Here is a 72,089-nt window from a genome sequence, read left to right on the forward strand (position 1 = left end):
GAGTTTTTACCTAATTCCCTCAAATTAGTCCTTGATTCACTTCCAGTATCTACAGTTGAATTTGAGGACATCCTTCAGAGAAACATTGACTGGAAACTTCTCCAGGGATAGCACATGTACGACAAACATCAGCTTCATTGGTGAAAATATTATTTCTTTCTTAAACCTATCTATCAACATTAAATGCAGAAAGTTGTTGTATCTTTACCTGTAATATCAAAACCTTATAGAGGGTCTTGTAGACCATTTAGAGAAGAAGACAGGTAGACTTTGGATCTCCTGTAAGAGGTTCTTCAGGCCTTCAGACAGTATTGGTCTATGCAGAAATTTCTCAGATTTTTTTTTTTTTGTATCTCTCTTGGAATGTGAAGTCCAGGACTGGACAGCAAATTCCAGTTGCACCCATGCCAAATGCAGAGGCAGCAAACCTTACAGAGGTCCTGCTCAGTGACAAGCAGGGGACTGCATTCAAGAGCATCACTGACCTTCACATCATATTACAATTTTATTACAACTGGTTATCTAGCAGTAAGTCCTAATCTCTTCCAGAATTACTGCTCTGCCAGGCAGAGCACCTTATTAGGCAAACATGACTTGTGGTTTTTCATCCCTAGATATGTTGTATTGTATTTTACCAAACTGGAATACCTATTATTTGCTTGTGCCAGTATTTTTAACCAATTCCCCCAACATTGTCGAGAACAATTGTTTTCTTCTGGATCTCTCCTGAAAAGACAAAGATCAAGCATCAATTTTGTCTTATCTTTTTTCTCAGTTTGAATACAAGCTAAAATTAAGCAAGCTTCCTTGCACAAATCTAAGTGCGTTTCTCTAACATCATGTTTATCAACAAAACTTCTCAAACTAATCTAAAATTACTTGTAAAATTAAAATGTAATATATTTAATAAACCTAAGTTGCACAACACAAATTCTACTACCTTTTTGTAATTATTTATTAGTGGATCACTCCCTCAGTTCTTCCAATATTGTTGGGGACTGGCTGGTTGGTAATTAGGGGACCTGTTGCACCAAGCATCCTGTGAACTGAGCTCTCACCCAAAGCTCAGACAAGGCACTGCTGAGTTTTGAGAAGTGGCACAACTCACATCACGTGTGTCAATATTCCGACCAAGAAAAAAAGTGTGAACTTTTTAAGGTCTGGCAGAGCTTGTCTGATGCAGCAGGGCAGAACCACAAACTCCCTCTGCAGTGGACAGCAGGAAGGCACCATGGGCTCATTCTTGCCAACCCACACTGCCCACAACCCAGAATTCTATTCCAGCCCTCATCACCAAGAAATGCAGCTTTATCCTCCCTGCCTTGCAGACCCCCAAACCAAGGATCCCATGGCCTGAGGTTTCCAAAACCACTAGTTACATCCAGTGACCCTAGGGTTTTTTCACTGGCAGTCATTCTGGCTAGACTACTGGTCAGCCTGGTGGTGTGGCCAGCCACAACCACCACAGCCATTCCTTGTTTTCTCTTACATGCCATAGCACAGCAGCCTCCACTAAAGCTGTAGGCAGAAAACAGGCTCCTGGCCTTCCACATGGCCCAGCAAAGAGGCCCCATGTTCCAGCCACATCCTGGAGGCCTCCCCAGCTTGTGAGACCAGACCCCATGGCATTGGTCTTGCATGTTCAAAGCTCCTACTGACCAGACTGGGCTGCAGGGGGAGGTCATGGTGATGTCCTCACTGTGGGCACACTGCTTTGCACATGTCAATGACTGCAGGCAATGTTCTGCAGTACCCCAGAACAACTGAGAATCTAATTTTGTCTGGCATTGCTTGTTCATACCCAGAATGGGTGTGGAAATAGAGTAGCAACGGTGGGATGATGTTGATCTCTCCATTTTGTGTGAGAGGTGATGAGAGGCACAGGCTGTGAGCTAATGCTCCTGCCTGCTCCCAGGGCAGACAGAGCAGGGCTGAGCAAGGCCCCTTGTCTACCCCATGTCTGCCCACTCAGGGTTTTCCTGGCAATGAGATCCATGGGCAGGCTCCATCTGCCACCCAGGCTGCACTGGGCAGCCCAACACATCCAAGGGTGCATGGAGGAGTGGTGCCATGAGCTGAGGCTGCTCCCACATCTGCACCCATGAGCCAGCAGGAGCAGCCTGTGGTGGCACTGCACATGGGTATAGAGACAGCGAGAGGGGGACAAGGACGTGGCTCACTGTGGGACCATTCTGACTGAAGCCCTCTGGTCTTAGCCCGGGTGGTTGGCCAGTGGCTTCCGCGAGAACCAGCCCTGGCAACTTTGATGAGAGAGACTGCTTGATCCAGTTGTTCAGAAAAGCAACTTTAATGTAACAGCAAAACAACAAACTAAACAGCGCACACAGTACAAGGAATGAACTAGATAAAGCCAGGGTCCAGCGTTTGCAGGGATACTTGAACATTTCTGAAAGGGGAGGGGGTTAAGGTGGGGTCTGAGCAAAGGATCCAAGAGGAAAGAGTGATTTGGAATATTACAATCAATGCAGCAAAAACTACCCAGTGACAACACAGAGAACTTAGAACTTTCTAGCAGTAATTTGAATAGCTGAACTGGAGGATCATGGGAGGGAACTCCTGCTCACCCTAACTTCAAGAGGGTTTTCCCACGGCCTCAAATTAGTTTCTTTCATTATTTAAACTGACCCCAACAGCTGATGAAACGCAATCCCCACCCATTTTGCTTTTTTTCTCTCTCTGTATAGGCATACATACCCCAAAGACAATAAGCAAAACATATATATATATTTATACATATGGAAAAACCACCATATTCATACATAAAACCAAGCACACCCACATACTTCAGAAACATACACTCACATCCTTTCCCAAAATATAATGGAAATTCTGTTTGCAGTTTTCTGGAGCCCCCACAATTAAATCATGAGGAAAGGGGATAACACAAAGCCATAGTCTGAAAGCAATTTACCTTTCAGCTATTCTTTGGTAAATTGAGTGGTGTTTGCTTAAAGGTAATTGTCATTGTTTAACCCCAACTGACAACTGATCCCACACAGCCAGTCACTCACTCCCTCAGGTGGGATGGGGGAGAGAACTGGAAGAGTCAAACTAAAGAAACTCACGGGTTGAGATACAGACAGTTAATAGATAAAGCAAAGGTCCTGTGCACTCAAACAAAACAAAGCAAGGAATTAATTCCTATGGCCAGGCAAGTGTTCATCCATCCCCATCATGCATTATAGTAACTGGGGAAGGCAAGCAGCATCAGTCTTAACATGCCCCTTTCCTGCTTCTTGCCCCAGCTCTATGTGCTGAGCATGATGCCATGTAGTCTGGAATATCCCTTGGATCTGTTGGGGTCAGCTGTCCTGGCTACATCCCATCACAACCTCTTGTGCATCACAGCCTCCTCCTTGCTGGAGTGGGGGGCAGAACAGGCCTTGACTCTGTAAGAACTGCTCAGCAATAATAAAAACATCCTCAAATTAAAAACACTGCTTTCAGGACAAATCCAAAATATAATCTCATACCAGCTACTCTGAAGAAAATTAACTCTACCCCAGCCAAAACCAGCACAGTAAGGCTGCACTTATTTGCCAAAGAACTAGCTGAAGAAGTGTTGTGAGAAGGTGGAGTCAGAAAGGAGAGTAATAGAAAACTCCCCTCTTCATATTGCTATGAATGAGAATGAAACATTCTCCTTGCCAAGGAGAATGAATTCTACCCCACTGCCTTTATTCTGCTTTTAAGAAATTCTTGGTAATCAAATAATACTTCTGTGATCTAGTGTGTGAAGGCACCTTGAAGTTCTCTTCTTTGGAGGCTTCATGCATTTAACTGGAGGGGTGTCCAGGGCAGCTTCCAGGTACAGGGGGTGGGTGCTCTTTGAAGACATTCCTTAGGACTGGGTGTCCTTGGGTCTGCTCTGACTCTGCAATTCCTCCAGGCCTGAAATAGAAATACAGTCACAGTCCAGAGCAAAAGCAGTCAAATTCTGTATAAGCTGCCAAAAAAATCATCAGCTTGGGTTGTTCCAATGAGCAGGCTGGTGTGGGAGCCCAAGCAGGCAGTAGTGCTGCAAAAGTCTCAGGAAAAATAACTCACTTGTGATTTTTCTGGTGGGTAATGTCTCTTTGAAATAGAGCTCATTTCCTGAAGAAACTGCCTTCCCTGGGGCCTGGCAAGGAAGATGAGGTGGCCAGCTAAACCCTTCGTCTGCACAGCACAGCACAGCACAGCACAGATGAGGATGGAAATGCTGGGACAGGGTGCCATGGTCCTTGCCTGAAAGGTCTAATGAGGCCAGTGGTGATGACAGACCAGAGCCTCAGCAGGCTCATGCCAGAAATCAAGCTAAGGAATGTCATGTAGAGTCTGTCCATAGTCTTGGCAGGGGAATCTCTGGAGCAGGGAAGCTCTTGTGAAAGGTTTGTGATGTTGGAGCTGAACTACAGGGTCATTACTAATGAAGGGCACTCCTTGGCCTATGGTGAGAACAGTGAAGGTTGCATTTGCATCCAAACTGGGCTTTATGTTCACTTTACATAATTAAATGTTGTGATCTTTTTGGTTTCCAGTTTCTAGATACTTGCCTTGTCCGTGCCTTTCTCTAATATTGTAGGCATCTTTCTCAGATAAGCTCTGATGTTGCCTGGGCATTTGATGGGGCTGTGTAGCCCCAGGAAAGCCCCTTCTGGCCAATTTTTCCAACAGGTTGCAGTGGATGAGACAAGGCTGCCAGCCCACCAGGGACCCTTCCACCACCGCCACACAGATCAACCCAAGCTCCCACACATTGCAGCCAGGCTGGGAAAGCTTGTCCTTTACTCTGCTGCCCTCAGAAAAATGTGATAGAAGGCATTTGGCCAAGACCAGTAACCCTTCTGCTGTTTTGTCTGTACTAACAGGTGGCTTTGCTGGATCTAATGCTCAGGGTAAAACACAATTCCACCAACCCTGCCATGCGTGGGAGTGACCTGGGCCACAAGCAGAAGCAGCCCCTTGTGCTCTCCCCTCTTCCCATGGGGAGCTCAGCTGCCTCCCTCCTGTGCTGCCTCCCCTGCCATAACCCAGCCCAATTCCCGCATCCAGCATTTTGTGGAAGAGACTGTCTCCTTTGATCTGCTGATCTTTGATCATCTAATATAACTAAAGACCCTGAATTAATGCTGCTGTCGACCCACAGAGAGCCCAAGTTCCAGATATTCTGTTTGGTGTGCTGCTGAGATCTCTGATAGCAGCATTTTTGTGACTGGTTAAATAGCAACTGTATGTGGAGAGCAGGGTTGATGGGAAGGTGACTGTAGTCCCTGTTGCAAGGATTTGGCTAATTATAGAGGAGCAGCTCTTCTGCTGATGTGAATTGTCACAGCCCTGCTCGAAAGCACAAGCCATGAAAATTCACATCAGCTGAAGACACTTCCCATCAGCCAAGAATTCACTGCAGCTTTGTCTCTCTAATATAAATATTTATGTGGACAGATCTTGCTCCATCTTGCAATTTGACAGTCTATGAAATACCTACAGCTTCAGGCCCCCTCCTCACCCCTCTGCTTCATTAGAGCTCTTATAGATAGTATTATAAACAGAGCTATTGCCTGGCACTAGGATTTTTATTTGAATCTTGATTCCACAACAGGCAGATCATATTACTATTGGTGACAGTTAACATGCTTCTGAATTGCCTTTGTTATCCTTGTGGATATAAGAAGCACAGATTCATTCTGAAGCATTAAGAGATCCACAAAAGTATGTACATTGCCAGTTGAAATCTTCCCTATGTCTTGCTTATTGTCTTTAACAGAGCACACAAATCAACTTGTTACATTTTTAGGGAACTGGCTGCTTAAAGCCTAGAGATCATGGTGGATATTTAGAGAAAGGACAGAAAGAAATGGATCACTATTTTTCCAGACATTTTCTGAGGAAATGCTTGTGAGTATGGATGGGAGAGTAGAGACAGGGCATCACAGACCACATCAGCTGGAGGAGTACCTCTGCTCAATACCAGGCTGAGGCCCACAAATATTGGACTTTAAATTTCTGGGGCCTCCAACTGCACCCCCAGGCAAGGCTGGGGCTGGCCCAGGCTGTCAGAAGGAGCTTCTTCACATGGAGTGTCCATGTCACAGAAAAGATGCAGACATGGCTCCAGCCCGGGCTGGCTCTATCCAGTATTCACACAATACCTCTAGCATTACCAAAGGCATCATGTCCCTTTAAATGCAGAAATGCTGAACACCAACCTCTTTTACCTAAGGCAAACATGGTAAATTGAATTCCCTCAAGTCCCAAAAGAGGATTTGAAGGCATATCTTCCAGGAGCCATGTTCTGGCAGCTTGTGGATGTACCCTTGCGCTGAAGCTGTCTGATAGCAGAAAAATGGGTATCAGACATTCCAGGGATGTCAGAGAAACAAGGACACAAGTATCTGGCATTGGTCTGGTGGTCATTGTACTTCCCCAGGCAGAAGATTCCCAATTTCTTTTCTGTATCGCCCAGGGTGTCCCTCCATGGTAACCTACCAAGTCTTGGGATAAAAGAGTAAGAATGGGGGGAAAGTCTCAACCGCCTTCTCCCTCCTGGGCAGGCATTTGGACTGGGTCTGGCCAGGATTGAGCCAGCTTTCCCCAGAGCAGCCTGTACAGTGCTGTGTTTTGATCTGCAGCTAAGCCAGTGTTGACAGCACACCAGGGTTTCAGCTATTGCTGAAAATGCTTACACAGCATCAAGGGTTTCTCATTCCTGCACTCTGCTTTCCCCCAGTGAGTAGGCTGGCAGTGGGCAACGAGCTGGGAGGGAACACTGCTGGGACAGCTGGTCTGAACTGGTCAAAGGGATATTCCATGCTGTATAGCATCATGCCAACAACAAAACTGGGGGAGGAAGAAGGGGATATTTTGGATTTCTAAAGGTGCTGTTGGTCAGTGAGTGGCTTGACATTGGCCTATTTGTGGGAGATGGTGAGTGATTTGCTTTGCATTACCTGTGGGTTTTTTATCTTGTTCCTCCACTTATTAATTGCCTTGATTTAAATCCACAAGTTTTCTTGCTTTTGTTTTCCATATTGGAAAGGAACGCATTTTTATGCTGGGATCCGTGGAGTAATGAGAAATATTTTCAAGCATGGGAAAGGACACTTCCAAAGAACAGAAGAACTAAGGGAAAGCAAACCAAGCTCTATGGAAATATGATGTGTTACATTCAAAGGACTATCTAAATTTCCTGCAAAAAGAAATGACAATGGCATGCATTAAATATAAGTCAGAGCAAAGTAGGCGAGAAAAACAGTGTACAATGGTTCAATTTACTGAAAAAAAAGCATGAAGGCTCAATTTTTATTCTCTGTTTCAATGTAATTGTAGAAAGAGAACATTTATTTTCCTGTGAGAAAAAAACCCCAAACACATTAATGATTCCTTCTTTTCAAAAGGAAGCAGGAGAATGCAATGTGACAGGCTTAAATATGTGTAATGTCTAAGAATTCTAACTTGAAAGATTTCAAAGCAGTGACAACTGAAAACTCACAGTAGTAGTAAAATCACATTCCTAAGATGCTGAGAATAATTGGATTCATATTTAGATTTCAATTAAATTATGACACCAGAGAAAGCACTCAGTCAAGAATATCAGTACTTGCCAAGGACAACAACTTGTTTGTCTCATGTGAACATTATCATTCTTCCTTCATGGGTGCAGGGAGGAAGGGAGTGGTCTGGTGCTAGCACAAAATCTAGGTTCAATTATTCATAGCTGTCCTCTGTGCAGAGTCCTCCTTTGTCCAGACAAGCACCTAAGCTGCAGAATCCAGAAAGTGTTTCCTTGCCTAACTCCCACCAGAATTGCAGTGAGGCACAGGCAGGAGTCAGGTGCTCCTCACCTGGGCACTGAGCAGCTGCCTCTCCTCACTCCTTGGTGTTTCCACCTTGGCTAAGCTGCTGGGAAGGCCAGTGCCATGAAAACCAAGTGTACTCTGGACATTTGTGAGTTAATCTGAGAGGCTCCTGCTGCTGGCAGATGCGCAGCAGCTACAAGAGCCAAACTCTCAGTCCTTGGTTAGACAGCACACTTGTCTTGGTATCCCAAGGCACTGGTTGCCTCCAGGGGATTCCAGCAGTGATGGCTCCAGAGCCACCACAGTTTGTGAGATAACAGGTGACAAACAGCTGAGGCTCCTCAGCACAATCACAGAAAATAGGATGTCGGAATTTTTTTATTCATTCAGATAAAATCAGGTAGGACTGGAGCAGATGCCAGAAAATCAGCTGATCCAACCTCCTGCCCAGTTGCCCTTATAGCACTTCTGAAGAAAAGCAACAGAACATTTTCTTAAATAACTTCCAGGGATGAAGGTGCTTTTGTAGAAAGCTCAGTGTGGGTAAGGTGTTTAAAGTGTTGCAGAGAGCAAGGGATCAGGAGTGTGGCTAACTCATGCCCAAGGTGAAGGGGAGATCAACCATTTCAGCCCCCAGGGATGTCCCAGTCGCTGACCCACAGCGACACGTGACACGTCAGAAGTTCAGCAGTGCAGAGGCAAGCTATGGAGGCATAATACAAAGTCAGGGAACATGTCACACAAGGGCATTCTACAAAAAGAAAATAAAAGCAGAACTGGGTCCTAGTTGCAATCCTGCCTGTTATTTCCTGTAATCTTGAGCAGCTCACCCGTGTGCTTCAGTTTCTACATCTGCAAACCAAGGCAAATAGCATCTCCCTACTTCAACATGGACATTGCCATCATCACTGCAGAGAGCTAAGAGTAATTTTGTGTCATTAATATTGTCTGATTCTGTGTTATCCTCAGTATCTATGGATGTGGCAAGATAAGATCACAGCCAAAATACTTTTTTTATATATGCTGAATGGCCCTATGTAATGGGACCAGGTGAAACAATAGCATCTACTTAACTCACCCTCAACCTTCAGAGAGTGCAAGCTGAGCTTTCCTTGTGCAGCATGAAATTTGTGGTGCAGTATTGACCACAATCCCACAGGGAGCAAATACAATCCCTGCCTCATCTTAATGAAAGTTGAAACATAGAGAAGCTTCACATGGCTTCACCTTCTCCTCTTCCTCAGTCACCAATAAAAATACCTGCCTGAATTTACTGGTAAAACATTTTCTACCACTGCTGACAGCCACAAAAGGCTTTTCTCCTTGAATTATAATTGTAATGTATTATTCAAGCAGTTAAGCAATGGAGAAAGAGCTAGAAACCTACAAGAAACCAAACAGAGCACCACACACAATCCACATGACTTTGCATTTTTTAATTCAAAATTACAAAAGAAGTGGCCTAGCCAGTTGGGTTGGCCAAATTTTAAATCCCTGATATTAAATGACACAGCCATGACACAACTGGATTTGCATAATGGCTTTTTACAAATGTGCAAAACATAGATGATTTTTCCAAATGTTAGCCATGGCTATTTTTATCTCATGGCTAAACTCTAACTCCATAGGAAGGCTGTTCCACAAATATTGGATGTTTCACAGGCAAACACACATCTGGGAGGCTGTGGACTATTTTATATTTATGAGCCTAGATATTTTCCCCAACAGATGTGGGATCCCCGTGTGACAAATTTAAGCCTTCTGATAATAGGCTTCAGATTTTTTGGCTACTTACCTTGTACCAGTGGGATTTAATGGGCTGCAGGTTGAAAGCTGCTGATTTAAATATCAATCAAATTAATTCTGCAGAAGGATTTGTCATATTGTGAGAGAAAGAGCTCAGCCCCTGCAGATGCAGGGAGGAGGGGAGTGGAGGACTAACTTGCGTAGTTATGGCATGGTTATGGGAGGCTTGTTAGCAGGATTTCTTGTTTCACAGATCTTCTGGGATGCAAGGCTGAGGGATCACAAGACCCCAAGAGTATCAAGTGAGGACTGCACCAGGCAGCCCCAGCCCCACAACAACCACCCTGATCTAAGCCTTTCTCTGTCCAGGGATTACACCTGAGCTCTGTGGATACAGGTAGAATTCCCACATTCCCTATAGACCAGCATCATTCTGGCCATGACTGGACACCTCTGCACCTCTCTTGTGGTGTGTCCTCTTCTGTTGCCCTCTCCCGCCTCTTATCCTGGGCACTTTTTCCATGTCAGAATGTGAGGAGACTCAGCCCCAATCTGCATCCAGTCCAGCTTAACTCTGGCTCCACAAACAAGCCTGCGGTTAGAACATCATCTGGGATGACAAATGTGATGCATTGAACACCACTTCCCCATAGCACCCCCCTGATTTTGTAGACTCTTGGTCTGGGCTGTAACTCTGGGGCAAGTACCAGGTTAGACGCCTGGCCAGGGGCATGCCCTATATGTGAGGATGGTTTCCAGAAATGAGCCAAATCAAATTGCATCCTTGTCCCAAAAAGTGGGACCACTGTCCCACTCTCTAGCTGGATTTATACTAAGACTGCCAAGTAGGAGGTGTAACATGAATGTCCAGTGATAGCTCGTGGGCTTTGACACCAGGGTGCAGCATGGGAGCAACTTTAGGAGAGACCTTCCCTGGGCTGCAAGTCAAAACCACATAATACAGGCTAACAGCTTGAGGGGAACCCATAGGATTTGTCTGTTCTTCTCTCTGCATCCCTGTTTCTGTAACTTTTTCTTACATGGTATAGTTCTCAAAGTCCTACATTGCACGCTACAAAAATTTGGGAGTGCACTAAGTTATCAGTCCGCAAATGGGAATTGTATCTAAAAAAAAATTACCCATGGACCCACATCCTACAGACCATAAGGCAGCTTAGGAAGCACCAGGCTGCAATATTTGGTTGTTGCACAAATTCCAGAAAAGCGTTCCATGAACTAGATACCTTTGGGATTAGCCTATTACAAGTCCTTTCATTGAGGCATGTGATATAAAGCCTGATTTTAGGGTCAGAAGCTTTCAGTCTAAGCTGTACATGCAGCATTGTGCAAGAGGAAGTACAAGGGAAAGAAGCAAACTTCATTGTCAGACACTGACAAGTCTTTTACTGTCCCTTTAAGTTGGAAGGTTTTACTTCTGGCTTTGAATTGTTGCTCAGATCATCTCACAGACTTTAGTAATTTTCTGTGAGCTTTGGTCCTGTAAATATCAACTGCTGTCAATTTGTATGATGTGCCTGTTGCTGCTTAAAGGTCTGAGTACTTTGAATCTTTACCTAAATAATGCAGTGTGACTTTTGTTTGGGAGGAGCCACTGAGAACCCTTCAGCTCCTGCATGATATAAATCACAAGTGAAACCAGAAAATGTGTGGCTGGAGTTAGTTGTATAACAGCAGAAGTGCATTACACAAGTGCCCAATCCTCTGCTGAAGTCAAGCTGGGGACTTGTAAATCAGGAGACACCACTAGCAATGATGGGATGGTCAACGGGTTGTTGTCAGACCTTGCTTGCTCATTGACTAAAAAGAGTTGCCAAACTGGTACTTTGCTCTTCCCCTCATCTCAGACCCTGATTCAGTTGTGGTACAAAGACAAGGACAGGGTTCCAGGTTATTTTGTTCCACTATTTGCTGAGGGCAGTGGCTGGCTGTGGGACAGGGCAGCACTCAAGCCATGGCTCCTCAGGGGAGTGCCACTGAATCACATCCAACATAATCCATCACTGCTGCCAAGCTCTTCCTGGAGGCACTGTCAGGTCAGGTTTGTCTAACCCCAGGAGAGGTTGCTCCTCCTCAGGCACCCCAAGGCAGTGCTCCCTGCTGTTGGCTGTGTCAGGCTCTGGGATCCCATGTGGGGGACAGCCTGCACACCAGTGCACTCTCATCACATCACTGCACACCAGGGCCAGGCTGTGGCACTGAGCCCTGCTGCAGGGCACAGGGACAGGTCAGCCATGCCAGACGTGCTCTGGGCAAATGTCAGGGCTGGAGGCAGAAGCTCTGGGCACAGTAGTGGGAGCACTTGAGAAGCTCTCTGCTCCCACACCAGAGCCCCACTCAGGCTGCAAGCATCACAGCCAAAGGTTTCAACTGGCAGCTATGAGGGACAGTTCAAAACAGTATTTTCTTTTAGGTCATGTCAGTACAGGTTTCTGTGACTCCTGAGGCACTGTATGCTGTGCCGCGTGCCTAGGGCAGGAGCCCACCCAGCTGCACCTGCAAGATACATGGATACAGCTCCTTACTGCTGGGGCTGGGCACATCCTCTGCTGTGTTTCCCTTGGGATGAAGTGCTTGGAGGCTTTCATTTGTCCCTTGTCACCTCCCGCTGCTGTATGATGCTCAGAGTTTCTATTTTAAGCAAAAGCAGTCCAAACGAATATGTCACAGTTAAGGTGACTCACGCCTCAAGAACACATTCCTCCAGATTTATAATCTGATTTTTGAAGCCTGAGCAGCCCCACTGCACACTCCAGGCATGCCTGAGTAACTTGTAATAATCCTCTGTATAGGTTAAGGCAACTTTCTTCAAAGGTATTTCTTTCAGAGCAAGAAAACTAAAATTGCCCTGGCCAAAGAGACATGAGAGCACTGATCAAGGAGGGACAATGCTGCTTTCTGCAAGTAAAGACATTGTGGAGCACTGAGCTGAGGCATCTGTGTTTTGCAAGTGCCAGCCCATCAAACACAGTGCCCAAGGGTGCTCCTGACAGTCCCTGCTGCCTGCCAGCCACCACTCTCCACCCCCACTATGGGTTTGGGTCCCCATGAACTTCTCATTGTCTCCTCTCACACTGCCATCTTCCACCCACTGTCACTGAAAGGACAAGAAAAACTCTGCAGCATCCATCAGATGTTCTGGGAGGTCACTGCCTTAGCCCTGCCATGTCTACCACAGTCTGTTTCAGCGCTGAAATATTTGTCATCAGCAGGAGGGCTCAGCCTGTGCACACCCTGTGCCTGATTATACCAGTGCATCCCAAGTGCTTAGGAGCAGACTGACTGCTCTTATGGTTTGATAGCCTTTTCCACTTTCTTGGCAGAGGCCTGAGAAATGACAGAGCTGGGCAGCGTGACAGGGGATCTGGACCCTATTTTCCTACAATAGCTGCAGAATAATAAAAATGTCAGCATGAATCAGCTGGTGCACAAAGACACTCAGGTCATTCGTGTCAATGAAATGTAACTCTACATTGTTTAAGAAACATCTGCCTAGTGACATCATGCAGGAGTTTGACATCACTGAACTGAGGTTCAGTTTTCGCCTGCTAAAGGGCTTTTACAGGTGTCTTTAACCTCCCTAGCAATGTTTGCTGAAAGATGTGCTGAGAAGACAGTGGTCTCACAACAAGGGGCAGTGGATTAGCCCATATGCCTGAGCCATAATTCCCACAACTGGCAGCCTGGTGTGTGCCTGCAGGATAACTGGCACATAATGTCAGGGCATGGAGCAGGACTGCAGCTCACAGAGCTGCTGCAGGTGCCCCTAGGAGCGCCCCATGTGCAGCACTGCCAGCCAGGACAGCTTCTGTAAGAGATCAGGGTGCAGGGAAGCATCCTTGCAGAGATCCTGACTGGGGAAGCACTGAGCTCAGACGACCTTGTGACCCATGGAGCACTTCGCCTGTGTGTGCACTGGGGTAGCCTACAGCCTCAGGGCAAATTTCACCATCGGGTGTAATGCAGGAGTCTGTGGGCATCTCCCATTTGGCACCAGCAATTACATCACCAGCATGGCCTTGCCTTTGTCCAAAAGTGCACCATGCAGTTGTGATGTGAACATCCCCACTGTTTGACACAGTAGAAATGTGGAGCACAGTTGCTATCTTGTAAGATAAAATCCTGTAACAGTTCTGGTCCCCCAACTTGTAATCCTCTGTGTGGAGGGGTCTGCACGATGCGCTGCACGTGGGTGCACAGCTTGGGGCTCCTGCTGTCTGAAGGGATGTAAGAATTTTTATGGTGTCTTCTCCAGGTTAAGATTCAACCCCAGATGGCAACTAAGGTACCACACAGCTTGCTTGCTCCATTTCCCGCTTTGTCCCCCCTTCACTCTGGTGGAATGGCAGGAGGATCAGAAAAAGATAAAACTAGTGAGATAAGAACAGTTTAGTAATTAAAATAAAACATAATAATAATAATAAAAGAGAACAAAGAGAAGAAAAGAGAGGAATAAAACCCCAGAAAAAGAAGTGATGCCCAATATAATTGTTCACCACCCCAAGAAGCCATCAGCAGCTCCTGACCAACTCCCACCAGTTTATTAACTTGACATGATGTTCTATGATATGGAATATCCCTTTGGCCAGTTCAGGTCCCCTGTCCTGGCCACACTCCCTCCCAGCCTTCTGTGCACCTGCTTATTGGCAGACCATGAGATGCTAAAAAGTCCATGCCTTAGGGTCGACACTACTGACCAACATGAAACATCAGTGTTATCAACATCATTCTCATACTAAATCTGAAACACAGCACTGTACCACAGACTAGAAGGAAAACTCTATTGCAGTTGAAACCAAGACACTCTAATAAACAGGATTTAAAATTATACTTTACGGAGTCTGAGTGCCCTTCTTATGGGGTCTGCCATGGACCAGCCCCTCCTGGTGCAGGACATCAGACAGTGGGTGTCAGGTTGTTAGGAAGCATCTGCTTCCACAAATGGGATTTTCTGGAGTGGCAGGGGAGCAGACTGGTTTTTCCATGGAAATTTAACCTAACATCAGTCATTTTTCGAAGCTGGTGTAGCACTTCTTTTAATAACAGTGGTGTCTGGTACATGCTTGAGCACCATGTTCTGCAGAAATGGACAATGAAAGTGTCTTTTCTGATTTTCAGCATGGATGACTGTTCCAGGTTTTTAAAAAGGGAAAGATGCTATGAGAGGTGATCAATAAACTCCAGCATCTGGCAAACCACCTCTTCCATAAAGCTTCCAGTGTCCATGTTCTCTACCTAAATGCTGGCCAGGTTATTGCTGGATCAATGCCTGTGATGTTGAATCATTTCCACACAGAGGTGTTTTATTACTCCACTGCCTACAAAACTCAAAATATGATAAAGCTGATAAATAATAGATGAGATCTTTAGCTGTCACTGGTGATCACTCTCTGGAAGCCAGGAAAACACTCAGCAGAGTGCCCTTGACTTGCAGTACATAAAAGCTTTGGCTTCAACGACCTTAAACCAAAATCAGAGCAGCAACTGTAATAATTATGCTCTGTGGTTGCTACCTTTGCTATAAACTTCAGCTGCTAGAATGCAAGAAATAAGAAAAAAAATATATAAAAAAACCAAAATGGCCCCTTAAGAATTGTCATTGCACTGAGATGGTCTAACTGAATTCAAAAAGACCTCTCTGTAAAGGAGTAAAGGAGCTTTGTTCCTGACCCTCTAACAAGGACATACTACTCATTGTGCTGTTCATGTTTATAATAGGTTGTCACCATATTGTGGCAGGAGGGAAACAAGACTCTCTAAAAGAATAACATTCCCAAGTGGAAAAAATATTTTTACTTCTGTCACTTCTTGCATGTGCAGTTACAGAACGATTATTCAGAAGACTCCTTCATTCACCTTGATGAATTGATACAGTGTCAGGACTTAAAGACTATTTCCATTTTCTGTCCCCCTGTGCAGTCAGGGAGTCTACAAGTTTTTCTGGTATCTGTCCAGTCCTTCCATCTCATGATAAAGGAAACTAAATACAGGGCAGTGTGTGCACCACATTTTGGCAGAGGAACTCAGGACCAGTCAGAGGATCTGGAAATTACTTTCTTCCTTTTCCTCCTTACTGCTGCCCTTTCTGGCACATTGCAACTTGAATCTCCTAAATTTTACAGTAAAATTTTGCATCACATATACTAATAAATGTGTGGGAACTGAAAAAGGACAAAACCTCTTAAGGCTGTCACAGTCTTCGTTCCAGAAGAGATGTGTAAGATGCTTCTATCCAGGTTTCAAACATATATGCATTGGTGCAGCTTTTATTAAAACAATGTTGCTGAATAATTTCTTAGAGCAAATTTATACAGCAGGTAAGTTAACTGATTCTATATTAGCCAATAGTCATAGCTAAAAAGAGCTGAAAATTTTCTAACAGAATGGTGTGCATGGGTAAACACAGTTGTGTTGAAACCCAAATACCCCAGGAAACAGGATGATTTCAGTGACATTTAATAAGAATGTAAACACACATTTGGATAAGGCTAAAAGCTTTGTTTGGGCGCCACCAGAACAAAATATTTTTATTTCAAAGTCTAATTAAGATATTTCAATATTAAAAGCACTCACATGCTAAATATTTTAGCATTCAACGTGCAAGATTTTAATGCACCAAAGTATTTTTAATTGTGATCTCATTTTGCTTCCTTTAATTAGTGTCCTTCCTACCCATAAGACCTGAAGATTCTTGCTCCGTGTGCTGCGAACGAGCTGCCTCTGGTTTGTACCATATATCCCAACACAGTGCCTGGAAAAAAAATTAAGTTGACCCTGTAGTGAGGAACATGCACTAAAAGCCTTGAGCTGGAAACTAAACACATGACTATGAGCTGCTTTTTAAAAACCTAGCACTGCCTGAGGAACTTCATTCTTTTCCCACAGTCCTAGGCAATGCCAAAGTGCAAACCCTGGGTCAGCCTCTACTTTGAAAACTTGTACCAGGTAGCTGTTTTGGCTGAGAGTGTAGGAGTGTAGTTATCTCAGTCAACATTTCAGACAATTTTTAGGAAAAAAAATTGTTGTTTTAGCTGTAGGAAAAAGAAAATCCCTGCTGACAGAGTGCTGCAGGTGTGTCCTTATTGCTGACTTGGCCTGAGGCCAAACACAAGGGCCCCACCCAATCTGTGCCTTACATCACTGAGGTTGGATCAGGACACCAGTTTCTGATGAGGAAATAAGCACTTTCCCGAAGTGGGGCCAGAATGACCTTTTTCCAATGAGTCTGAGTGGAACAGTGGTAAGTTCAGCTAAAATTCTTGAAAAAACTGATGTTGCAATAGCAGCATAAAAACCCTCTGCTCATATCTGCTGGGGTCTTGGAAACCCAGGTCACATAGCTAAGACCCTACAGAGCAGGTCAGATGGGATATGGCCACAGCTCAGATGGGAGGTCCTGGTCAATCCTTTGTAATATCCTTCCTTATGATCATTTGTCCTTATGTGACCCCTCCTCTTGGCTGCTTTGTGTTCCTCCAACGTCACCTAATAGCAACCAGAGAGTGGGCTCTCTTGCTGTCTAAACTCTGAAATGTGACACTACTGAGAACTGATTAAGCTCACCATTAGATGAAAAATGTCCAAATTTTGAAGGCACCAGTCCAGGCAACCAGCCTAAGGCCACAGTGCTAGAGAGCTGTGGACATGTAACCTCTTCTCCGAGCAAAAGAGACCATCCCCAGTCCTGGGAGAGCAGCCAGGCTGCAGGAAAACAAGAGTTGAGCTTCTGGCAAATAAACTAAAACCAGGTGGAACTGTTTTCCTCAGGGAGCCCCCTTGGCATGCCTTCTCCCATCCTGTTGTGTATGGGCAAGAGGGTACAGAGCTCCCACCTGAAACCAGGCATGAGTGCAGGGCCTGACTCTTAGTCTGTCACTGCCCAGTGAATACCTCTCTGGTTACTTCAGGGCTGTTACAGAGAGGCAAATGATCTCCATGACCTTTGTGCTGAACAGCAAAGGCCCCAGGAATCTGGGTTCATTCTAAAGTAAATAGGGAACATTTCTGATTTCTCAGATATCTGTGAGAGTGAAACCATCTCCATTTGGGTGTTCCTCCTGAGGATTTCTTCTCCAAGATCTGTTCCTGCTACAAGAGGGTCTCTGTGCCTGCGTGGCTACAGCATGCAGCATCAGTACGTCAAAATCAAATGCAGTTAAGACCAAATCCTTCCTTGTGCTTTAATTTACATGAACTTAAGTGCTAAGGCCATGCTCATTATCTTACAGGGTCAGAGCAGCAGCTGGATCCTGGGGAAGCACTTGTTGCCAGAGTGAAAAAAGCCAAAAAAGCCAAAAAAATCCAGAGTGCCAAAGTGCTCTGCAGAAGGGAGGGAGAGGGCAACATGCCCAAACTAAGCAGAGGGCAGGAGACAACAATTACTGGAAACAGGCAGTTTGGGCTCCTTTATCACCATCTCTTTTCACAGTAAATCCAATGCTACCTCAGCCTTTTAATGCATCTTATTGCTAATCAAATAGCACAGTATAGGTCCACCACTGCTCCCACACAACAGAGCTATTTACTTTGAACCAGCAGAAACATACAGAGCCCCCGATGAGCAATTGTTACATTCTGAATCCTGAGACAAAAGGAAAAGTCAGTCAGAAATTACTAAATAACTTGTTTCTTTGGAGTTTGGTTTTCTTTTTTAAAGTGGCTGGATTGCCTTCATCATTTGCTCAGTTCTACAGATTCTTCTGAACTGCAGAGCCAAAAGCCAGCCACACAGGCCCACATACCACAGGAACAAGACAGCCACCAAGAGGGTTGTTTTGACAGCAAATGCTGAAATTACAAAAGCAAACACACCAGTTTGCTTTGAAAAGTCCTCAGTGGTGTTTATGCTGAAAAATCAAATGTAGTCAAAACAGCAAGTCTTTCTTAAAACTTCTAAATTGTTCCTTCAGCTATAATCCACTCAAGACTTGAAGGAACAGAAGCATGGATGTCTTGACGGTCCTTGGTACCTGTGTAGGCCACAGACGGAGATCATCCAGCCAATACTACCCAAATATTGGATGGGGTAGAAAAATGAAGGCAGGAGACCATTTCCAGAGCTAATGGTGAGTCCCTGTAATTCACAATCAAATTAGGGACTGGCTTGTCTTTGCAAGTGATGGAGTGGGAACATGTCCCTGCCCTCGTGTTTCACATGTCCAACCTACAGCTTCCATGGGTGATTGGTGGTGGTTGTACAAAGGATGCCCAGTGCAGAACTAAGGTGCCTCTTCACCTTTCAAAACACTTCTCTACCTCTCTCTTCCTAGGGACCAGGACTCATTACTAGGTAGAACCTGTATCTTCCTGAGTATAGCCAGGGCTATTTATGCTTCCACATTTTTTGTAGAAGTACCCTTTATTTTTCATATGTTTTAGCATACCATTCAATTAGTTCATTCACTAAGTTTTCTGTGTCAAACTGAAATATTCCTGCAAGCTGGACAGCTGGTAGAAAATATCAGTCTGTGCCATGATCAAACAATACAGAGAACCAGAATTCAGAGGGTTATTTCCAAACTGGTGTATGCCAACAATACACTGGGAGAATTTAAGAGACCTCTGGGTCATTACTTGCAAAAATCACAGCAGAAGTGTATGAAAAGCAGACTGTAGAAGATGCTTTTACCTATTGAAACAAAGATGTGTTTGCGACCCATTGCTACAAATAAGTAGCATTGATTAGTCATCTGGGTTTGCATGGGATCTTTGTGGGAGTTTTTTCAACTTGAGCATTAAAAACAAACACCACAAGAAAAAAAAAAAACAAAAAAAAAAAAAAAAAAAAAAAAAAACAAAAAAAAAAAACCCCAAAAAACCACGAGATAATGACTAAATGGGTCACTACCAGGCAGAGACAACAGAGCTGGATAACAGCTCCAACACTGCAATAGTATAGAGTGATGGTGGTTCTGCAGTGAACTTTAAAAATGTATCTGGACATAGTTAAAGTCAGTGAACATCTGTGTAAAAGAACACTTGGTTTAAAGCTGAAAAGACAGCACAAGGTAACTGGTAACATTATGAAGGCTCAGACATGGCCTGCCGGGGGGGTGGTGGCTATATCCCTCCTGGTTTGTACCCCAGGAGGTACTTGTGGAGAACTGTAAGCTGGTCCTGCCTGCTACAATATTGTGTCCCACAATCCCCAAATATTTTCTTTCCTTTTTTAAAGAAAAGAAAAAAACCCAGACAAAACCAAAAAACAACAACAACAACAAAAAACCACCAAAGAAAACATTAAAAAATCCCCCCAACAAACAAACAAAATGTAGAAAAACCACAATTAAACAGAATCCCGACCCAATAATCAGTACAAACAAAACCCCACAGAGCTGAGCTATGTTAGACTACAGTCCCTAGAACAAGCCGGCGGCCATGGCCCCTCAGGCCGCGCCTGACCGGAGGAGCCGGCCCGGCCTCCGGCTGTGGCGCTTCGCTTCTGCTGCGCCTCACGTGCCACCTAGCGGCTTCCCGAGCGGAAAATTCCTTCTTGAACGTGGTTTACAGACACGCCGCCTCTGCCGGCTGCTCCGTGCGCCTCCAGCTCGCTGTTGAGGAGCACGGCGCCTCTGCAAACCTGCCCCGCCACAGCCCCGCCAAGAGCCGCCTCTCACCAGCCCCTCAGTGCACCCTCGGACTCCCCCGGGAAATTTCCACCTCCTTGGCCTGTGTTTACAGCTCTCTGCTGTTTTCCGTCATGTTCAAAGCCTTCACCCATTTGGCTGCTCACCTTACCCCTCTGCCCCACGGTCTTCACCAAATATCTGGCGGAGAGGAGGTTGTACATTTTATTTTTAAGCATTCAGTGATGGCAGACACTCACCACAAAGTTCATGTTAGTTAAAATCCTAATTTTCCAAGGGGGAAAAAAAAATCAGAAATGTTTAAAGAGGTTTCCCTCTTCCCCTAACTTTTTACAAGGGTCAAGGAGGATTTTATTGTTTGGCTCAACAGCTGCTCTTCGAGTGCCCTCCAGCCATTTTCCTTCAGACAAAAGGTGTTATACCATAGCCTTTCAGTTAGGCCATTTCTCCAAGAAACTGGAACTTTTGGTTAAGAGCAATGTTTTGCCTCCAGAAGTGGTAATTTGATTAGTCTTGCTCCCTTTTCAACAAGGTGGCCTAACCCCTGTGTTAATTAAATGCCTGTGTGCCCCAGTCAGCCCCAGGCAGCAAAGTGAGATGCTGTCTGCAGAGCAGGGCAGTGCTCCCCCCTCAAGGACAAACACCACAGTCCCTTGGGACAAGCCCAGCTCCAGCCAGGATGCCTGTCAGAGGACACAGAGCATGCATTTGCTCTGTGAAAGGAAGAGCTTCATCATCACGAAATCAAGGCAATGGCTGTCCAAGCTACTCTGGGCAAAGAAAGGAAGTGGACCTGACCCATGTTATCTCCAGCAGTTTCATTAGGCAGAGGCAGCATTAAAAAAGAAGCCACGTTCCCTAAATATTCATTTCTTGGTTTCCATTTCAAATGCTTGAAAACAGAATAGTTCCTCTTGAAAGTACTTGAAAGTTTTCTCCTGAAAAATAAGAAATTATTTGATTTTCCTAGAGGAAAAACCCCAAACCAAAACACTTAAAGTAACTCTTTCAACACTTCTGAAATTATGTACCTTTTTTTTTCTTTCACACCACTGGAGAACTTACTTTCTTTTGTAAAAGGCCAGTGCTAGGATTTACCATGGCCAAAAAAATCATTGAGCTATGCCAACACCCCTAAAATAATTTCTCCCCTCATCAGTGTGGTCCTTATCCTTTATGTGGTTTAAACCCAGGTGCTGACCTTGGGTGCTGCACATCACCAGACACTGAAGGCTGTGAGATATTATCCTGCCCTTCAAGCATGGCAAAGGCAAAGCAGGTGAAATTATGGCACAAACTGCTGCCCTGTGGCTTGGAGAGCCAGCTTTGCTGTGCAGAAGTCACACAGCTGTCCTTATCAGTTAATGGCCATCGAGGTGATCGTGTCCATGCAGAGGAGCCGTGTTGCAAACACAGCTGGAGCCCCTGGGCAGGACAAGGACCATCAGAGCTCCGGAAGCATGAGGGGAGGGAGCAAAAGTGACTTTCTGTCCTGGGTGCTCTAGGAAAGTCAAGGAAATGGGAACAAGGGTGCGCTCAGCAGCTAGAGGGCAGGCTCATTTTTCCTTTAAAACTTGGAAATCACTTCCTTGCAGCTGCAGTGACTGCCAGAGTACCCAACAGAAGTGGCTAAGAGGTAAGCCCGGCTAATTGGAGAAGTCTTCTGTGTATTAACTAGGGGGAGGGAAGACCCAAACTAAAAAAACCCAAAAAAAAATCAAACAAAAAAACCAACCAAACAAACAAACAAAAAAAAGTACAGGTGTACAAACTTGATGGTCGTTTAAAAATGCTTAGCTTCAGCACAGCAGGCTGATTTCTGAAACAGCAGGGGGAGAGAAATCATCCACAAGAAGGAATATTCCACAGGTGTGGCAGTGTCTGATTGCAAACATCTGAAAAAAAAGGACACACTGGCCTTCTAGGCTTCCATAACAGGAAAATATAATTGAAAAGATTTACAAATAGCATTCATCAAAGCATTCCAGAGAAATAACTTCCTTTTTCCTATTCAGAAAAGGAATGTGAAGCAAGCTAAGTCTCTGCAGAGTATGGTTTCAGGTAAGTTGTGTACTCCCTAACACAGAATTTTCCACTACTTTCTGTGGACATAAGATTTGGGATTTGCATTCCCTGCAGCTGGAGCAGCTGTCCAGGCACATACCTGGTGCTGCTGCCACTGCTGTGCACCCACTCAGACAAGCAATTTCCATCTTCAAAGTCAAATTCTCCTTCTCTTTGTTGCTTTGTAAAAGAGCCATTGAAAAATCACCTGTCTGGTATTACTGTTTGCATTGGAAACTTCCTTACTGAAGTTTCCTTCCTTACTGAAGCAGAAGGGGAGACTAAGACACTCCCTGATGTCACTGATGTCTTCCTGTTCATACAATTAAGGACTAGGCCAAGCAATACTACAGGTCGTGCCTGAATATTAACATAGTTATAGGGGTTCTGCCAATGCAGTGCACACTGGTGAGATGCCAGGCAGTGCCAGCCTGGTGTGGATGGGGGAGGTAATGCTGTGTTGGACAGGAGGAGGATTTGAAAGCTCCTGGTGTACACCAGCTACCTGCCACTTTAGCAGGCAGAAGCTGAAAAAGCAAATATATCTGGAGGCATTGCAGTTTTCCCCCATCTTGCAGCAGTGGTTGCACCTCCCAGTCAAAACCTCATAGGCGCCCTTAATGGGCAGCAACGTGGGAGAAGCCTACTGGAGAAACAAGGCTAGGTCTGGACCTGAGCACTTTTATCAGCTGAGCAGCAGCCAGAAATCAGGAAAGTCCACAGAGGTGGAATCCACTGAAAAATACACCACCCTGTGTGTTTTGGTGCCATAGATGGCACACTGCACTGGTCTGAAATGTGAGAGCATGGCTCAGTGTAAACACAGCCCTCAGCAGAGTCTGTTACTGAGAAAATGGTTCCTTTCACTGTGCTTCCTCCTGCCTATCTGCAAATGCCAAATCCTTATGGTCCTAACGTGGACATCTGGTGCATAATTTCAATAGAAAAAGGCTTGAAAGATACTTGGATTTGGACAATGAAGATCCCATTAAAGGTCTGAAGAGCCTACATCCTTGGGAACAGAGAAAGCCATGAGAAGTGCTTTGGCTGTTCACCAGCCAAAGGCAGAGGTTTCTCTGAAAAGGCACTATTGGAACACAGGAGGAGAAAGAGATGTTTACACACAGCTGTTGTCAATGCAGCGGGGATGGGCAGGCAGAGGTGGAGCTGTCAGGAGACAGCCTGGTGGGAGGGCCACCCACTGCCCTCCTCTGCCTGCCTTTCTCTTCAGATTATGCTCCTGGCCACGTTTCAAGTGACACTATTAAAAAACCCAACCCCCGACGGCAGCAGCCACAGCAGCTGGTTGTGATTCCTTGGCAGGGCTGCACTGCTGGAAAGCTGCTTCTGGAGTTGTCCTGTGACTCAGTCCTGCTGTATTAGGATGATATTTTATCTTCCTGGTAGGTTTTACCTACCAGGTAAGGTAGGTTGGTATGGCTCCTACTCTCTTTCCCCTTTTTCTTTTTTCTTTTCTTTTTTTTTTTTTTTTTTTTTTTTTTTGAGAGTAGAAAACACTTTCTACATGTGTAAGGTCACATCTGATGAAGAACAAGCAAGCACTATTACATAACACATGTATTTTGCTTCTTTAACCAGGGTATAAAACCAAGCCATGAAAAGAATGGGAACATTTCACCCTGAACTGAGTGGGAGAAAGAGGTGCAAAAGCAGAAGTAGGATTAGAGGGCAGACCTTCTGCCAGCCATGATAGCCAGCACAATGCCAGACCTCAGATTTAACAGTGTCATTATAAATAGCCCTGGTGCAACACCGCCATGAAACACAGGAAAATTGACCTAAACTGGTGCTCAGTAAAGAAATTCTCCCTGCTCCCAAAATTATGAACCAAATTACAAACAGTATTTTTCTTAAAGGGGAGGTGTTGGAGGGGAGAAAAACCAGGAAAAGACATATGAGGGAGTACATTGGTGGGAGCAGCTGCCTCTGATCCCAGTGCCAGCACCTCTGCTCATATTGGCTCCGGGACCCACACAGAGTTAAGCTGCCTTGAGAGCTGAGCTGCCCCTTGCTCAAGAGAGGAAATGTTGCATCAGCTTTTTCCTTTTCACACATTTACCAAAATCTCTCTTGCCTTGAGTATCCTGATCCTTCATTTGCAGCCTCTCTTACACAAAAAAGCCCTTGCACAGCCTTTCACATCAGGGACACTGAAAAAAGGTTCGTGGCTGAAATTTCTGCTATACATTCTCCATTTAATGATATAACTCCATGCTACTAGAAATACCTCTAACATAGCGGAACACCAGTGACCCTTCCTGTTGGTTCCTCCCTTCTGCCTCACCAGACCTCCATGAAATGTCTGCCTTGGTGCGAGTCTTACCCCAGGACTGTCCCTCCCTGTGCAGTTGGTCATGGGGAACAAGGGCTGCTGCCCCTTAGGCACAGAGGGGAGGGTAGGCAGCAACACTGGCAGCAGCAGAAATTATCAACCCAGAGCAACTGCAAAACTACAGCAGAAGATTCACTTGCTCTAAATGTTCCTGCGCAGGAGCAGAAGCTGTGTGTGCTGAAATCTGCTGTTTAAAGGCTGGAGAGGTACAAGGCACAAAGGAATGTGTGTTGTCAAAATGCTTTAAAGGAGCTCCCAAAGGGCCAGCTCCTACATGCAAGTTTATTCATGCCTCTACAACCCAATCTGTCCTTCACCTCTGCCAGAAGCAGCACCAGAGGTACCCAGCTCTTGGGCCCTAGAAATTGCTGCCTGGATGTGCTATTTTAAATTGTCTTATTTTCTCAACAAAGAGCAAATATGGAATAGCTATTTGCAGTATAAAATCCCATGCAAAGACAAGGTCCTGGTTGCAACCTACTGTAGGGCACATCAGCAAGAGGAGCGCCACCACCTCTCGCTACTCCATCTCACTTTCCTCAGCCCAAGCTGAAGGAAATACCCTTCCTGTACTCTTTGCACATCAGAAGGCCTTCATATAAAATAGCTCCTCTCAACAGCAGAGCCATGCTTGGGACTGATCCTCACAGTTCCCCCTACCAGCCAAGCTGTTGACAAATATTCATTAGGATTAACCAATTAAGCAGGGCAGATTCAGACCACTATTAAAGGAGACACAAGCCTTCCTTGTGCCGCCCACTGCATGTCATCCCCAACCTCTCAGCATCCCTCAAAAATGACAAGAGTAAGACACTCATTTTTAGCGAACCTGTCATTGATTATAAAAAAACAATTTTCTAGTCCAAAGCCCTCAGTGGGATTATACATGCAGATCCACAGAAGAGGCACGAGAAAGGTGACAGAGCAATTGCCTTTATAATTGTCTCCCAGAAGGCTTAGATGCTGGATGGTTTAGCAATTCACTGCACAAAATTTCTTATAATAAAGAAGAGGAACGGGTGTCTCCCACGGAGAGGCAGAGGAGGGCCCGGTGGCAGACACTGGAGTAGATCGTGCTCTCAGGAGCACACTTGTGACCCAGCCTGGCAGGACACCACATGAAAAGAGCCACGTCTTTGTAGTTGGGCTCCTGGTAACAAGAAGCTTCAGAGGCAAAGAGCAAGCTGAGTCCAGCTGAACCACAGAGCGCTGAGGCTGTTTACGGTTTGTTTAAACCACAGTTCCTTTTAATAAATCTCAGCTATGTCCTTGCTGGTGACAGATTGCCCATGGTGCTGGTGACAGATTGCCCATGGTGGCAGCACACACACAGGTGCAGCACCCTTCAAACTCACTGCTGTGGAGACTGCTGGGGACATGGCCCATCTTTGGCTGGGACAGCTGCTCTCACTGCTCGTTTCCAGCCATCCTTCACAGCGTACACACATTTCCTCTGTGGTAGGGAGCACTGCTGGGAAGACAGATCAATCACACCCCTGTCTGGCAGGTTGTTAAGGCAGGAAGGTTTTCATTAAGTCAACAAGGGTGTTAATTTATAGCATGTTTGCTACTTCTCTCCAAATACTCTTCCAGATGAGAGCTCGCTCCCTCACGCTGGCTGCATGCTGAGGGCAAAGATTAACGAGCATTTTGTTTACCTGAGTGCTTGATGCAGTCCTTCACCCCTCTCACCCTCCACTGTGGGCTCCTGGCCTCTGCTTTGGATTGGGCTGCTGCTCAAACTGCAGCAGAAGATTTGTCTGGTTGAAATAAAGCATATACATGTGGGGATTTCACCTAAGAGTTGCTATTTGTGGATGTAATGTTGCAAGTGACTTCAAGCATTACAAATGAAAAACCAAATTTTACAAAAATGCCTGTTTGGACAAGGTGTAAATTATTGCATTACAAGAGCTAATCATTAATGGAGTCTGAATCTACCAAAGCAGAACTACTTTTCCACTCACAAGTACTGAATTTTGTCAGCTTTTTGATCCCAAAAAAATTTCTCAGAGTTGAACAACTTAAGGTTTATAATTGGATTAAGGACAAACTAGTCAATGCAAGGAAAAATATATGTATAAAGTATTAACATTTGGTTTTTTGGAAACTGCAACTATTTATGTCACATATTTCAAAGAAAATTTCAATTAATTGCATCTGATAGGCAAGGTCATTAGTTTCTAACAAAGTATATTGTAGTACAAATTTAACCTATTACAAGCCATGCTGCATTTTCATATTTGCAGCAAAGACCATAAAAATTATCCAATAAAAGGAGTAGTTTCATTGTAACTCCTTGGCCTGTACTAGTTCAAGTTGGTGTTTTTCTTCTGTAGTGTGGTGTCTCTTCATTGTCACAAAACCTTAAAGAAAAGATGATAGCGCTCAGGTCTGAGATGTATCTGGAGACTCTTGGGCCACAAGAGTCAAAGAGCTGCAAGACATTGGGGATGGCAGACATAAACAGCTGCTGCAGAAAGAATGCATTTCTGTGGGCAACGTCTCCCACTCTCTCCTCTTCCCATCAGCCTGGCCTAGCAGCTGGGGATGTACTGAGGAACCATTGGGAGAAGCTCATGAGCCTTTGGGGATTTAGCAAGGCTGTGTGTGCTCACCTCCAGCTGCACAGGAGGCCCTGTCTGACACAGGGAACACTGTCTCAGCCTGTGTTAACCCTGAGCTTACACATCTGACATATGCAGAAAGCTGCTCAGGGCTCAATGTTGGCTTCTTACATGGAAAAGGGTCTCATGCACTGCACTTTCAGAGCATCTCTGTGTTAGGGAGCCTGGGACACTCTCTCCCTGAAGAGACAATTGCTCTTTGAGATGCTGAATGTGAAGAGAATCCTAAGAAGGAGTAATAACCAAAGTTACAGTCAAGGGAAAGCTGTCAGGTGCCTGTAGCAGCCCACCAAGCTGCCTGCCCATGGGTGTTTTACCCTTGTGCTGACATCCTCCAGAGTAAGGAAGCTGCTGTGCTGCCATGGAAGGTAGCATGCTGTAAAAACACTCACACAATTGGAAGGCTTCTTTGGTTTTGCACTTTACTCACACCTTAAGCTGAAAATATGTCCTCTCATAAAGTGGAGTGTGAGAAGCAGCATCCATAACAAGAAAAGCATTTGTCCTCTGCAGTGGAGAATATGCAACAGAAGGCTGCTGTTAGAAAGCCCTCTGCTCTTTCCTCTGGAAAAGAGCAGAGAACATGTCTTCCTAGAGACAGAAAGCCTAGACACTGAACAAAAAATGACTGGATGATGGAAGAGATGATACCTCTCCTGCTGTGCCATGAGTTTGGGAATCTACATTGTGCAGAGATTGGGAATTGCAGTGGCAGTGCCTGGCTGGTCTGTAAGGTTGTGTTTGAGTGTGGCTATGAGCAGTGATGTTGAGCAACATACTCAAAATGTGAACAGGCTACAGGAGGTTTGCTCAGACCTACATCACCTCAGGTGTTTAAAGATGTGTTCCAAACTGTAGTATGGGCCAGTCTGAATGGAAGGAGGAAAAATCAGGAAATCCCCATGAGAAAAATCACTCAAAAAGACCAAGAGATGTTCCTAGATGGAGAAGCAAAGGTTTGGAGCTAGGAGCTGAAGACAGTTGTTGCCACATGCATTTTTTAGAATTTCACAGACCTATTGAAATTTTTTTATGTAGTGCAGAAACGATGTAGCAAATTCTGAATGCCATTAAAACCAGCTCACATTTCCAAATTAACTCTTTGCCTCCCTAACCTTTTCGTTAGAGACAGTCCACTTACAAACCCTTGAAAACAAGAAAAGATGCAATGTTCTGCTTTCAACTTTTCAACAGAGAAGCTTGGCCAGGAGGTTAATCTGTGAAAGTCATGAGCCTGGATAACATTGCCTCCAGTGGTGGAATTCCATGCTATTATTACAGCAAGGCTTGACTTTACTAGGACTTCCAGAGAGCTGAGATGCCTATGGTATGAAGACTGCATGCCTGAACTGTGCTTTTCTGGTGAAAGAAAGTAGTGAAAAAAAGGAGAGTTTTCAGACAGATTATTTCTTCTTGAAAAATCAACACGACTGGAAGACCACTGTCTCCTTATGAAGTTCCTTCCATCATAAATCATGCTGAAGCTTGTTGGAAACAGAAAATATTGCAGCCCTATTCATTCTTATTAGGCAACAGGGAACCACTAACTTCCTTCATGGAATAAACTATCTGGAACAATAGGATCCACCATCCAAAAGGAAGGCACATGACACAAGTCTTCTGAGCGCTGGCAAAGCGCTTTGCTGGGTGCTGCCGGGTAGCACAGACTGCAGGCAGCACTCGCTGGAAAACAGCTCGGAGCTGCAAGCAAAGTGTTTCCTCATGTTAAGCAAAGAAAGCAATGCCTGTTCTTTGTAAATAAACAGCTAGGTTTTGAAACAATCCAAACTTTGGCTAACAACTAGGGTCAAAAAAGGCTAATAAATCCTCTTTTTCCTGTTAACAAAACCCACAATTTTATTTTCTATAGTTTTCAAAAAATAAAAATGACATCATGAGTAATTTTGGAAATTCCTAAATGTTACTTCATTTGTCTGGCAGGAGCATCCTGTCCTCTCTCTCCCTGCCTCCCCCTTTCAGCAGAGATAATCTCCCTTCAGACACTGGACGTTTGGTACTACTCTGTTTGACATGATTTCAAACACATGGCAAAGTAGAAAGTATGAAAAAAAGAGTATAGCTTTTCTGGATTGTAGGCTTCAGAAAATGTATGTGAAGGATGATGGATCCAAGTGAAGAAATCTGAAGGATATTGTGAGTCTTTGGAGAGATGAAAGCAAGGAAAAGGCAGAGATGTGAGCAGGAGAGGGAAGCCAGAGCAGAGAAATACAAGATGAGATGAGCAGGGAGGTCAAAAACTTAAAAAGTACAAATACTAAGTTATTTGTGGGGAATACAAGGGCAGACGGTGAAGTCCTCAGGAAGTTCTTAAGAGAGAGAATGACCAGCCCAAATAATGGCAAATAAAATTCAGTCTAGGCAGGTGTAAAGCCATGAATGCATTTAAGGAGAAGCAGCTTCATCTTCACATATAATAATGTTTTCCATGCTTACTGCTGCTACTCAGGAAGGAGGCCTTGGTTGAACTACTGCAGATACTTTTTTGAAAATATAAAATCATTGATCTGCAACAGTCAAAGAACACACAAATGTTTGGAATTACTACAAAAGGAAAAGCCAATAAAGTAGAAAGATCACTGTGCTGCTGTATAAATCCATTCATCTTGTATCCATCTTGTATCCGTGCCTTGAATGCTCAGTGCAGTTCTGGGCCCTTGAAAAGGATAGAGAAGGGATGAAAAAGATTCAGGGAGAGTAACAGGCTAAGCAAAGGTGTGGCACAATTTCTGTACAAGCAACAGTGCAGGAGAATAAGACTTATAAAGCTGGAAAAGATATGAGATGTGAGACACAGTACAGGGAAAGCTATGATATCATCAATGACACAGAGAGAAGGGATAGGGATGGAGTGTTGGTTGTGTCTCCAGGACAATAAGGGATCAGCTCACAAAGCTGGTAGGAGCCAAGTTCCAAGCAAACAGAGGGAAGGAGTTTGTCATTCAGCAGGCAGTGGACCTGCTGAGGAGTTCCTTTCCAAAGCACCCTGAGGATGCAAGGAACTCACATGCTCTCTCAGGTGTTTGGAGGGATCCATGCCACAGGCAAGCCACAGCAGGTTCAGGAAATCCTCTGAGCTGAAAATAGTTGGAAATAGCAATAATTGATTGATACAAATCTGCTTACAGCCCCTGTTTCAGGCAGAGTAGATGAATGGGTTAGATGATCCAAACCAGCACAGCTGTTCTTACCTGGAGTGAAAATAGATAAGAGACACTCAAGTAAATACAGGGATCCCAAAGGGAGCTAATGTGGCAGCATGCAGCACAGCAGGAGGTAAAGTCAGGGGTATGGGTGAAACTAGCACAGTTAAACTGCAGGCCAAAGGCCAAAGGTGTAGATGAGGAGGCAGAAGAAAAGTTGCAGTTTCAACTTCATCCATGCTTTGGCTGGGCCTAGACATGCCCCACTATAATCAGGAGCAAAGCTTCACTGATCAAGCCCTCGAGGCATAAAGACAAGCAGTTAAGTGAGGAGTTTCAGAGTCAAAGAGTATCTCCAGATAACAGGAGACATGGCACAGGTGAGTCTGTACAGGCAGAACTTGCAATTTATCTGTGTTATTTATCTATCCGTCAGATCCAAATTATTTCAGTCCTGATTGGATCCAAGAAAATGTTGAATTCAGAGATATTCCTTTTCAGAGTCTCCATGATATCCTATATAACAACTACTATGTAGGTATTGCCCACAGCACAATTTTTTTTCAATCTTTTTAATAAGCACTTTGAAATAAGCAGAGTTGCCTCCAGTTCAAGTGTGATATAATCCAGTAGTGAGATGTTACAGTCATGGCCCCAAGGCAAGGTGCAAAGCCCCCCAAAAGGCCAAGAGTTACAATTTTCCTTAAGGAAAATTAAAATGGGTTTAAGAAATATCCAAGTGAAAGAAACCACTATTCATTAGTTACTCAAAGCATAATTCCATCAGCAATAATCAGAAAAATAAATATGTTTCTTCACGGAACTGAAGAATGTTTCACATTCTAGGGCATATTCCTAAATACCACTATTTTTTCTCATACAGACAACACTTATTTGGATAATAAATTTGAAATAAGCCTTTCCTGTTCTGAGGTTGTGTTTTCCTGAAGGGCTGATCTTGATTTGTTTAGTTTACAACTCCTCCAAGAAGTTTCTCAATAAGTGCACTCATTATGGTCAGTATTTTGAGAGAAGACTCATTTATTCTTTCAGCTGAACTAGACTGCTTTTCCTGGAGTGCTGAAAAAAAATCATTTTAAGAAGCTGATCTGATTAACTGGGTTAAACTAGAAAAGTGCCAAATTGCTCTGCAGACATGGCATAGCTGCTGACCTGCACCGAGACTGGAAATCGTTCCAGGCTGTGACGTGCCATGTCTGCTCACGTCAGCTGTGCACTGGGAAATGCACAAGCAAGCAGCTTGCTGAAAACGTCCTTCAGCTTAGGGCTCAAAAAAGATTCCTGTAAAACATATTGCTTATGAGGAAACCAGCCTCTCAGACCCAAGGAATGTAATTTCTCACAAAATTTATTAGTATTTCCCAGTTTTCTTCTAGTGTATCCTGGACAGCATGCACAGATGGACACACAGCCCTTCACAAAGAACTTTACGAACATCTCACTCCACCTGGATCTGTTCTTCAGCCTGGTGCCACTAGCCCTCAGCAACTCAAGCTGTTTCTTCTTTGCACTATTCAGATTAAAAAAAAAAAAAAAAACAAAAAAAACAAAAAAAACCCAAAAAAACAAAAAAACCCAAAACTTTCAGCAATTTGGTTCTGACACAGCAGTTTGACATCTCTGTGTGAATCTTTATATCATGTATGTTCCCCTGCATGCTGCTCAGACACAGTTTGCAAAGCTGGGCCTCTCCACATAGACCAGTCCTTGATCCCCACTATTCAAGGATGCATTTGGCAGCAGGACATTACATCTGTGGATCTCAACCACCTTTTCAGAATCCATCCTCCTGTTTGTCTTCCTCAGCATATCTGCTCCTCTTGCTCATATTCAATGGGAAGGGGAAGCTGGCATGTGAAGACAGATGTTGGAAGAAGAGCAGACCTTCCCCAGTGCAAAGCCTCAGGACTGCGGGAGACGTTGCCTAACAGAGCTTTTGTTAACTGTTGGGAAGGAGGAGCCTCAGAGGTCATTCAGCTGCATCTGGTGAGCATTGTTGGAAGAGTCTCTCCCGTCTGTGCCTTCAGTCTATTTTTGTGCTGTCTTCATGTCATGCCATCACAACTCAACATGCAGCTGCACCACGGACTGGTCTAGGGGATTGATCTGACTGAAAACTCACCCAGCTGAAAGGAGGAAAAAAAGGGGAAAAAAGGGAAAAAAAAAATCTTTTCCAGCCAGCTGAGATCTCTGATCTCATTTACCACACAGCAGCACTAACGTTGTACCACCACCAGGGAGGTAACCTCTTCCCACAGCTGTGGTAGCTGCTGCCAACTCTTCCTCAGGCGGCAACCCAAGCCTTTGCCCTATGGACCTGCTCCTTAGGAATTGAGTTTTCTCATTCCCACTACTAAGGCAATTCTAGCTTGTGTAGACAGGCAGTACCACATAGATGCCCAACATGGGATTTGAAGAGGTCTGGTTAGAAAGCTCACATGAGAAAGGTTCTGCAAGAGCTCTCTCCTTGTAAATACAATGGCAGTAAGAGAAAAGTTTCTCAGAGTGCTTCTTCCTTTATTTTGTGCTCTCCTATCCCCTAGGGGAATTTAGGTAAATAGTTTGTATAGGCAAAATCTTTTGGTAGCTTCCCCCCTCTCCTTCCTGTTCCTGTTAACCAGTGGATGGAAGCAGCATTCCCTGCCTTGAGACCTCTGATTCCAGAGAAATTGTTTCACACTACAGTACTTCCCCTCTAGCATGAGTTAGAGTGGAAACAAGAAGGTGGTAACATGTGACCCATTTGCCACACACTTCAGCTCTGTCTGTTAATAGATGTGACCTTTGTGACTAATACAGTGCTGGGAGGTACTGGGAGGGTGCATTAAATCCCTCCCTCCAGCACAGTTGTTGTCCTCATCATCTCATTACCCATCCAAGTGAGGAAGCTGCAGTTTCAAAGCCTGCCAGTTCCTGCAAGACACACAAAATGCTGGACTGGGTCCAGAACTCAGCCACAGGATGGGGGATTAGTGTCAGGAAGTGACAGCAGAAGTCAGACCAGTGCTGTGCTCTCCTCATGCCTGGAACTAGGTCCCCACGGGAGTGACAGCCCCCCCACAGCCCTTACTGAGCATTCAGCCTCCACCTGTGCCAGGGATGCTGCAGCTGCAGGACACAGGGCTGGCAGCTGAATTGCACCATCCCAACGCTCTGCAGAGCCTCTTCCTGAGGATAACCGATAACAAGCCATGGGCTCCAGCGCAGACGGATGGATTCCTATTTGCAGTGTGTGTGTGTGGGTGCCAAGGGCCTTGCAACATCTGAAGTGGCAACTCCCTCTGAAGAAAACTTGTTACAATCCATTGAAGCCACTCTGCTGCTGGGCCAGAGGCCAGGAATTTTTTTCCCTCAGGTCTCTGGCCTGGGTGGTTCTGTAACAGACCCTCCTGCCACCTTTACCCTTCTTGCCCCCCTCAAACCACCACCAACCCACCAAATATTCTCACCCATAACGTCCCACACCAACACTCCACCCTCCAGTCTCTCTCCCTGGGCCTCTTGCCCCTTCCCCAAGACCTGTTCTACCCTGTCATGCCTCAAATCACACCCTTCCCTTGTGACTCTTGCCCCAGCCCCGTCCTTGCCTCATGTGCTTCCTCCCCTCATTCCCAGAGCTCCTCCCTGTCCGTCCTCTCCATTCTCTGTAGAGCCACAACCTGCATCCTTGGGGCAGTACATACCTTGACATGGGAAGGCAGGGGACATCTCCCCAAACTCAGCCCCATGCCCACCTCTGGAGACTCTTGTGATGATATGCTGAGCTCAACTGTCTGGTTGTGGCCACCCTTTAGAGCATTTCTGCTAGCTGTGGCTGTGGGCCAGCACCAGGCTGAGGATGCACCATAGAGCCCACTTAAAGCAATGGCCTGGTGATGTCTAAAGACAGAAGAAACTTGTTCAGTCTTACAGGTATGCAAAAATCAGCAGACAAGGGAAACTTTTATCTTGGGTATCAAAGTGCATGGTCAATTAATGTTTGCCTCTCCATCTGGGAAACTTGCAGGGAATTAGCAAGCTGTAAATACTGAATTTGGAGCATGTTCTGGGAACTGCATGTGTAACTGGCAGAGGACACACAAGCCTGCAGAAGGAAATAGGGAGACAGGGCTTTACCCTTAGCCCTGAACTTCCAGATAATGCTAAGAAGACAAACTTGAAGACAGAAGGAAAAATCCTTACAGGAGCAGTGTGCGGGTGACTGCTTCCTGCTGCAGCACCACACCCAGCACAGGGGCAACACAGGGCTTAGAACTATGGCAACAGCAATAAAGTTGTGGTGGGGATGGACTCCTACCATCCTCACAGTAAAATCTGCCAGTCATCCTCTTGGCTTTCCTGTCCCTCCTGCATTTCACTCACAGTGAATTCACTGCCCTTCACTGACTTGTGGCTGTTTTATTGTCAATTTCCTCATTCTTTACTCATAATTGTAGACATTGTCCTCTTGCGACAACTCTCATGTAATTAGAATGAAAAATCTATGGAAAACTGTAGGTGGAAGGCATACCAACCATTTAGCTGCCAGACCCAAAAGTTAAAAGATATTTATAAAAATTTGAGAAATAAAGATTTTGTCTGAGGATCAGCTTTGTGCTTCTTTCCCTTGTGCATGACAGGGGCATTCGTTTTCCAGAGTTTTGCTCTTCAAATGTAGCACCCCAGGGCTACCTCTGTGTGTGTGCTGTGGGCTCAGCTGGGCTCTCTCCACACTCAGCCTGTGCCAGTGCTTCTGCTCTGCTAGCACAGCCTTAGAGCAAACCTGTTCAGATGGTTGATCTGGCTGAAAAAAATAACTACTGGTATTAAAACTACTGGGTTTAAAAAACAATAACAAAAACGCATGAAAACCCAGCCTTTTGCTGAATTACATTCTCTCATCTGATTCAGCACATGGAGAGCAGCTGCTTTAGCAGAAGGAGAAAATGCAGGAGCAGCAAAGAGTGGTGGAAAGGTGGTGGCAGTGGCCACATCACTGCCTTTTTCATTGTTGCTGGTGAAGGTGAAGCCACAGGATGACTCTGGCCCATATCAATAGCCTGAAAATGCAATCCAGCCCCTCTCCAAAGCTTTGCTACTTCATCCTTCCCCTTCCATGCACACTCTCTTGCCCTCCAACAAGTAATAATGAACCAACATAACCTACATAAATGTTCCTCCCTCAGGTGCCTTGAGGCATTGCAAGGGATCCTGCTCTCTCCCCTGCCCCCTGACAGCCTGGGACAGAGGGGCTCCCCCACTTTGGCAGCCAGACATGGGGCTGATGGTTGAGATTCCCCTCTGCTCCCACACATTGGCTGAACACAGTGGTGAGGAGAGCTGAGCACCCCAGCTTTGCAGGTGGGAAAGGCAGAGGTGGTGTGAGTTGCTCTCTGCCCATGTCCCTCTCCATCTGCCTCTGGTGTCCCACTTTGGGCAGCACCCCTGAACTCATCCCCAAGGGATGGAAAACAAAGATGACAGGCAGGGGTAGGAGTTTTCTCTCAGGCATGGCTGCCTTTGCAAGAGATGTGGAGCTGCCTTGGGGATTAGCCAGAGGAACTTGTGCTTCACTAGAGACATGACTAAGAACTTCAGTCATCTCTGAACCTCTGAACTTCATCCACCTCCTTTCCTAAAGAAAATCTCAGGTCCTTGAGTACCACAGGAATTGTGCTGCTGCCTTCAGTGAGGGCTCGTTTCAGCCTTGATTTAGCCTCTATGCAAAACAAGCTTCTGGCAGCACTTTGGATGTATTAATACTCACCACAGCTTTAGGTCACAAATCTACAAACTCCAGCTGGAAATGGAAGTTTTCGTCTAAAATTAAGACTTCAGCTCCTTTTCTCCAAACAATTCTGTGTATAGCTTTTTGGTTTGCAATTAAAAACTCCAGGGGAATAGAAAGCCAGGCTCCAGAAGTTTGTCTGAACCACAAACCCACATTTGCCTCATGAAATAAATGTCTTATGGTCTGGCACTGCAAAGACCTCAGTTCCCTCCTCCTGCCATTGTGTTCTCTCTGAGCTGTGCAGTGCTGGGTGTGCCACAGTGCCCCTCTCACAGCAGGAGCTGGGGAAGGCTGGGCGCTCAGTCTGACAAGTCAGAGGCTCCATGGCTTGGTGCTACCTGGAAGGATTAAGGGAGAGATTATACTGCTCAGCCTAGCACAGGAGTTGAACCAAAGGATGAGCAAAGAGTGCCACTGCTGTTAATGTTAGTGTTTCATTCGCTACATTGGACTGTAGTCCCAGGAACGGAGAAGAAGCATCATGCAGTTCTCCTTATACCAAAGTAAATACAGCCATGGTTCAAAATAAACTTAGAGGGGGAAAAAAAGTATTCATTGGCTGCCAGGAATAAACTTGATAAATGAGCTATTAAAATATTTATTTTATGCAAAGGTCTTTGCCATCCTTGAACCTTCAGGATAATTTTTGAGATTATTTTAAATGCTGGAGATGAACAAAAATTTCTGGTTGGAGTAGTCTATTTTTATTATCTTCAGCAGGCTACATGGGAGCATGATAAAACTGGATGTTGTCCTTGATGCTGAGCTCCTCCTTTTAGTGCCATCAGTAGTTCTCATTATTTGAATATACTGGAATGCTTTTCTGTGGCATAATCAAGGCCAAGGATTAGCTGGGGGAAATTATCTCAAAATGTTGAATTATTTTACTATCGAAAATCTTAAGAGTGAGGTCGTAGAAAGAGATACTGCTGGCATTTTCATTTTTTTACTGCAAGTCCAAATAGCATTAATTGAGGAATTTATCTGTCAGAAATATCATTGTTATGAGATGCAATTTGTTTCTGTAACTCCATTTTTAAACACATACTACTATATTTCAGGGTCTATTTTTTGACAGTCTTCAAGCAGATACATTAGAGGGTTCCACATTGAACATGTGACTAGTGTGAGCTACTTAAAAGCTCCTGACACAACATTCCCACATGGTGGATGCTCAGATCCCAGATCTGACCAGGGCCATTCTGGGGTCAATGTTGGGATCAAACCATGCTGCATCCTTTCTCCATATTTCCCAATGTTGCTGCTGGACCAGGAGGCATATTTTCACCAGCTTCTAATTCAGGGTATAAGGGAACTCTGGTGTGACAGGAGTGGCACACTCAGCAAGACAGGTGTCTGGCCAATGGCTCAGATTATCAGGTGACTTTATGCAGATTGGATGAAATTGAGAGATAGGTATCTCCAAACACCCATCCTGAAAGAGACAAAGAGGGTCTCTGCTGAGGAGCACTGGGGCAGGACACCAGGAACAGCTGCACCCACCCTACTCACAGTTTTCATGTCAGTCAAAAATCCAAGGGCTGGGACAGCATTTTTGCTCTTGATACTAATAGCAGTTTAAAAATGTAAGGACATTATGTCAAAACTCTGATGACTGTGTAACTGTCCTTCTGGAGGTGGGTGGCTGGGACTGCTTCGGGCTTGCACAGAGCTGCCCCAGCTATAATCCACATACAGAGGAGCTGGTATGATGCAGACTCCTTCCCATCTCCCAGCTTCTCTGCCAGAACTACAAGGGGTGATGCCCAGAGCTTATTCAGCATGTTTTGGAGTTCTCAGAGATAGGAAGTGCTGAGACATGCGCCTGTGGGCACAGCTGGCATTTGAGGCAGCCAGCCATCACTTTCAGCTTGCCATTCATGTTAAGGAACATCCCACAGGAGTGTACAGGGTGTCTCACTCTTGTATTCAGGCTGTCTGTGCAAGCGTGCTTTCACCAGCTCTCCAGACTTCATCACAGATTCACAGTGTTTGCTCTTTCCCTTAAATCTAGTTCACAGAACCACCTGGTGAATATAAACTTCATATAAACACTTCCTGTTTGAAGTAACAAAGGTATAACAACTCACAGCTCCAACAGCTCTCAAAGGTTAACAATATCTTGGAAGATATTTTCAGTGCTCATTGGTTGTGACAGATAATTATGGATTTGAAGAGATTTGCCATTTGTTTATAAATACAACTTCAAAAACTTTCTACTGAGGCATCTTCAGCAAACTCCTCAGCTTCATTGCTGTTTAAGAAAACACATTTGCACATACATTTAAAAGTGTCAAGAAATTACAGGGCTACTTCCACATTAAACGTTAAATTTGATAATCTTCTGGTTGGGGAAAAAAGAGGAACCTTGAGGGTTCAGCAAACAGAAAGAGCATATATGCTGTCACAATGGCTGTGTTTTATCTCATTCTTTTGAAATTACTGCCACAAATTTGTTGTTAAATATCTTTCTGACTGAGTGGGTGCAAGGACTGGTTTGCCAATCCTGACTGTATGTCAGCTTTTTACCTTAAAATATGTAGCCCAATAGTAGCTGATTTTAGTTTTGGATATTGTAGTCTGTTGCTGACCAATACATTATCTGACTGGAAAACCCAATAAAGTGTATGTGGAGGACATCCAGTTTACACCTTCTCTTTCTTCTTTTTAAGTACAACAGGCTTTTCAAGATGTACATGTGTTGTTTCAGCATACATGTGGTGAGACACAGCTCCAAACCCAGTCTGCCAGCTGCACATCCCTCTCTCAGCACCAGCTCCCTCCCTGTGTGTTCAGGGCAGATATTTTATTTTGAGGGGCCCCCTTCCCAGGCAGAGCTGCTCAAGTGGCTCAGCATCCTGGGGAGCTGCAGCCTAAGTCCTTTCAGGTGTTTTCTATAAAGGGTGCCATTGCTTTGTCCTTGTTGTACCAGAGAGTCTGCTACTTACGCTGTATCAGGAATACGTTTCATGCTCACTAGGCAATGACTGATGGTGCTTCCCTTATCAAAATCCACGTTTTGCACTGCAGGGTGAATTCCTTCCCGCATTCCTTCCTTCCAGCTCTGATTTTCAAGGTTAGCCTTGTGCAGAACTGTGAGCTCCTCCTTTCCATACGTGCAAAAATGCAGATCCCACAATCATTCATGTAACAGCTCCACTACAGATCTGTGCAGAGGAGACTGCACCCAGCAACCTCACAGTAAACACGGCTTATTAGAGATCCCCCAGGACAGCCAGTCCCCTTGTGTCATCTCTGGAAAAGGAGTCTAACTTTAAGGATGTTCAGCTGGAGTACTCTGCACAGAGAAACTATTCAAATCCATGAACATGCTGTGCCTGACTCTTTTGGAAAGCTGGGAACATCCTTTCTATGTATGCTGGAGCTGGAAACAGGGATGAACCTAGAGCTGCACAACACAGTTTCCATCTGCATCAATTATTTTTTCTTTCTTGCATACACATGTTTTTATCCAAGCCCATCTTTCTTCTTCCTTGATTCAAAGAACTTGTATATTCAGCCCTGTCCATGACCATGACTGAATATTCAGTCCTTGATCATGCATCCTGATTTAGGTTACTTTTAAGTTCAAGTATACATGAGTTTGGAAATCTAGCTCAGATCCATATCTGGCTAGAAACACTCCTGACATGAACATATAGTAAAATATATCTCAGCATATAATAATTATTCTGTGGGCAGATGGTCTTTTCCAGCTGTTATGCCCCAATCACATTGAAGAGTCCTCCAGAGACCACCTCAAATAACACACTACTCCCTAACTGGAAAAAAACTCCAGTAAATGAGGTACAATAAGCAATCAAAATTTCCACCTGGACCCCACCAACCTGCAGCCCACTTAGGGCAGTGCATGGCACTGAGAGCAGCATGCACAGCCTTAGCTGTAACTACTCCTTAGAACAGTTTACACCCCCCAGACAGAGAACAAAGTTACATCCAGCTCAAACCAATGCAAGGGAGAAACTTGGATGTTGTTCTGTAAGGGCAAATTTATGGCTTAACATATAGAACAGGGGACTAAAGAGGGCAGCTCAGGGACTGCTGGGTGCTGACCTTCTCCTTTGCTTCATGGCATTGCTCCACCTGTTTGATAAAAATCATATTACTCTCAATTAAGTTTTTTTTTTTTCCCCAGTTCAGGTCCAAAGTCCTGGACACCAGAAAAAGAAACTTCTTGAGGTTTTAGGAAGAATTTATGTCTGTAGCTAAGAGAACAATTTAGCACCCGATGGCTACGAGCCCATCCAGCCCTGAAAGCTCTGTAAATTCAGCAGGTACTTCCCAGAAAGTTTTCTTACCTGCCTGCCCTGCTAAACTCAGCAGAGTGCCACAGCCCATAATTACAGGGCACAGGTGTCTGGAGGTCAGACAGTGGAGAAAGCCCAGCACAGCAGAGCCTGGGCTATTATCATGACCCCTGTGTGTGGTTAAAGGCCACTCAACAGAGGACATGCACAGAGAGCACAGATGTGCTTCTAGCACTTCCAGACTCTGCAGGGTTTAATATCATAAGTTTAATAATGTTCTGGGGCCACAGTTTTTAGCCTGTGGGTTTGTTCCCAAGTTTTAAAAGAAAAAAACTCATCCTGAAGTCCCATAAATATCATCACACTGTTGGTATGAGGGTGTCAGGAACAGCATCCATAGGCAGTGCTTGCTGTCCACATGAGCCATCTGAAACCTTTAAAGCTTACGTGGCTCTGTTGGGTTTTTTTTTCTCATCCAGTAAGTCAAAATATTCAAAAATATTTTGACTTATTTTCACCAAGCTTTCACTTCAGACTTGGCTCCTTCCAGTTCTTTCCTCTCTTCTGTCCCTTCCACACCACCTGTTCCTTTTCCCAGTTTGCTCCTCATCTAGGCAATTCTTTATGCTTAAAATTAATCTCCAGGACAAACCCAGGGTTTTACCTGGACCAAATGTTTTAAAATAGACATTTGTCTGGCTGTTTTGACTAAGTCCTGTGTATTGGCATATGGTAAAAAGAGTGATACTTATCCAACTGTAACTGAGTTATATTGGATTTGCTCCAGTTAAATCCATATTATCATTTGCTCCTTTACCCTTAGTTTTGCAATGTAATGCTATCTCAGGGAACAACTGAAGCCAGCTGTGGCATTGGAAAGCTGTTATCTCTCAGCCTTGAACTTGGACACTTTGTATTTGGCATCTATCCACACTCGCAAGCTACATCCTAGTGCAATTTTCTCACTCTCCACACTAGTTCAGCTTCTAAAATGATTTAGTAACACCCCAGTGTGAACAACTATAAACTAAATTCAAAGTGGCTGGTATTGAGTCTGCTTTATATGAGAAGGTATGAACAAAAGTCAATGTGCTTCCTTAGGAGAAAATTTTGTTGATTTATGCAATCAATTTATAAACTCAGCTTGTGTAACAGGTTGCATTTCTGTAGAGCTGTCTTCACACTGGAGAGGAAGAAATGTCAGGTGTCAGGGAAGGATCAGCTGCTGGTCAGACCCACCCTTGCAAATGCAAGCAATTCCCTGCTCCAGCCTGGCCGGCAGCTGCTGAGGGGCTGCGCCCTCCAACTTCTTCACTGCAAAGTCACACATGAGTTAGCAATGACTCAGATTAAGCTGCCTGAAACCCACACCAGGGAAGCAACACATCCCTGGGTAAACTGGGCAGACTCTTCTGGTGTCTGCTTCAGTGGCTGCCAGGTCCTTTCATTGGGTTTACACCTTGTTGTTGTAGCCCACTGGTAAAGGACACAGCAGAGTAAACCTCTGTGCTTGGAGAAGCCTGGTCCTCCATGGCAGGAAGGGACCATTTCAGAGCCCTGCCTGCACTGCCCTTCACCCTGGCTTGTGTCTTGCTCCTGTTAGTCCTGGTGCTCCTCAGAGCTTAAAAGCAGTGTGCCACATGCTTGAAGAAAATCCACGGGCAGCCTGTAGAATTCCTGCTTCCCATCAGAGCTGCCTCATAGTTTCACCACCCATCTGCAACTTAAGGTTTTGGCTAGTTTTGCTTGTTCCTCCCTGTGAAATGTCATCACTTTGTTTAATTGCAGAAGTCAACCACTATATTCAAGAGATGAATTATCCTACTGCTGCAAGAAAGTTTGACATTTAGTAGCTTGGAAGATATTTATGACCAAAGTAGTTGTTATTCTGAAATATAACATTAGTTGTAGAAATTCCCTGTTGGGGAAAGAATAATCAATGACAGAATGTGCTAAAGCCCCGCCAAAATAGCATCTTAACTGTTCCTTAAAATGGTGACTTGTACACAAATTATGAAAAACAACTCAGAAACTTAACCAGTTTAGTCCTGGAGCAATGTAAGCCTTTAAAGATGGATTTACAGTGCACTGAAAATCTGATTATGTAAACTATCATAAATGGATTCCATGTGTTAGAGGCCAACACTAAATCTTCGTCTGTTTACTGGAAAAAAAGGCAGTAGGGAGCTATACATTAAAATGAAGATTGATTTCAGAAAGCGTAGCAGGAATGAAATACGCTGACATAATGAGTAAGCAGAAAGAAAGAAAGCATAAAATTAACAATCGTCAGCTCTTGCTCCAGGATTAGAACTATAAACTAGAGAATGACATTTATTGTAATGTTAGTCCTTGAGATGAACTGCAAAAGTTTTGATAGAGCTACTCAAAACTTTCCAGGTACCTGGTTCAAAATCTGTGCTGCAATTATGCCTGGTCATTAAAACTAAAGGAAACATTCCTGAAAAATTCTATGCACAAGCTCCTACCCTTCCTGTCAGGATGCAGCCCTGGAGGGTATAATTTCAGATGTCAGAAATGAAGATCTGAGGGCCTTCAGCACCACTCTGCTCTTACCTGACACCTTGGTGTTTCTCACCCCCAGCCTCAGCCAGCCGAAGTACATTGTCAGTCTCATCACATTGTGAAATATTATTTTGATGATACTGAACAGTGCATCATTAGCAGGCAGGGCTGCAGCTCCTCCAAGGTGCAGTGGAATCAGGAGCAGGGAGGGAAACCCTGTCCTCAGGCATCAACTGGATCTGGGAATTTCCACTATCATTGGGAGGCAAACTGCAGTTCATGGACATCCTACTGTCTGAGACTGTATCAAAGAGTGAGGGACACAAGAGGACAGATTTTTTTCCAGAGTATGAAGGTAAAGAACAATGTCGAGAAGGTTAGATGAAGGAACACCTTGTTCTTAAAGGCCTAGAAGGAATAAAGCCTTTAAATAAATATCACTCAAAAATAAATGGCACTCAAAAAAATTCGTCACGAGTATCTATGACATAAAAGTAGGTTTTCACACCCTCTTGCTCAAAGCCAGCGTGGCAATAAGCTGATGGTGTGGCATGGCTCAGAAGTGGAGGCCACTGAGTCTGACTCTGGCTGTTCTCAGCACAGCAGCATCCATTGGGGTTCACCACGCTCAGGGTACTTTGTTTGAGAAATCACATCACATGAGGGTTTTTTGGGTGTTCCTCAGTAAACACACCATACGTGTTTGGTTGTGTCCAAGGTTTCACAGCAAAGTTACTCTGAATGCTGTGGAACTTTTAATCTCTCTTTTTTACCTACCTATCTAGGTTGCACTTTTATAACTGTATTTAAATTGCTGTAATCCTTCACCAAAGAAAGAATTGGGTGAAATTTATTTCCACTGAAATTGGTTATAACCCTGAAAGGGTTTATATGTGATTTGATAAATGGGGTTTTTTTTAAATGTTATGGCTTTTTATTTGTTGCTAGCCTCTTCTTTTTCTCTCTCTTCTTCCCAAAAGGATTGTTCAGCAAAAGTGCTTAATGATATAGTTATATTTAAAAAGTAGCCAGTGGCATTAGAGTTGAGATTAGAAACTTTCCTTTTACTGGATGTGTACACCAAAATAAATAATGAAAAAGAAAACCAGAGAAACCATCCAACAGAGCATTTCAGTTCCTGAAAAGAACACATTGTGCTGCCTCTTTTCAAACTAGGTCTCTAAAGCTACAGCTTGGCAAATTAGCAATTATTTTTTTTGAAAGACCAAATCAGTGCTGGTGGGCACCCAGGTGCACTGCCTGCCGTGCTGGGCTGCTGCACCAAAGTGGAAATCACAGCAAATCAGAAGGTCAAACGAGCCCCCAGTCAGTTTACAGGACAGTTTCTGGAGGTTTTGTGACACCTGCTTGTGCTGCCTCCTGCCACCCCAGGGGACAGCAGACCCTGCCACCTGCAGAACGGGTGTTCCATACCCCGGGGACTGCCAGGCTTTCTGTCCTTGGCTCTCCTGGGGTTTTCCCACTGCACACCATAATGGGAACAGCCTCAGCACTGGGGGACCAGCACAGCTGTACCAGCCCAGAGAACCCTTCCAAAGTGACTTGAGGCTGAAGAGTGTCCAGCTTATTCTGATACAAGTACAAAGTTTTGATTGTATATTACCTTAGACTAGAAACCTGTTGATTTGAGGGTGGGGCAGAGGGAAAGGCTGCCTAGGGCATTTTATCTCAACAAATGAGGTGTTCTTTTATGTGGGCATAAAAGAACTTTATTTTGTCTTGTATTAATCATGCCAATTAATCCAGTGGATCTGCCCAAATATTATCTATGCAACAAAAATATAATAAAAGAAAGAGCAATAAGTCATGTAGAGAGGGGTGGGAGACTATATCTGGATAACAGAGCAGGTTATTTTATCACACCTCAAAATGCATATTTCTGACTCACCGGAGCAGGGTGCATCACCCATCACTGCAGGTTTTCTGCAGCACAGCCATCAGTGCTGGAGCATGCCTTGCAGGCTGTCTCAGGAGTCAGCAAGGGAACCCACACTGTTACAAAAGGAGTCACCTCATGCTAATGATGATATTTAATCTAGTGAAGGTGAATCAGTCCTGATTTCCCTCCAGTGACTAAAGGGGACCCCAGAGCAGCCAGATCTGACACAGATGGGTGCACACTGGCATCTGCAGTGAGGTGAAATCCTCAGACTGACTTACTTAATCTGCCTTAAAATGTAACCATGGCATTGATTTTCCCAGATTTTCCTGGACATACAGAGCAAAATTGAAAGAAGAAGGAAAAAGGAGGAACTAGTGTGAAGAATCTGATGTCACCCAGTACCCCAGAGATGAGTCACTCCCATCTCTCTCCCATAGCCAGGAGACAGGCAGATGGATCACATCACTGTCAGCACACAGACACATCCATTACCTGCAGTGACAAAGTCATGAAACCTCCATTTCTGCTGTAGGTGTATAATTATAGTATGAAAAAAATCTGAGTCATGGATGTAATTCAGCCTCCCTTCAGGTATGTGATGAATAAGGTGTTAATCAGTGGAAGGACTGGAAAATACTGATCACTGTTCAGTACTGGTGAATCAGAAAAGGAAGTTTCTTGGATGTGGCATATAGAGAATATGTGGTTTGAAAAGTGTGAGGGGCAGAATATCAGTGCTGGGTCTTTCAGTGTTTTTTGCTGGAAAACAAGTGTGTCTCTTACTACATGCCTACACTTTTAACTGGATTCTTTCAGGAATTGTCTGGAGTTGTAGGTTTCTTCTTTTAAATGTATATCGAAATATCTCAGGGTATGGAAGAACCTGCACAACCTTTCCCAGTCATATAATTACTTAGTGTACAAGTAGAGTGCAGTTGTAACTGAAGAATTCTAATCTCTACATAAATCCAGTTTAGAATTAAACTGATATTTAAAGATACTTTAAGGAGGGTATTTAATTTTCTTTCTTACTCCATTGTAATTAGTGGAAAGGCACAGGGCTGTTAATGGAAGGAAGCAGGGTTGTTTAGATTCTTTATTTAAATATTTCTCTTTCCTCATACTGTGTTACGATTTGGCAAAAACCCTTTAGGTGCTTGTTGCAGCTGTGCAGCAACTGATATTCTGCCAGTCAAGAACCAGGAGCAGTAAAGTGACCTTTTTTTGTGAAAAGCTGATCAGAAAATGTTACTGCTGAAGCAGGGATCAGTCAGTGCCGGGTAGAATTTGCTCCATCGAGCCACCTCATTTCCTAGGAAGGCGGCTGCCATGAGGACCACCCAAGCACGGAAGCTGGTGACCTCATCTCTGCATCTTTAGCAAATGCTGAAAACACCCATAGCTGGGAGCAAGAAAAGCCACAGTCACAGGCAGGGCCGGATAAAAATGTAAAAAGAAATTAAATTGTTTCACTGTGCCTTACTCTTGACCAACCCCTGTGGGCTGCTACTTTGTATCTGAGTTTCTTCTCCCCATCACAGTCCAACGGGCAATTCTTTATTCAGCCCTTTAATGACTTTGATCTGACCCATACCAGGTCTTTTAATGCTTACCTCTTTTCCAATCTTCTTCAGCTTCACAAACCCTCTAGGATTTCATAAGCTCCCCACTGGAGCCTCAGGATGCTGAGACAGTCTGGGTGATGGGTACAAGGAATGTAGATGGTCCAAGGCTTTTTTACCAACTTAGCTTGGAACCAGTTAGACTTAGCAGGGAGTCGTGTTAGGTGTGACTTGTTGGATGGACCTAACAACTTTGAAATTACCCAAACCACCTCCTTCAGGCTGTGCCTTAGCCTGTGATGAATTGTGATGATTCTCCAGGAGCTCAACAGGGAATGTGATATAGGTACAGGTGTACAATCAGCTCACATCCAGATGTGTTTTCAGAAAGAAAACTTTAGCTTTGTCCTAAATGGAAGTACTTGGACTGTTTCCAGACCCAACCTGACTCTGGAATATGCAATGTTTTTCACATGTGGTGCTGGTGCCAACGAGCCATGTTAGACACTAGCTAGCTCTTTATCTGTGGCACAGATAATCTACAAACTGGGTAATTCAACCACAGATGCAAAAAACAGCTGGTTTTTTGCTGCAAACACCTTCATGATTGCTTCAGCCATGTGCCTAAATACTGTGAGTATTTTCACATGTTTTCATAAATACTGAGAGTGATTTTCATTAGACCAAATTAAGTCGAAAAAATCTAATTGAATGAGCATTCCCTGATCTCTTCCTTATCTTCTAGTTTCAGTTCTTCCCATTTCAACAGTGCTGTTAATTGCATTAAACATATGATAGCCAATAGCATCTGATTGCATCTTTTTTAGTGAAGGTGAATGCAGAAAAAAAAAGTCTATTAAGTAACCTGAGTGATCATGGAAGTCCTGTTAGAATAGGCATTTGCTTTCAAAGGGGTGATTTCATTGGCCAGATCTACCAGTCTTATACAGGCAAAAGAAACCAATGTTTGCCCTGAAAACCTTCTGAATGATTCCTTCTTGGAAAGAGGAAGCTTAAACTCTGCTTTGCCAAAGCAGTTCAGGAGCACGGGACTATCTGCACAAACCATCACTGAAGTCTGACAAGGAAGGAGGGTGCAAAGAAAACAAGGAATGGAACAGCTGTGAAAGCCTGAGCTCACTATCTCCTCAGATTATGCTTTCACCCACAGGTGGAGCAGAAAGCAAAAGCAGCAGGCGTTAGAAAGAGAGAGCAATTATAAACTCACTGCAAGCTCAATATTTGGTACCTTCCCTGCCTCACATTCTGTCTCTTGTGTCCTGTCTGCTGGTCTTCAGCCCACTCAGCTGTAACAGCACAACAGTTTACAGGACTCTATTTTAAAATGGATTAGGGACCTGATAGAATTTTTAAAAATCCTGCCAAGAAATGTCAGTTGTGTGACGGAAATGAGTGATTGTGAGAAAAACTGAAATGAGCATTGCCCCTGAACATGTGATGTTAAGAAACCACAGCCCTGCTCCATGACCATCCGGCTCCACATTGCTCGGATTTACAAAAGGAGCTGCCATTAGAAGCAGGGAATCATCTTTCCTGGGATTTGTATTTTTTTTTTTTAATTTGTGTTGTTTTAAATAACTAAGCACTGATGTTTTCCATAACAACAAATATTGTGGCTATATTATTCAGTGTTTATGTTTGCCATTTATTGTCATGAAAATGATATTCAAAGATGAAAAAGGGCTGAGAGGTGAAAGTACAAACATTTCAGCAGTTACAGAGTGTAGAACAATAAGAAAGCAAATCACAGCAAAACAAAGCTTTATAAACCAAACAAAATCATAGGAAAAGCTATACTTAAAATAAATTAAAATCTGCTCTTTGGCAAAATACAAAGCTGTACTCCAGAGGAGGTGAGTGCCCAGCCATGCACAGGGGCTGTGACTCCTGCCAAGGCTTTCGGGGCAAAGTACACCTCCTACGTGTCCTCATGCTCCCAGCCAGGAACCTAAAAGGGTGGTGTTGCTCCTATTCTTTCTATTTGTCCATAGCAGTGGTTGAAATTCTCAGGCTACCTCAATATCACCACATTTAATAGTTCCAGGAACATACTTCAGCACTCCCTATCCTCCACACCACAAATTTTTAGCACAGATCTTGACACATTTTGACCAGTGCCAGGTAGCTCTGTCACAACCAGCCTGGGTAGAGTTCGGTACCGCCATGGGCCAGGGACTGCTCCCAGAATCAGTTTCCATGTGGCCACCCTGTTTTGGAGGGTAAGACAGTTTAATGTTGTGGATGCAGGCAGCTCCTTGCCAACTGGCACATTTAATTTGCTAGTATAGAAACATTTTCAGTTTCTTTGTGCTGTGGTTGCTCTCTCACTCACTTGTGTTTTAAAACCTTTTTGGTAACATTTTGCTTGCCAGCTGATAGGCATTTTGGACAGCAATTTAAGAACTTAGCAGTATTCCTTGTTTTATTTTCCTAGAATGAGTCCACAGTAAATCAGGTATCCTGCAGCCACCTCCTGCAGAGCTGGAATAGCTGCTAGCAACAGACACTCATGCTGAATATTTTGGTGGTGGAAGAGACAAATCCTCTTTATTTTTTTGGCTTGCAAGTGCTTGCAAATACTCTTTCTTTTCTTGTACTACAAGTCCAGAGATTTACCTGAGCTGGCACTTTGTGGAAGAAAACAAGCACTTCTTGGCAGCTCAAAGCACAGTGGCAAACCATAATCTTCATTTGCTAATACTGTGGTGTTTTAGGGAGTTGTCCTTATGAAACTGTCATCTGGAGAAGAGAAGCAGGAGTCAGCCTCTAGTGTCCTGCAATTCCTGTGCTTATGGGCTCTGCCTGCATTTCATCCTCAAAGTGTGTGCAGAGTCAGACCCGCTGTATGTTGGAGAGCCAGGCAAATACTAGTGCCCAATTTAACATGCAGCTCATGTGCCTTTAAATAGCAGCGAGAGCCGAGCCAAGCCATCCACTGCAGCAATTCCTGGACATATGTGCAGAGCCCCCCTCCTCCCCTGGGCCCTCCCAGCCTGGAGCTGCGAGCGCACACGAGCTGCGCGGAGGGGCCGGGGATTGGTGCTGCTGCCTGTCACTTCACAGTCACCCCACTGACGTCTCCTGCACGCTGTTGACTTGATCCCGTTTCTAGCCAATGTAATTATAACATGGAGAAGCAACAACAGTTAACAATTTAGGTTAAATGTAATTTAATGCCCCGAGATTGCTGCACTTAGATGAGATTTTGCTTCACTTGAACCATGCAGAGAATGTGAAGTGTCTGCATACTTCTGCTAAAGTAATTCTGGACAAAGGAAAGATTGGCACTGCCTTCTTCAGACTCTATTAAATGCTTGAGCGACTTTGGCATGAGTTTCTAATATGTCGTTGCTCTTGGAATTCCACATGCAAGAATGGGACCTGTCTGAGAGCAGAGGTTCCAAATCCATCCTTCTTTGGGGGAGGGTGTCCATATATATGGATATATTCTCCTTAAAGAAGTAGAGCTCAAAATCCCTGATCATCTCTAAGGGTTTGCTTAGTCCCTTGAAGCGTGTATGCCTAATATTTCACCTGCAGGGCCATTGTATCCATAAACCGTGGAAGATAGTGTGAAATGTTGCTGTTACAAGGTCTGAAAAATAAGCACACGAGCCTAGAAACTCAAAGAGCCCATCACAGAGAGCTCTTGTGCTACTGGGATGGCTGCCAAGCAAGGCATGCAGATTGCTGTCGCTGAGCTTGTGAATGATGAGAAAATGACTGGGACTGCTCAGCAGAGCAGACGCTCCCGGAGCACCCAGAGAGGTCAGTCAGCACGGCTGCTACCTTTGGGAGCCTGTTTCTAGTGGATTGTGCTAGATCCTGACCCACAGGTCAGATCCCAGACACACATTTTAATAGGGGTTTCCAGCTCTTTATATCAATCCAAGAGAGGGCTTCCTGACCAGGGATTATAGCTTTAGAGCTCTTTTGCCTCCTCTGCAGATGCAGAACAGCCATCATTCTTCCAGTCTTCCAAGCTTCCTCTACCTGACTAGAAAGGCAAATATTTGTACATGAAATTGCCAGCTATCCTCTAAATCCTAAGAAACTCAGCAAAAAATATCTTCAGTAACCTTTTGTGATTTGGTGACAATGAGCCTTTTGTTAATCTTTAGTACTGAAAGAAAAAGGTTATCATTTGACATGCTCACGTATTTTGATTAAGTTATTTATGAGCTTGACTTTGTCAGGATCTATTAACTCATACCTCTGTTCTCCTGAGCAGCTGCTTTGGTGACAGCATTTGGATTTACTGGCAGAAGTTTGTTGGCCTGTTCGTTTCCAGCACATAAAAAATGGAGGAGCTTCCACATTCTGCATCTTAGTGTCAAAAAGTCAATGCTTACCATAGTCTCAGTGACTTCTGTAGCCATCCAAGGGCTCAGGAGTAGGTGCCTACTGTTTGTAAAGCACTTGGCTCTTGGCTGGCAGGGGACAACTCATTTCCAGGAGCCTGTTGCAAGGGCAGCAGCTCTCCACCATGCTCTCTGAGAGACTTCAAGGCCCATTTTCATTTGCACCAGCTGGGATCATTACAGTAATTTTCTTGATGATGCCCTAACAGGCATATCAGTCCTTGCATGGAGGTTTCTAGCAAAGGGCAGATGCCAGCCTAAGAAACAGCAACTGCAGCTGACAATCACAAAAAAAGTGTTCTGGCTATAAGTAATAAGTAATGAACTAATCTCACAAAGAAGAAAGGCATCATTATTCTGTGACTTAAGGAAAAGATCAGTTTACATGGAGTGCTTTCCAGCATACCCAAGCTTTTTTAATTGTTTAGCATTTATGGTTTTCCAAAAGTGTCCACAGAAACTTCTCCAGTACTGCCAATAGTTTTCATAGCTCATATAGTTTAATACCTATTAACACTGATCAGTTGGGTTGTAGTGTTGTAATATTACTAAAACCAGAAATGAACATTTCAGTTCATTCAACAGTTGGTGGTTTACAAATGTCTATCACATTAATACCACTTGTTTTATTCACAAATGTATAATATTGCATAAACTATATTGCTTGAATAGAGTTCCTGAGTTCATATTTTATGTGTAAAACAGGCAGATAGTTCTGACAATAGTTCACAAGCAAGAAACCAAGAAAAAAATGACTTTGAACAAGAGCCTTCTATGTGTCTGTCTGGAAGAACGAAAGTAGAAGCATTTTATACAATTGGAGCATTTCATATTTAGATCCATCTCTTTACTCTTAACAGCAGGATTTGTAGTATAGTGACAGATTTAGTGATTGGTTGCATAGGCTGTGGAAATGGGTGCTTTTCTGGATAGAAGTGGTTACCCAGAGTCGATGGCTCAGTCATGCAATAGGAAGGAAGCATCACAGCACTGTTCCCAGCTTCTTCTCTTCAGATGACTTTTCTGTCTAGAAGGACTTGGAATCCCTTTTCAATCACACGGGCTAGACCTAGAGACCCATGAGAAACACATTCACGGATATAGCTGAGGGTGTGGCGGGACTTTCCAAAGAAGGGAAGCAGTAGTGAATCACTTCAAACACAAAACCACATAGGGTGTAAGGGTAATTCCAACATGGATCATGGACTACTTCTATTGTACACTAAATGGACCCCCAGCTGACAGAAGACTGAACCTGGCAATGTAAGGAAAAGACCTGGATAATCACATGGATTACATAGAGTGAACTGGAAGCTTCCAGCAGCCAGCTACAGTTATAAAGACTCTCAGCAAGGATAGGAAGTGTACCTCCACTCAAAGTGAGTTAAAGAATGAAACTACAAAAGGGAACAGGATCTAAAATTCATCGCAAAGGAAAAAAGGAAATCCACCATGACAGAATTGCGTAAGAAAATACCTGGAGATTAAAAACGCTCCTGCCCGTTATGGAGCTCTGTACAATTATTCTGAACACAAGCCACTAAGTGGAGCTGGCTGGTTTCCTTCCCAGGTCTTTGTTCATTGATCATACCTTTACACTACACTACTACACTACATAATACTAATGAACAAAAATTAGTAGCAAGTAGTACTCTCACACTTCAGTGACTGTAGGAAAGCATTGGACACCAATAGAGTTGTAGCAAGACACCAAAAATGTATAGATTTCTTTGCAAAATTGTTTATATTTTCCAAAACCTTTCTCAGTACACAGGTAATCAAATCATTGCTTTGATGCCACTGCCAGCATAGGCGAAGGGACATCATCTCCCTGCAGTGTCTCGTGTGCTGTGTAACAAATATCTGCACAGAAACTGGAGTCCCAGGGGTGTTTGGCAGTCTTGGTTTGCTGAGGATATCTATTCATCACCAGATGAGACACAACAAAGGACAAACAGCTTAGTCAGAACAGCGAAACAAAAAAGTCTTATAATCAACAGGTCAGAAAACAAAGGCTATGAAAATAAATATGACCTTACGTGGTAGTGCTGTTACAGAAGGAGCAACTGCAAGCATTGTTGTAACATTTATTTACCCGGGCAGTGTATCTCACAGCCCCTGTGGTGCAGGGCTCAGATGAGCAAGGGAAAGGGTCCTCGTGACAATACAGAGTCTCAGATTAATAATGTTTTCACTAAACTGTAGATGAGGGAGGACCAAAAGGTTCTTCAAGTACTGTTTGAACAACTTCCAGTTGGAGATGTGTATCAAATGTTCATAATAAAAGCATGGAATAAAGAACAATGACAGTCTGAGGTGTTTACAATCACCAGTAGATGACCAAAAGTAGGGAGAAAGAAGGTAGAATCTGTTGGTTGCACCCTGACCCTCTTGAACAGCAGACTTAGTGATCTGAGGGCCCGGGGAGACGATGCTGACTTGAGAACAGCTTGCAGGGTGAGAAAGATTAGCAGATGGATGAAATTAAAAGTATTGGTCTGTAACAGGATTACTTAGGGGTAACTGACATCTGTGAGGGTTGGATGCTTTGGAGCATCCTTCAGTATCCTTCAGAAGTTTTCTTCATATAGAGACCAAGCATACAGTCTTCCCCCGTTGCCAAGACAATGGATATATTCACAATGACTGCTGTAGGCAGCCTGGAGTTTGCTGTCACTACCAGTTTTTCCTACTTTACACACTACAAGCCTGTAAACCTGCCAATGGTTGCTTTGAATATCTCATTTCCAATACAGCCATGTGTGGTGGTGGTGGGCTGACCTGGCTGGATGCCAGGTGCCCACCAAGCCAATTAATTACTCTCCCCCTCAGTTGAGCAGGGGAGAAAAAATATAATGAAGGGTTTGTGGGTTGAGAAAAGGACAGAGAGAAACCAGTTACTGTCACAGTCAAAACAGACTCAATTTGGGAAATTATTACCAATCAAATCACGTAGCATGATGAGAAATAAAACCAGATCTTAAAACACCTTTCCCCTCCATCCCTTCCTTCCTCCTGGGCCTAACTTCTTTCTCAGTTTCTCTACCTCTTCCTCCCCCCAGCAGTGCAGAGACAGGGGAAATGGGTACATCACATGTTCTCTCTGTTTTGCTCCTTGTGCTCTTCCCCTGCTCCAGCGTGGGGTTTGTCACATGAGACAATGAGACACAGTCCTGGTCTTTCCCATGGGCTGCAGCTCTTCACATTGTGCTCCAGCCCTGCATCCCATATGGGCTCCTTGTATGGGGTGCAGTCCCTCAGGAACAGGCTGCTCCAGCAGTTTATGTTTTAGCAATATAAAAATTTATTCCTCAAACATTTCAAGGAACTCAAGTCTCTTAGTACTATAACCCAACAGAACCTATTTCCAACAAACAAGAAAGCTTTTTCTTAACTCATCAAATGTTTACAATGAACTGTGTTAAAAGAGTGTTCATCATACAGGGATACAGTCATAGGACACTAATAGGGATACAGTCATAGGACAGTAATAATTATACCAAGAAGTTTTGCAAGTTCCAGCATGGCTGTTTACATACCTATTTTTAAAAACAAATACCTACTGAAGGTGTGTGCATGCTGAGGTATTTATTCCTTCATCTCCTAAGGAATATTAATGCAGGCTTTTCTATAGGTGCATTGAAGACCATAGGCAATTTTTGGGGAACACATCACTCAAATCTCATCCACAACTCAAAAGATACACACATAAAGATAAATCAAAAGGAAGGAAGAATGATTAGATGGATTCAGGGAGATAGAGGAGAGAAATTTTCTCCTGTTCTATCTTGAATCTAAAAGGGCATCCTTCACTGAATGTTTTTAACAGCAGCGGAGAAAAAGTGTATCTCAGGCAAAAAACAAAGACAAATTAATTGCCTTAGTATCCAAGTTTGGGCTGGCCTTTTTTTTAATCCCTCCCATAAAACTTAGAATTATTTGGGATTCTTTTCTCTTTCTTTTCTCTTTTTTTTTGATTCTGAAAACTTAATTCCCCCAAAAGAAGAGAGAGTGAGCAGGCTGCTGCCACCTCACCCAGGGGTTTGTTGTCAGTGGCTCTCCCCAAAGGCAGTGCTGGGGGGGCTTGGGGGCATTTCTTTTTAGAGGAAAACCATCTTGTTTCAAGCCAGATGAGTTCACAGAGCCAATTTATCGCCTGGCCACACAAAGTGTGTGTGTGGGCAAAAGGGAGGACAGGTGGCAGGAGCTGGGGAAAGCAGGACTTATCTCCACCAGGATGTGAACCTTCTCATGGATGTGACCATGAAACAAGAGCCTAAGTTGTTGTTAAGGCAATGGAGTCATTCTAATTAAAGGTTTGTGTTTTCATTGCAGATCTGGTTTGTCACTGGACTTCAGCACACAGAAACAATTTTTTGGATGTCCCGTTCAACTCCGTTTCAGAGGTGAATCATGGGTCTGGGCCAAAGGGCAATCTACCAAATTTTGTCAGCCTGAGTTCAGTGTGTATTTGCACTTAACCTTTCAGATATCTATTTCTGCACTTCCCCAAGAGGAAACATTGTCATTTACATCCCCTCCTACAGCATTTTGGGTCTCTTTTGTTCACTTTGATCCATGAAAGCAGTCAAATTTTATGATAGCAGAACTTGCCCAGAAGGGATACTCTGGTCATGGGGCTCTGATGGATGTGGCCCCTTAGGTTAATACCTTCCTTTTCCCTTCACCATGTGTCTGGAAACCTACTGGCATGGGCTGGCCTATAATAGAGTAGCTATTCTGTTTCTTCAACTGGTGTCCTTTTTGTAATCACATAGGAATTCAGCAACAGCTTTGTACACTTCCTTTTGGACTACAGCCCCATCCCCATTTACTTTTAGAGACTTCTGCATTGCAATTTGCATATATAATGCACAGTTAATTACTGTTTAAATTAAGCACACAAAAATCAAGATGTGATGATCTGTATTATCAAATCAGGTATAAGATTAACAGCTATTATAAAATAAATAGAATATATAGATAACTCTTACCATTTCAGTGGCTCATTATAGAACCATCAATTCTCTGGGATGCAGAGAACATACAAATGAGAACAAGTTGCTCACACTAAAAATTCAGTCCCATCCTTTGTCTTCTTTTCCATCAGGCTGCTGCCTAAGCACACCAGAAATTTTCCATGGTTTATGACAATCTGGTATTTTACACCTTAAATTTTGTAATTTCTTTTGTTTACCTAAATACAATTTTTAGTAACAGACTTTGCTAGGGAAAAAAAAAAAGGACAGATCAATCAAAAATTTTAATTTTATTAACAATTTATATATTGCTGTAGTGCCTGTCTTTTCTATCCCTGAAGCAAAATAACAGCAAAATTAGTAAGGTTGTTGTCATATCCCATCCCCAGGAGGACTGTGGAAGTCTGTGGTCAGCCCTTTTACATAAATACCTCTCAGGCTGCTGCTCAGACCACTCTCTGGGAAAGCAGGGTTTAGGTCCCACATGGAAAAATGGGGATTACATGTAAGACTTCTACTGCCTAGATAATACTGATCAGAGTGTTGCATAAATTGTGGATATCTTCTCTTCAATAAAGAGCCAAAACTACTTGGTACACTTTTCTCATATATACAAATAATTTGTGAATAACTAAAACAGGATTTAGGGGCAAATTTGCTATCTGCAGTAAAAAAAGAAAAATTGCAATTTCCAATTTGCAGCTTGTGTTTGGTATGCCATGCTTAGTGATGCATCTGAGAGGAAGTAAAGATGTTTTCTAAGTACAAAGTTAATTATTCAGTAGCAGTTCTTAAAGTGATCAAAAAGAAAAGTGTAAGAGACTTCGAGTTTTTTAATACAAAAGAGCTGTTCTTTGAGGTACTGATCAAAGTAAAAAGAAAAACAAATTAATTAGGGATTGGTTTCAACATTATTCATAGGCTTTTGCTGAGACAGAATGGAATATTTTCCTAAGCAACAGCAGTGCTCATCAAGACAAATTATTTTATTAAAAACAACCTCCATGTTGCTTGTTTTACTATTCAGTATTTAGTATTTGGGAAAATCCCTAAGTGAATTACCAATTTTTTATCTTTGGGAAGATAAAAACCAACTGATATCTGAGTAATTTTTTTATTTAAACGAAATAAATGTAGCTGTAAGACTGAAGAAAAAAATAAACAAAGAAATTTTTAAAAAAGAAAGACAAAAGCAGGAAGTAAGGAAAGGCTTTTAGTATTATTAATATTATGTGTTTGCTTGCTGTCCATGTTGAAGAGCACAAGCCATGAAGCAATATCCCATTTTATGAGGCACAGTGCAATCACAAAAGAAAAGGACAGGGTGTGCTCCAAGTAGTTTACTGTTTAAATATAGCACTGCAGACAGCAGGCAAGTATTGAGTAATGCAGGAGGACAAGGACGAGCAGCCCTGCACACCTAATTCCTGATGTGGCCGTACCAGAGGATGCTCCAGAGAGACTCGTACAAGGGTTTTGGGGAGCTCCCCTTGGCAGTGCTGGCCATGAGCTCACACTCAGAAGTACTTGCTGGAAGATGTGACAAAAGGATGGTGGATGGTGGATGGTGGACATCTTTCAGGCCAGAAGAGAGATGATAAGAAGTGCTGGTTTTGAGGAAGGGTTTGTGAGTGAAGATAAGGTTTATGAAACAGGAAAGAAGGGGGCAATGGAGAGGTCCTAGAAACATGGCTGTGAGAGCTGGAAACTATTTTTGCTCCTGGGCAATGAATGGAAGGCTCTCCCAGTTCAGATATAACTTACTCAGGTGAATGAATATCCATTTTCTTGGGGGGATCAAACAACAAGCTTGGCATGAAGTAGAAAGCTTATTGAAAGTAAGTGAATGACACAAGAACAGCTGCAGATTCTGCTTTCTTGCCAACATATTTGGTGCCTTTCATTCAGGGTAAAACCTGACTTTTTCAATTACCATTCTGTGTGTGAACCCATTACACACACAAAGATAAAAATAAAACCAAAATACAGGGCTAACTGTGCAGCTCCATTTTCCATCCAAACAAAAATTGTTTTCAGGATGAGCTGGCCTCTGGAGCAGTGTGGGGTGGCCCCCATTCGAGGTCTCCCTCATACCCCACACTGCTCACAGGTCCAGGAACCAGCTCACATGCAAGGGCAGTAGGTTGTCCTTAGAGGACTACTAAAATGAGCACCTTGAAGCTGAAGGCAGGACCTGGCCTGTAGGCTACCTGTTGGGACTGATTCAGAAGTTCTGTGTGTGGTGTCTTTCCTCATTAGATCCAGAAGGTATTTAGCAAAATTTTCTTTACTCGTGTTACATTTATGGAAATGCAGAGGACAAAAATTTAGGTAATATGTCCATATCCACATGGGAATTGCTGGAAAAGCTGATAAACAGCTCAGTGCTCCCTTGCACCCAGTCCCACCTCTAGAAAATGTCCATAGCTGGTGACCACTTCCAAGAGTAGGAATTGGCTGAGCAGCTCTGCCCTGTCTTGCCTTCAAGTTAGATTTGGATCAACATGCTTATGCCAAAAGAAATTGGTGTCTTTGAAGGCATCCTTTAAAAGGAACATGAAGCAGATGCCTTGTACATAAAAAAGGTCTAATTAATAAACCATTAAACTGTTTATGTCTGCTTATCTCCCTTCAGCTGTGATGGAAAGAAGACCTCAACTGGTAACTGTTAAGAGTCCAAGAGAAGATCAAAGGAGTAGAGGAAAGGTTTAACCCCAGGACGGGTCTTCCTACTACCTGTGCTGGCACACAGGTTTGGCTTTGGCTGGTGCAGTACTGTCTCCTGTCCCTGTGAGATCTGAGGCAATCTGCTCCTTTGCAGTTCAGGTGGGGCAGCCATCCCATGTCCCACCTTGTCAGCTCCCTCTGCATCTGCTGAGGTTTGGAAAGGAGGCATCTGCAGGACATTAGCACCTCCCTGCTCCAACTCACAAGTAAGTCAACGCAAGTGATCAATCCCCCACTGCTTTAACAGAAAAGGGGTTGCTGCATCTTTCCAGTGCTGGTGTGCAGGAAGACACGAGTTCTCTGGTTAAATTGAGCCCAGGGAAGCAGGCAGGCAGGCAGGCAGGAAGGAAGGAAGGAAGGAAAGAACAGGATACGAGTGTGTTTGCAGCCACCAGGTGGGCTGACTTTAGCTTACATTCATTTTGAGTTATTTTTAGTTGCATATGTATTCCTGGGACAGAGGTGTTCCTAAAACTACTTCACTAAGTATCAGAAGAAGCCCAAATGTTCAGACACATCAGAGCCCAGTGTCTTCTGCTATGTGAGTTCCCTCTCAGCCTCTCCCTCTGTTCCCAACCCTCTAAACCCACAACAAGAGCCATTTCTGAGGCTCCTCTGCCAGTACTGCAATTTTTCCATGGGCAAGATGGCCCTGGTTTATGGCTCTGTGTTCGTTTCTTTACACACTGTTCACATGGCATTAACAACCTGGGTTTATCATGCACTGATAAGCAAAGGCTGAGCCAAGAGCTTCCCTTGGCTCTAGCACCCCTCTAGGTTTGATGCCTGCAGTGAGGTTACAATCTGCATTGCTTTTAAGGTTATGTGAAAATCTCAGGGCTTTCTTCTGCTGTGATTCTTTTAAAGGTTGACAACATTTCCAAGTTACAGTTGTACAAAAGCCACCCCCCAAACCAAGGCTGTTGTGAGGAGGCAACATAGCATGTGGAGTGCGTAAAAAAAGTCTAAAGCAGCATATCCAAGAGCTAATTAAAGGGGACATTGGCCATTAACAAGATTGTTGGCAAAACAGCAGTACATTTATTTGTACTTTTATGAAGAATCACCTATTTAAATGGTCTCATTATAAATTATTATGTACCCCTGTTTACATAGCAATATTTTGTTTCTTAAGAAGATAATCTGCCTTTGAGCAAACAGATAAAACTCTTTTCTTTGAGTAATCATAAATCACCCTTCCACCATCCTTCTTTCTCCTATTACAGAGATCCTAACTCTGTCCTCTTTGTTATTAATAGATTTTTGCTGACTACTCCCAGTGCCACAGATATCATAGAGACATAAAATCAACTGTAAATTACAAAGTCTCTCCGTCGGCCATAAATGGACAATAATCTATTCATGGTAACATCTGTGTAAAGTGGCTTTCAGGAGATTTTTTTCCAGATTCCTCATAATATTTACACATTGAGTGCAGACAAGTATTAAACAGACCTCGCTTCAGCAGCGAGAGCACGCCCTGCTCTGTCAGTGCCAGCTGAGTCCCACTGCGGGCAGGCTCGGCGTCAGCCAGGGCAGCAGGACAGGTGACCCTGAGCTCCACTGATCAGAGATCAGCTGAGAGCCAGGGAGCTCAAACCTTCACACCAACAAATGGAAAGACTGGCCAAGAGCTTCTCCCTCTCCAACCTCTCTGGGTGTGGAGTTTCCAGCTGGGATAAGGGGAGCCTGCAGTAGACCCAGCAAATGGTGGGAAAGCTTTGGCACTGGGCACATGCACTTTACCCAGGCCAGAGGGGAATAGCAGAAACCAAAGCTTCATACATGGTGAGGAGCTTGGCAGGGCTACAGACTCCTGCCCAAAGCAACCCACGGAATGCACCATGCTTGAAGAGCAATAGCTGTGTTGAGGAACACAGCTGGGTCTTGGAGGGATGGTGCAAGACCCCTGGATTTGGCCAGAGGGACTCCTTAACAAGCAGGGCTGCTGGTGTGCTCTGTGGGCATTGGAGCCCAGCACCTCTGTGCTGCTGGGAGCCAACAGCCATGGAGAGGAATGAATCCTGCTTCCCTGCTGAGCAGACTGCCTGCTGCCTGTGCAAGGGCTTTCAGTCTCAGTGCAGAGAGGAAGGCAGGGCACAGAGCACGACTGAGGATTCTCCCTTAATTTCTTCTTTTCTGAGGACCACATTTATACTCAAGCATGTATGTTTGCTGCCCCAAAAGTACTATGAACTCAGCAAATCACAGACGAATAGAAGTGTTTAGGTTGGAAAAAATCTCTAAGATCATTGAGTCCAATCACTAAGTCCACCACTAAACCATGTCCATAAGTGCCATATCTACATGTCTTTTAAGTAGTTCCAGCAATGGTGAGTCAACCACTTTTCTGGGTAGCCAGAGCTTGACAACCCTTTTGGTGAAGAAACTTTTCCTAATATCCAATCTAAACCTCTCCTGGCACAACTAAGGCAATATCCTCTCATCTTGTCACTTGTTACTTGGGAGAAGAGACCAACACCTACCTTGCTACAGCCTGCTTTCTGGTAGTTGTGGAGAGTGATAATGTCTGCCCTGAGCCTCCTTTTCTCCATGCCAAACACCCCCAGCTCCCTGAGACACTTCTCATCAGACTTGTGCTTTAGAACAAATGAACCAGTCCTTGCTGGTAAGAGTTTCTCAGAGGGAGACACCAATCCCCACCAACCAAGTGCTCCCTTAGGCAGTTTCATCTCCTCCAGACATTGCTAACTGCATACTCCAGTCACCTTCCAGCATCCACTGGACTTGGTGTGAAAGCTGTGAGGGAGTCCTGTGCCTCTCTCATGGTGGCTGCTTCTGTTTGATCATCCCAAATAATTATGCTTCCTTAAAAAAGATTAACTCATCTAAAACAATTGTCACGTGTTTCCCTGGTCTTCAAACTTTACTCCAGTCTCAGGCCACAAAGCCATTCCATTCACCTTCTCTCTTTATGCCCCAACAACTCTGCTGTGGACCACCTTTGGCTACCAGCAGGGTGGGCAGATGACCCCACATCACCCTGCAGTGTCTGCTTGTGAAAGATGGAGTAATTTAATTAACAACCACAGCCTGCACTGGGCAGCCCGTGGGTGTGAACCTGCCATTCCCTCCAGAGAGGAGAACAGCCCAGGGAGGTGACCCACGCCAGTCCCAGCTGGTGACACTTTGTGCCTTGTACAAAGAGTGACGGGCAAAGGACTCATCAGCCCAGCCCTTCGGGAGTCACCAGAGAGAGGTGGAGTCAAATTCCTGTTGGCAGGAGTGAAATACAGCTCCCTGGAGTGTGGTCTGTGCTCTCCCATGGGGGACAGTGACGCTGCAGCTCCTGCAGTAGCAGCAGCAGAAAAAAATTGCCACTTTGTTCCTTGGGTATTCCTTATGAAGACCTGAAATAAGATAATTTTTTTCACATCAGATGCAGAGAATTTTGTTTCTGCTCTTATTCATTCACCACCCAAAGGGAAAAAAATAAAAAGTTAATGGGAAAAGATAAGCTTTTTTTCAGACCACATTGCTTAGGGTTTTTAGGGATTTTTAAAAATTTTGGCCAGTGACCCATAAATCAATTTTTCCTACAGGCTCTATATGCTCCTGAGGGCTATGCATCAGCACCCACCCACCACCTGGATAATGAAATCAACTGCTTAATTTAATCAAATTGACAGAAACATGTTCAGACATAATGGGAAGAGGCTTTGTATGAGGATGCATTACCAAACCTCTTTCCTGCTTTGTTCCCATTGCAATCCACTGCTCCAGTTGTAATTCTGTAGCTCATGTCACCACACCCGCCTTGTGCTTCCTCTCAGCTTCTCACTAACCATTTTTTCCTGGGTTTCTTTCCTTCTCCCTGTGAGCCCAGGAGGCTTTAGCAGCCTGCCCAGCTCCACCTCCTTTTCCGCCTGCTGCTTGCTCTCCCTCCTCCCCCTCATCTCCAGGCTTCTCAAAACTCAAGGCTTCTGCTTCCAGTATTTTGATTTCCTTTTCTTCCTCTTACCAGCTTCTCTCTCCATTGGGTATTAAAGCAACCCCTCCACTTCTTTCTTAAGAGCAAGAGTTGCTTTTTCATTTTTCTCTACTTCTCCCTCACCTTCAACAGCCAAGTGTATCCTTTGCTTAGTGAGATTTTCTTCCTGTTTTTTTCCTTTGTCTTCTTCTTATCTTTGGTGGAGGTGCTACCCTGCTTCCCTTTTATATCTGGTTATTTACATTCTTTTCTACAGTTAAAATTATTACATTTGCAACAACAACTGTGAGTGACCAGTCAGATCCGCATATTTTCCTTGCTTTCTTCTCCTGCAAGGTCTATTGATACCCCAAAAATTAATTAATAGTTTTTCCTCTTCCCTTTTTCTTCATGTCTATTAAAATTACTCTAAAATATTTGTCAATGCCACTTTAAACCAGGATTTTATTTCTGGCTCCTCCACCATCTTCTCTGTGCTCAGACAAAGGCCATTCCATGACTGCAGTAATACTTCTGTAAATTCCTGGTAATTATGCTGTTTACCCATCCTTGCTGCTCAGGCAGTGTTTTCTTCTGGTTCAGAATAATTGTACATCTTCCTCCCCAACTGCTCATCTCCCATCTTTGACCACAGCTCTCCCCAGTCAAAATCCTGCCCTGGATTTGCCTTTCATGTCGTGATCATAGCTGCTGTCCTCATCTGCAGAGCAGTTCCCACTGCTCTGTGTGCTGCAGCCGCCTGCCAAAGCGCTCAGCCCTGGCACAGAGCTGTGCTCAGGGGTCCAAGGATCCCTTTTTGGTATTACAATGCATTTGTAGACAGTCTAGTATAAACACAGGGAAAACTGTGTTTATATTTTCAGAGAGGGATATATAGTTAAATCTCTCTTTTATCATACCACCTTCTCTTCCATATGTAAATTCAGATAAATGCAGTTTATGGGTTCTTAATTAACACTGAGGTGGAATTTCTGTAGTTTTCTCTTTAGGAATTCAGCTGGAAGATAAATCTTCAGCTATCAGAGAGGGAGTGTTAGTTTATGTCTCACATCCTTTTATAAACATGGGTTTCACACTGCTTCCTCCTGCTCTCCCAAAGAAGGATACAATACACAGGCTCTGTAACACCAGCAGCCTTAGAGGAGAGCGTGGTTGTTTTTAACCTTGGGTGCCAGAGTCACACATGCTGCACAGGAGGCAGGGCATGGGCAGCAGTACCTCACTGCTTCAGGGAGAGCTCCTTCCCAGTCTCTGGAGGTGCTCTGGCCTTGCCCTGCATCCTCAGGGACCACAGGCTGAGGTGCAAAGGAAGAACTGGTCTTGTGCAGCTGCAGAACCTGGACCCTTCAGGGAGAGTGAGTTGGCACAATCCACAGCCCAGGCTCCCCAAGGGCTCTGGGGAAAGCTGGGGATAAAACCTCCTTAGCTGCCGTTCAGGCTTGTGAAGAGAAGACAAGAGAAACTGGGAAATATATATAAAAATTAATTTTTAACCTGGAACTGCCAAAGCAGAGAGAATTCTTTTTCTTCCATTAGTAGCAGATGCACCCAGATACGTCAGTGTTTCAGAAGCTAGCTGTCACCTCTGAGAGCCTTGGAAATTCTAGTAGTAATTAAAAATGTATTTTAACTATGTTTGCAATTTATAGCTGAATAGCTTCTGAAATGTGGAATGAACACAATAAATACAGGTTTCCCTGCAGCGAAAAAGTCTCTTCATCAAGGGATGATAAGCACATTTGATGTTTCAGGTTCCTTCTTTTAAAATGCCCAATTGGGAAATTTGCCCAGATTGCTTTGTAAAACCAAAATGGTTCATCCACTTCAGGTAGAATTAATCTAAACACATACTTGAGTATGAGAATAAAATCTAATTTGGAACAAATATATCTCTCTAATCTTTACAGTAATTATAAAGAATGAAAATAGATGGTAATTAATCTTAATAGTTTAGCATGCAAAAACAGAATCATTATGTACCAGAATTTTAAAATATGCATTTTGAAAGCTTATGCATATGCTTATAAAAGTACCCACTATCCTTGAGACACTGATTATCCCCTCCTCCCCCGAGAGCTGCAGGAATATTCCGTGTGCCTTGCACCCACTTAACCAAGGTGCCAGTGTTTTTATCTCAACTGGAGCAATATATCAGTGCTCCTCCAGGGACCTCTTACAAGGGTCCCTGGAGGAGCACTGAGGTCTTCATAACTCCCATAATTCTCAATTTCCAAGACTCTCTTTATGCTACTTTACTACCACTTCAGCATAGAAAATGAAGCCTGCTGACATCCTGTGTGAAGGAAACACACTGCTGATCAACACGTCAAGAAAGACAAGAGCTACACAGGTGCTTAAGGCAGCCTCTTGGGGTTTAAGTTATGCTGTATTGCTGAAAAAAAAAAAAAAGCTAAAATAATCAAAAAATCATGCAAATCTAATCTCATGTGAAAGGCAAACCAGTCTTAGATTTTGTGCATTTAAATTAGGAGGAGACATCCCACTCCCCTACAATGGATCTTGCATTTGAAAGTGCTGCTGGAACACCTGCCTTGTGGCACAGTAAGCACCAGAACCCACAAAACATTGCTGACACCCAACAGCAAACATACGCACTGGAGCTGTAAAACCAAAAGGCACAGCCCAAATGAGCCAGAGGAAGTGAGCACAAAGGCACCACCAGCATCCCAGACCCCTGCAATGCCCAACAATGCTGCCTTTCTTGTGAGTCGCTGTTCCAGCCCTCCTTCCACTGAATTCGGAGGGATTTTCAGTAGGAGAAGATCAGAGTTCTGTGCAGTGCAGAACCAAAATCGTCCTCCTTCTTGCCCAGAGACAACTGCTGTGCTGTGGTTAAGATAACAATTAGAACCTGAAGACAATGAAATACTCGCAAGATGGGCTCAAATCTAGCTCTTGTCTCTAGAAGCAGACAATTTATGCAGGACAAGCACAATACACCAGTTGGGGAAAAAAAACCAAACCAGATCCTGAAAATCTTATGCTTGATTTAAAACACATAAAAACTAGAATTGTATTTTTAAGAGATTGGGATTCACATGCTCCATGGTTCTAAAGGTTAGGCATGCACTTTCCCCCCTCCCTCTTTTAATGAAAATTGAGTCTCATATAATGATAGAGCTCTTGGTGCTACAATGGGAAAAAATTATTTTGAGGTGCAAGGTGGTATTATTGGAAGTAGCAACATGACAATCATCCACACAGACCTGCTCACTGAAGTTGCTATGTGATTCACTGAAAATGCTGATCATGATTTCCTTGGATAACTAGAGTTCCTTGTGAAACTTCAAGGAAAGTCTTCCCTCTCTCACCAGTCCCTTGCCACAATTTGGAGTTTGTCAGTATATCACAATTTGAGTTTTGAGTTTCTGTGCTGAACTAATAATAAAAAAATAACCCTCTATTTTTACTAAAATGAGTAAGAATTTCTCCTGGAATGAAATACAGGCCCTATTTCCAAGAAATGCACTCTTCTCCAGAAAGAGGAAAAGACTGATAGGGACTTGCTCCAAGAAGTCTTATCCTTCGCACATCCAATGCAAGGATAAAATTCTGAAAATGCTTCATATTAGAACCAAATTTGTTTGAAGTATTTGTTGCCAAGAATACTGAGACTGAGTGCATCCCTTTTATTGTTCTTGGCACAGAGGGTACTTCCATTCTATTGCTATTGTTATTTGAGCAGTCTGAAACAAGACATAAAGTAAGACCAAGTCTATCTCTATGTTAATTCTCCTCAGCAATGCTGTTGCCATAGCAAGCTTATACTTGGATTTCAGTGGGCACACAAATTGAAACCTATTGGCTTTTGAAGTCAGTTCAGCATGTTTACAAGTCCTGTGTCTGCCTTCTGGATTCCTTGCAAGCTTCAGGAATTTCACAATCTCATTTTTCTGTATAATCAGTGGTTTTTTGATTGTATAAGAAAATAAGATAATAATTGTACTACTTACTTTCTAATGGAGAAAAAAGAGTGAAAATTACAATGTCTAACATCTCGTCAAATGTATAAAAAAATCCAAAACCTGATTTTTTTTTACCCATTTGTAACATTAATTTCTTAAAACAGTATGTTATTTTTAGAGACTAGGTACACCATGACTTGTAATTAAGATATTTGATTAAAGAGGTGCTACAGTCACCACAAATCAAATCAGTCTTTATACACACACATATATATCTCTACAGCTATTCTTCACCAACTATTTGAGTCAAAACATTTCACACATTACAAGGATTCTAAAATGCATTTTGTTTGTGTGCTGGTATGTGAAGTATATACTTAAGTTTTTTAGGCTTTCATTATGTGAAAAATTGCTACTTTTTCAACTTCAAAAATTTTCAGCGAGGGCTTTTATCCAAATTGTAATGTTTTATAATTAAAAGCTGAAAATATCAAAATAGCAAATGGAAGAATATACATGGTTAGATTTTAGATGATTGTATACTTAAAAAATAAAATCTTGACACACTCCTAAAATACTTTTAGGCAATGTGAACTATTAGTGTTTCAACTACAGCAGACTGTGAAAATCTTAATGAAAAAAAATTTACTGAAAGGTGTTGGGGTTTGTACTCTCTAGTTTATAAATCAAGAAATTCATTCTTGTTCAACCTTGTGTCCAAGCCTCCCACTGCACAATGATTCATTTTCTCTGAAGTTAAGAAAACAGAAGAATTCTCTCATGAACAAAACCAAACGTAAATTCTGAAGATAAATCCTATTTCTTTGGAACTTAAGTCTACAGAAAAAGAACACTATCAATTAGAGGTGAGTGGGAAAGCAATGGCTAGTCCCTTCCTCTGCAAGATTTATGGAGGATATAAACGTGGACATGCCATAAATTGTAATTTTTTTCTTTTAGAAAACTAATTTCTTAGATTGGAAACCCTTTTCTCATCTTGCTAAGGGATTCCTGAAATGCAGATCACACCACTGTCTGAGTGCCAAATACAATACTGTCTCATAGGATTATCACCACTGGAGCCTGCCTTTCACCACCCTGAGCACTGGCACATACTGTACTGTTGTGGTTGTTTTCCCGTGGATTTTTTCCAAGTTACTGCATCTAAAACCATACCCTTGAAGGGCAGATTTGGCTTTATCATATCTAGTAATGACTTCCCAGTAAGGCATTGCACAGGCAAGGGCCAGCGACCAAGGACACCTTATCTCCTCCGTTGCTGAGGAATTTGGCCTTGAACAGAGGGAGATGATGTGCAGCAGCAGCAGTGGGGATCAGACTGCAAAGATGGACAAGGACTGGGAATCAAACCAGAAAAGAATTGTGTTCTTTGACGCCCCAATTGCATAAATCCATTATGTCTTTATTTTGTTTAAACTGTCTGAGAACTGTAGTCAAGTGTTTGGGTGACAAATTATGGGGAAGTACTGCTGTAGCTGCGAACCCTTCCTCACCCCCTCCTTGCTGCACCCTCAAACCTCAGAGCTTGTGTAATGACCACAGTGGCTTCCCCATGTTTAGCTCAGATATACAATGAGCACTCAATCAGGTGAACATCTCAGGCCTCCTTCCTGAGCCACTGCCACCCCTGGGTGTCACACTGTCATTTGTGCGCAGACAGAAGGCAACACGTCTCACTGAGAGCCCCTAAATTCATTGCAAGTGTGGGAAAGGAAAAGGCACATACAGCACAATATAACATGTAAGAAACTGGGTAACTACAGACTGACAACCAAGGAGGATGCAAGAGCAATGAATCATTCAGTGATGCATCTTCTGAAAAATAGTCTTTAGGAGTGTGGCAACACCCAGAAAACCTCCTGAACAAACACCAGTTTTGCCTCAGCTGAAAGGAGTCTGGCAACTGAAAAACTCAAGAGACATGGGGACACAAGTGTCAAATCTTAGGGAAACAGACCCACAGGCTACATTTGATTTTCTCTTTCAGAACCTTCAGAAGGACGGCTCACCAAAACTGCACTTGCGCAGAATGAAATTGAAAACACCGAGATTTGTGTATGGAACTGGATTTTAGGATAAAAAGGAATAGGATGTGGGATGTACTGTCTATATTGCATTATGCATCCTACCACCATCATCCAGATGCGGGGCAGACTAGAGGAAAATATATATCCCAACAGCTGTTAGTAAAATCCCAGACAATGTAAGAGCCTGGAAAAAAGTCTGGGATGGAGGGAAAGCTGTTTTTCTGGGAATGCTTTGTAACCCCAGTATAAACATGTTGGTTTTCGGTAATATGCAAGGGAATAGATTTAAGGTGAACCCAAAGGGGACTGCAATTGGCAGTTTAAACCAGGAGGGGCTTTGGAGTGGCCACCATCACATCACCATCTGTGGAGCAGACAGGGTGCTGAGTGACGACCCAATAGTCCAGCCTTAATGCAAATTCTGAGGGCTTGCTCTGCACAAGGAAAGCAGAGCAATGACTGAACTGGAGCTTCCAGCTAAGAAGAAAGGATCCCAAGTGAGAGATACCAAGTCACTTGGTATTTGTCAAGGGACAAAATGTCCCTTGCTGTTAAGGATTTGGGATTTAGATCCACGTCTACTGAATAATTTTGCTTCCAGTCTTGAAGCTAGATGTCATGACTTCAGCTGACACTAGAAGTTAAGTCAGCAAAGATTCAAAACATTTAAGCCTGCTCGGTTAAGAAGCAATTTCTCCTGTAAAACTGTTCATCCATGCCATGAAGTGCATGATGTTTGCTTGTCAAGACTAGGGTGGGAGTACATTTGGTCAAGTTCAGAGGGGAAAACCCTTCAAGCATTCTGCACCCAGCACACTTCTGGATATGGGCAGACAGCAGAGGCACATGGCAATGGAGAAAGAGCCAGGCACGCCTCTAAGCACCTCACCAGGCTGCCTCTGAGTCCTCACAAGATTTTTGTAGCAATGTTTTGCACCTTCTGCACAAGACTGTAATGAGCAAAAGTTCATATCCAGTGATCAAAACTTTTATGTATGACTGCAAAATTTTGACAACTAAACTGAATATATCCACAGCTCCCAGTAGCTAACTTTGTAGGTTGAAGTGAGAATTATGTCACTGCTATGTTTTTAAGTCCTGCTTTAGTTAAGGTTCTCCAGCGGTGCTCAGAAACTCAGTGTATTCCAACAGCTATCTTTAAAACTTTTGGGTTATTAGAAACTCTACATAAGCAACTGGGTTTCATTTTTCTTGCAGGAGGTATTATGTGAGGCAAGAACTAAAAAGTCTGTGGGAAAACACACACGAGCATATAATCTCCTCATAACACAGCCTTCCAGCTGATCTCACTTCACATTAGATGGTGGGTTTTGGTCTTTCTGGTCTGTGAACTGTAAATGGGTCAAAACTTTCTCTCAAGATGCCCTATTCCCAGTGCTTTATGGATCAAGCCCAGAGGGGTGTGAGTCCTGAGGAAATACTTGCCTATTCTGACAGATGCAGAAAAAACAACCAAAAAAAAGATGGTCTGGAAAAGCAAAAATTGTTGCTCTTTGTTCTGGTAGTTGTATCCACAGACCACCTAGGTATATTCAAAGGTACTTGGTTTATCATGGAATTGTACTTCTTTGGTTATTTTTTCTGCTGCTCAGTGCTTTTCTCTTGAGAACATCTCTCTAGGATCTGTCCCTAGAAAACAGCAAGCTATTTTTATCTCTGAGCTAGACAAAATAATTCTGCTGGGGGAGAAAGGGGATGGTTGAGAGACTACTTAACAGAAAGCAAGAGAGGTGGGGCTCACATTGCACATTTGGGCAGGCTGTGAGCTCTGCTGTGCTTACACGTACCAGCATGGGGAAATCTGGGTTATGGCAGATGTCTTGAAAAGCCTCTGCACCAGAGGCTGCTGAGGGGATAATTCACTGGCTGTGCTGTGGTCTGCAAAACCAGCAAAGGGGAGACTGACCTGTGCGGGAGTGTAAAGGACACTGGAGCTTCCCAAGCAAACAAGAAATGCTATTTTATCCCTTCCCATTCTTTCCAGTGTCCTTTAAAATGCTATTTTATCCCTTCCCATTCTTTGAAAGCAAAAGAAAAAAATTAGACTAGCAGAAAATGGTTGCCACTAGTAACAAGGTGTTTTAACATGCTGGTGGTTTCAATAGTACTGAGAGCTGTTGAGCACAGTTTTATGGGGACATATATTCTGTCTGGAATACAGCCACAGCCCTAGCATCAGCTCTGTGGGATTTGTAAAGACAAAAGGAAAGCCCATGCCTTTAGTCACTACGTGAGACAATTTACATTTATCACCTCCTCCCCCATTGTAGAGAGGGAAGGAGGGAGGGAGAGAGGGAAGGTGGGAGGGGTATGGTGTTTTACTCCCACCAAAGACTGATTTGAGCTGTCTGCATTGGAGACATTTGAGCCATGCCACCCCCAGGAATTTGTCTGTATATTCAAGAGCAAGGCCGTAATCTTCATTAAACTGAGGCACCGTTCAGCAGCTGGCAGCCTCCTGGTCCTGTCATGGGTTATGTTGCTTCTGGGTACAATGACAGCCCTCTTGAAGCACAGCTAATGGGTTGCATCAGTTTCTCAGTTGCAAATCCACTGGTCTTCTGGGATGCTGATGTCCTCAGAAGAGAATAGTAGGAAAGGGAAAAAAATAGAGAAGAACAGCAAAGGCTGGGGAAAGCAGGACAAGTCAGGGTTTCCAAGAAAGAAGATGACATAGGTGTCTGAGAAGGAACAAAACAGTCACAAAGAACTGAGGTCCAGCAGTTGCAAGGAAACCTGAAAATGCAGCAGGTCCCTTGTACAGCGAGACACATTTGGGATGTTGCAGCATTGCTAACCACATGCTGAAGTAGGTCACTACACGAACAGCAGTCATTGCCTTTGGGCCCAGCTCTGCTCTTTGCACTGGCACAGGGAGCAGGCACAAGTGAGTAAAGGGGTGCAATACACTGTCAAAGCCCTCAGATGCTGCCCTCATCTCCAAGATCAGCCAGCCCTTTCTCTGGCTATGCCTGCACTGTTCATCAGTTCTGGGTCTGAGTTTGTGCTCAAGCCCAGCACCCTCTACCACTCGTGCTGGTTTGTGAATGCTGAATTCCAGACCTGCCTGCCTGGAGTGGTGAAACCTTAAATACCTGCATTATGCTATCACATGCTTCCAAATTTTCCTTTACATAGTCTAGACAGACTGACATGAGCTGGATTGAATTAAAGTGGTCCATCATGAGATGTCCTGAAACTCTGGTCTTCCTAAGCACAGCCCAGATGACTGATGTCTAAACTGCAGCTACCAAGATGAAAAGAAAATGGATGGCTAATATGGTTGAAACTCTGTAACATGTCCCCACATTCATGTTCCAGCTAGCCTCAAAATAATCATTGGTGTGTGTGAAGGAATTTCTGTGCACAAGAAGCCTAGAGCCAGAAACGGGATGTGCTCTGGGCTTTGCAAACCCATACAATTTTAAATGAATTTTCATAAGCATTCCCAACTTTCATGGGAGTAGTAGAAGACTGCTTTGTTACCAAAGGTCATCTGCACTTCCCCACAGGTTCTAACATCTGGGGAATCCTGATCTGACCTAATTTCAATCACTCAAAACTCTGAGTAGAGAAAGGGAAACTGTGTCTCCCTACATTGCTCCTGCATCCCCTCCTATAGCCTTGCTACTCAACAAAAAAAAACCAAC

Source organism: Onychostruthus taczanowskii, unplaced genomic scaffold (genome assembly GCF_017590055.1).
Source record: "Onychostruthus taczanowskii isolate IOZ18803 unplaced genomic scaffold, ASM1759005v1 scaffold23, whole genome shotgun sequence".
Classification (NCBI taxonomy): Eukaryota; Metazoa; Chordata; class Aves; order Passeriformes; family Passeridae; genus Onychostruthus; species Onychostruthus taczanowskii.